The sequence below is a fragment of the Indicator indicator genome, chromosome Z, assembly GCF_027791375.1.
Source record: "Indicator indicator isolate 239-I01 chromosome Z, UM_Iind_1.1, whole genome shotgun sequence".
NCBI classification, from domain to species: domain Eukaryota; kingdom Metazoa; phylum Chordata; class Aves; order Piciformes; family Indicatoridae; genus Indicator; species Indicator indicator.
The window spans coordinates 77,242,033-77,314,121 of record NC_072053.1 but is presented as its reverse complement, the minus strand read 5'-3'; positions in this window follow the sequence as shown (position 1 = coordinate 77,314,121).

Below are 72,089 nucleotides of genomic sequence, written 5' to 3'. Positions count from 1 at the left end.
CACTTTGTACAACTGCAAGGCTGAATCACTTGATCTGTGATTATTAGAAGACTATATTCCCCATATAAAAATATTGCTAACAACTAAAGTGACAGTGCTAACTGCACACACAATTTATGGTTCAACAATCAGCTTAGCACATCTGACAGTGAACTGACAAGTGAAACAAATTTGGCCTTCAAAGCACACTTTTTTTTTTCTTTTTGTTTTTTTTGGGTTTTTTTTAGACATTTTCCAACCAGATAACCCTTAAAGACTGTTAAAATTCTAAGTGTGTAAGAAACTCTTATTAAGACTAATAAGAGTCCTAAAAGCCAGCAAATATACTTTCTAGCATTATTTTGCAGTTCCTTTTAAGCAAAGCTCTAGAAGAAATGTGAAAGTGCTTTACTGCTACCATGGGCAAAGCAAACATGATATCCAGGCATCTTCTTGCAATGAAATTTTCTTGCCATAACATTGGTGCATTTAGCTAAAAGAGACAGCAGGTATGTACTGGGAAATACGTGAGTTCACTTTGGATAACCAGCTATGTGGGCACACATTCGTGAAAAGAAATCACAAAATCACAGAACTACAGAATGTTAGGGGTTGAAAGGGACCTTGAAAGATCACAGATCATCTAGTCCAAACCCCTGCCAGAGCAGGAGCATCTATATCTGATCACACAGGAATGCATCCAGGCAGGTTTTGAATATCTCCAGAGAAAGAGAATATACAACCTCCCCTGGGCAGCCTGTGCCAGTGTTCTGTCACACTTACAGTAAAAGTACTTTTCCCTCATGTTTTCATGGAACTTCCTATGCTTCAACTTCCACCCATTGCCCCTTGTTGGGCATCACTGGGAAGAGCTTGATTCCATCCTCTCGGCACTCACCCTTTACATATTTATAAACATGAATGAGGTCACTACCAAGCCTCCTCTCCTCCAAGCTGAAGAGCCCCAGCTCCCTCAGTCTCTCCTCGTAAGGATGATGTTTCACTCCCTTAATCATTTTTGTGGCTCTGTGCAGGACTCTCTCTCAAGTAGTTCCCTGAGGTCCTTCTTGAACTGAGGGACCCAGCATTGGACACAGTATTCCAGGTGCAGCCTCATCAGGGCAGAGTAGAGGGGAAGGAGAACCTCTCTCGACCTACTAACCTCACCCCTTCTACCCCTTCTAATACATCCCAGAATGGCATTGGCCTTCTTGGCCATAAGAGCACATTGCTGGCTCATGGTCAACCTTCCATCCACTAGGATGCCCAGGTCTTTTTCCCTTTCACTGCTCCCTGAGAGGTCAGTCCCCAGCCTACACATCAGCTTGGATCATGAACTGGGTAAATCACAGTCATTTATTTGATTTCAAGTTACTCCTGGTTGTATTAGGCTTAAGATCAGAACAACATTTTTTTTTCCTGTGTTTTTCAATGCAATAACAGAGTCCTGCTGTAGTCTTTGTTGTCCCTCAGTGTTTAGGTTCACGGCCAGTGCACAGGAGCCAATGAGCACACAGAGCCAAGACATCATGAATAAATTTCTCCACAGAAAGAGGTACCAGGTCACAATTCGCAAAGATAACACAACTTCTCAGAGGAGGTGCAGGGTTTCATTCAGTTTGCAAAAAAAGACACAATACTTGTTCATGAGTCACCTTTTGGTTACCTAAATAACGTCCTTCAGCGCAGGCTCCAATTAGTGTCTAATTTAATTATACAGAGTGAGTCTGACATTGGCATATTAGGTCTCTTCCTAGGAGTGTGATTTTTACCATGCTAATTAGCCATAGGTTACCCCAGGTTAACTTCAGGAGATCTCACTTCCTCCACAGTTTCCCATCCCCCTGGTTATGAGGTAAATCATGTTTGCTGGAATTAGTCCCTCCCTGTGTTACCTTATTATGATGTTTTACTTTAAGGATCACAGTTTCCATCATGGAGCAAATCACCTTGCAAGATACATATAGGACAATCAGATTATTAGACTGAATCAGCATGGGTTTGTGAAAGGCAGGTCCTGCTTGACTACCCTATCTCATTCCATGCAAAATGACTCTCTTAGTGGATTAGGGAGAGATGTGGATGTTGTCTACCTGAAATTTAACAAAACTTTTGACACTGTTTTCCCATAGTACTCTTCTAGAGAAACAGGTGGGTCATGATGTGATCAAGTGGATTAAAAAATTGCCTGCATGATCTGGCTCAAAGAGTGGTGATGAATGCAGTTATTATATATATGATATATAAATCTTGTCCTGAAGGGACAAGCCCCAGAACATGCCCCAACCCAGATGATGGGCTAAGCACCTGTAAATGTGCAAACCTGGACAACTCCTGAGGTCCAGATAAACATGCAGAAAGTGTAATTAAACTTGTAACACACCTGTGAACTGTGTGTGCTCCTTGTCATATTTGGATCTGCCCCATTCTATAGGTTCAGCTATCAGGTTTCTGTGTTACCAAAGAGCATTCATTGTCTTGGGACAGTATTTAAGCCAGATAAGATGGGAGGGAATTTACCTTGTTCTCTCCCACAAAGCAGCATGAGCCAAATGCTGCTGGACTTGCAGCTGAAGAGCTTGCCCTATCAGGAAAACCACACCTGGGCCCTGCACCTGGACCAAAGCAACCAACACTCTGAGAGCCCTGCACTGGAGGCAGAAAGGAGAAAAGCCCCAAGAGAACTGCATCCCAGGAGAACCAAGGAAAGGCTACAGCCTGGTGACAGAGCACACAAGAGAGGCCCCTTAGCCCTCTCTGATCCAAGGGAAAAATATTATTACTGTAATTTGAAAAATGGTGATTTGAATACATTTAAGGCATTTTACTTACATAAAATGAAACTTTTTTCATTAATGCTGGAGGTCTTTCTTTTGCTTCCATAAATTTTCAGTGTTACCTCTAAATAGAGACCTAGCACATAAATTCTTGACTTGTAAGTCTCAGCTAGCAGAGGGACCACACTGGGACCACTCTGGGACCACACTGGGACCAAAGGAACCAGGGCTCTAAGAATGTCACTTGCACACAGAGAACAGCAGCAGTACAGGAATTTATTTTTCAGATGTTTTTCAGAGACTGAGTCACCTAAGATATTTGAAACAGGACAAATATCTTACTTAAATGTTGGGATTTAAGAACCTTGAATATGAGAAACAGTGTTTTTCACAGTTTTGTATTTAGGGGCTTGGCATCCACTGAAATCTCACTTTTGGGCTGCTTTGGTGTATGAGGAAACTAACACACAGTGGGTGTGTCCACTGGAAGTCTTGAAGAGCATCAGGGCTGAGGGGGTTAACATTTTAGCCTAAAGGAAGGGACTGAGCCACTTGTGTTCCCTACTGTGCCATAGAAATACTCATCCTGAAAATGAGTGACCTGCTGAAGTTAAGGACAGGAGATGGTACAAAGAACCCCAGGGGGTTGTTTAGGTGCTACTGCTCTGACCAGACTGCTGCTTTGTGAGGCAAGCACAAGACAGATTTTCAGGATGCACAAGGATCACTCAAGAAGCAAACCCAGGAGTGTCCTTGTATAAAGAATATTTGGGACACCAGCTATGAAAGCAAGCAGTGCAGCAGCTGGTAAGCCCATCAAACAACACAGGGAACCACAGAGATCCTGTAAGTCATCACAAAAATACACAGTGTGACATTTCAGAGCAAGAAAAAGGAGCAAACTTGGACTGCAAAATGTAGCTGCGTTCATCAGTTTTGGCAGCAAGCCAGAGCATAAAAATTGCTCTGTATGCAGAGAATGAAAATAAATTACTACACATCTTGAGTTTTGCTATGGGGCCAAAGGACTCCTGTTTTTTTAATGATCTCTGTAGTTGGTTAGTGAGAAACAATAGAAGAGATAGCGACTGGGTGGGTTGAAATTTCCCTCCCACATTAACCACACCAGACTAGCTCAGTTCAGAAGCCACAGCTGGGAAGTGTAACAACACCAAGAAATCCTTACCTTAAGTGACACACACGCAAGATACCTGAGTAATGTGACTCAGTGCAAACAATGGAAGAAAATTGCCCAAAATAATCACAGAATCATAAAATCATTCTGCTTGGAAAAGATCTTTAAGATCATCAGGTCCAAATATTATCTAACTCTACCAAGTCTGACGCTAAACCGTGTCCCTCGGCACCACAGGTCTTCATTTTTTCAACACCTCCAAGGGTGGTGATTCGAGCACCTTCCTGGGCAACCCAATCCAGTGTTCCATAACCCTTGCAGTGAAGACTTCTAGTATCCAATCCAAAACTCCCTTGGTGCAACTTGAGGCCATTTCTTTTCATCCTATCAGTTGTTACTAGGGAGGAGATAACAACACCCACCTCACTACAACCCCTTTTCAGGTAGTTGTAGAAAGTGACAAGGCCTCCTTTTCTTCAGATAAACAACCTCAGTTCCCTCAACTGTTTCTTATTAGACCTGTTCTCCAGGCCCTTCATCAGCTTTGTTGCCCTTCTCTGGACGTGCTTCAACACCTCAATGTCCCACCTGTAGTGAGAGGCCCCAAACTGAACAGAATATTCAAGGTACAGCCTCCTCAGTGTTGAGTACAGGGGCACAATCCCAGAATTATGCCCCCAGATACCAGCAAACTTGTCCCAACATGTTTTGGTAGTTCCCCCCTTTCCACCCTGCTTCCAGGAGAGGAGGACAAAGGCCCAGGTGCCGACCTGTCTCCTAAGGGGTAGACAACTGCATGCACCCATTGCATGGCATGCTCATGCTCTTTCCATCTAAGGGCATCATTCTAGCTTCACCCTTTCTATAGGTTGAAGCAGGTTGTTGACAAGTGTGCCCACTGGCCAGATCCAGCCTCGAGAAATCTATAAGCACTACTCTATTTGTTTACTACTTTGTTCTCTCCTTTTACCTTCACTCGTGTGATGGTTTGAAACTGTTTTTTTAATTTTTCCTTGCAAAGTTCAGAACAGAGAAAGTGAAAGAATGTAAATAAGTCACTATTGGGTGTAAGAAAGCAAAATAACGATTGTTCTAAACACTTCCATTGGATAGATAGAAATGTTTAAGAACTATTACCCAAAACAAAGTAGGCATTCGGCACATTCTGCGTTCGGCAGTGGGGGCAGTTGCTGGGCTGTCTGGCTGCTGTTTCTTCTTCTCTTCTGGCTGAAGATAACACACTGACCTTGGCAGCTAAGTTAACAACTTTCTGCTTAACTAACTCTGCTTCTCTGTCCAGGGGGGTCTGGGGGGGAAGCTCCTGGGAGAGAGAGGCCCCTTTGGGAGGGTCCCCTTGGGGGGAAGCAAAGGGAGATCGGTTGTGCTTTTCTGTTGATTGTATATATTTGTGAATGTTGTGAATTTTGTATATTTGTACATATTCATTGCATTTCATTGTAGATTTTAGACTCTGCTTGTAAATACAGCTTTTCATTTGCTTCCAGACTGAGCTAGCCTGGTTATTGTTGGTGGGGGGGGAATTTCAGCTCACAACGACACACTTTTTATTTTTGGCGCTCCAACTCGGGGCTCGATTGCTTGTGATTTATTTCTGCTCAGATTAGGAAGCAAAATGAAGCTGTCTTGGATTCTGAGTCATTCTATTTCATCTATTATCAGTGTGATTGTCTACAGATGGGCTGTTACCTGCATGATAGACAAGATTGTGAGATATGTGGCATATAAGTCATTTCTTTGGGTTAAGAACAAGTTACTGAATGTTGGTGAATTCTGTTGTGGTCTTATTGGGCTAAGAAGCTATGGTAACTCAACTATGGATCTGCTAGCAGACACATACGAGTTTGTTACTCCTCTTACAACTACAGAGGGTCTTTGGAACCAGTGGTACCCTAGATATCTCGTGCTTGCCTTAATTTTGTTGCTTCTTGGAATAATCATATGGCTACTGATAGCACTGTGTCAAGAAAGACATAAGGGTACTTGCTCTTCCAGCTCTGCTGTGAATGTGAAAACCAAGCCAGTAAATTTGGTGGCCACTGTAACCAGAAAGCGTAAAGGAGATACAGATGCTGCAGGAGATGGTGCAGATGGAGATGAAGGTCCTTCTACTCAGGGTCCCTCTGTTAAGAAAGATCCTTCTGATGAGGAAGAGAGGGTTAGCCTTAAAACTCTGGTAGACCTCTTGAGACCCCACATGGATGATGGAGATGTAGGTCAGGATGTAGACCCTAGTAGATTAGCAACTGCTGGTAGTGCCTCTGAACTCAAAGAAATTCAACGGAGGATTAAAATAGGATTATGGGGACAGCGACCTCAGGATGATGAGGAGGAGGAGGAGGAGGATGACATACAGTCAGCTAATGCACCCAGACAGGAAATTAGACATGTGAGAAAGGATTACATCAGAGGAGATAATGAGCCAGTCCTGTCTTGGCTAGCCAGGTGTTTTGATATGGGAGCCCCAGCATTGGTGGTAGGCGACAAGTCGGCCTCTCAGTTGGGGATGCTCTCAAAGGATACAGGCATAGACAGGCACCTAGGCAAGTGCATTGGTAAAGTTTCTCTGTGGGCATGCCTCCTACTGGCAGTCTCGCTGAGGTACCCCAGCAGAGATGATTTACCATGGAACCCTAAGCCTTGGACCACAATAGCTGAGGGAATCAAGCGTCTGAGAGAGTTTGCTGTGAGAGAAGTAATGTATGGAGATCATAAGACTCTGAATCCTGATGAAATTCCTGTTGGAACAGGCCTTGCCAAAAAGCTCATTAAGCTTGCTCCTCCTAATTATGCTACTATTCTGGCAAGCAGGATTGTGGCAAGAAATTATGGTGGAGTGCCTCCCACTGTTGGCCATTTCACTGACCAAATGAGGCAGTTGGAGGATAGTCTTGCACGTACTTCTTTGGTTTCAGCCATTGAAACTTTGTCTGGAGAAATGAAGAATTGCATGAAAGAGCTGAAGGAGGAACTTAAAACCTCCATATCCAACTTGATGAAGGGGGATGATTCTGATTCCTTTTCCTCCAGATGGATACAAGTTTCAGCTGTTAGGAGCAGACGTGCTCCAAGAAGGCCATTCCAGAATAGGTCAAACCAAAACAGACAGCAGAGGCAATCACGTGGCAGTATCTGGATAACTCTGCGTGATCAGTTTGGTGAGAACATGAACAGATGGGATGGTCAACCAACTTCTGATCTTTTCAAGAGGTTACGGGAGCTGCAGAGGGGCAGATCCCGAGGTAGCAATACCAGGAGGGTAGCTGTCGCTTCCTCAGTTTCCCAGAACAACTCTGATAGCTCCAATAGTGATCCTAATTCTGGTGCTGGACATTGTGCCAGCTGTACATGTGGAGGTAATCCCCACCATTAGGGGTGCCCTGCCTTCCGCCAGGGGGAGGTAAGGGATAATGGAGATAACAGAATCTATTGGGATGTGTACATCCAGTGGCCTGGCACTTCAAAATTTCAGAAGTACAGGGCCTTGGTTGACACAGGAGCTCAGTGCACCATAATACCATCAAATTATCAAGGGGGAGAATCTATAACTATTCAGGGAGTCACTGGTGGATCTCAAGAGTTGTTTAAGATAGAGGTTGACATAAGTTTAACTGGGAAGCAGTGGAAGAAACATACTATTGTAACAGGACCTAATGCACCTTGTATTTTGGGAATTGATTTTCTGAGAGAAGGGCGTTTTAAAGACCCTAAGGGTTACAAATGGGCTTTTGGAATAGCAACTGTAGAAATTGATCGAGGAAAATTGAAGTTGTCTATCAGACCTGAGCTTTCAGATGAATCTGCAGTTGTTGGACAACATGAGATAGAGGATGTAAAGCTGCCGGTTGCTTCTCAAACTGTGCATCACAGACAATACAGAACCAACCGTGACTCTTTGGTGCCCATTCAAAACTTGATTCGTCAGTTGGAGAGTCAGAAGGTCATCAGCAAAACTCATTCACCTTTCAACAGTCCAATCTGGCCTGTGAGAAAGCAGAATGGAGAGTGGCGTCTGACAGTTGATTTCCGTGCCTTGAATGAAGTAACTCCACCCATGAGTGCAGCTGTACCAGACATGATGGAACTCCAATATGAGCTGGAATCCAAGCAGGCCAAATGGTATGCTACCATAGACATTGCTAATGCTTTCTTCTCTATTCCCATAGCAGAGGAATGCAGGCCTCAGTTTGCTTTCACCTGGAGAGGCATTCAGTACACATTCAATCGTTTGCCCCAGGGGTGGATTCACAGTTCAACCATCTGCCATGCAGTGATCCATGATGCTTTGGAGAAAGGTGGAGCTGCAGAACACATTCAGTTCATCGATGACATCATCGTCTGGGGTGAGACTGCTGAAGAAGTCTTCGAGAAAGGTAATAAAATCCTTGACATTCTCTTGCAAGCTGGTTTCGCTATCAAGCGAGACAAGGTGAAAGGACCTGCCAGAGAAATCCAGTTTCTGGGAGTGCGGTGGCAAGATGGTCGCCGTCACATCCCAATGGACGTGATAAACAGAGTCTCCACCATGGCAAATCCCATCAACAAGAAAGAAACTCTGCGTTTCTTAGGCATAGTGGGATTTTGGAGACTGCACATTCCTGGATATAGTCAGATTGTGAAACCTCTATATGATGTGACTCGAAAGAGAAACAGTTTCCAATGGGGTCCTGAGCAACAAGCAGCCTTTGACCAGATCAAGCGAGAGGTAGTCCAAGCGATGGGTCTGGGACCTGTCCGAACTGGTCCAGACATTAAGAACATTCTGTACACGGCCGTGAGTGACAATGGCCCAACCTGGTGCTTATGGCAAAGAGCTCCAGGGGAGACACGAGGACATCCTCTTGGTTTCTGGGGTCGTGGCTACAGAGGCTCAGAGGCAAACTACACTCCAACAGAGAAAGAGATTTTAGCTGCTTATGAAGGAGTAAAAGCTGCTTCTGAAGTCATCGGAACTGAGTCACAACTTCTTCTAGCTCCTAGATTGCCAGTTCTGAATTGGATGTTCAAAGGCAAAGGTTCTTCACCACATCATGCAACAGATGCTACCTGGTCTAAGTGGATGGCTCTGATAACACAGAGAGCTCGAATGGGAAATCTCGAAAGGCCTGGTTTGGTGGAGGTGATCACAAACTGGCCAGAAGGCACAAGCTGTGCAAAACCTCCAGAGGAGAGAGTAACTCGTGCAGAGGAAGCTCCTCCTTACAGTGATCTGTCTGATGATGAAAAGAGATATGCTTTGTTCACAGACGGTTCCTGTCGTCTTGTTGGGAACAAGCGGAGATGGAAATCTGCAGTGTGGAGTCCAACGCGCAGAGTTGCAGAAGCGAGAGATGGAGAAGGAGAATCCAGTCAATTTGCAGAGGTAAAAGCTGTCCATCTAGCTCTTAACGTAGCTGAACATGAGAGATGGCCAAAGCTTTATCTCTACACTGACTCATGGATGGTAGCCAATGCCTTGTGGGGTTGGCTGAAAGACTGGAAGAAGAATGGCTGGCAGAGGAAAGGAAAGCCAATCTGGGCTGCAGATCTGTGACAAGACATTGCTGCTCGCATTGAGAGAATCCCAGTGAAAGTGAGACTCATCGATGCTCACATTCCTAAGAGCAAAGCTACTGAGGAACAACAACACAACCATCAGGCAGATCTAGCTGCAAGAGTTTCCCAGGTGGACACAAACTCTGATCCTGATCCTGATCTTGACTGGAAACACCGAGGTGAGCTGTTCTTAGCTCGGTGGGCCCATGACTCGTCAGGACATCAAGGCAGAGATGCAACCTACCGATGGGCTCGTGACAGATCCATTGACATTTCCATGGATGCTATCACACAAGTCATCCATGACTGTGACATTTGTGCTGCTATTAAGCAGGCAAAGCGGATCAAGCCCTTGTGGTACGGTGACCGATGGTCCAAGTACAAGTAAGGTGAAGCCTGGCAGATTGACTACATCACTCTACCTCGTTCTCGATCTGGTAAGCAATATGTGCTGACTATGGTAGAGGCAAGCACTGGATGGCTGGAAACTTATCCAGTTCCTCATGCAACTGCACGTAACACCATTCTTGGCCTGGAGAGACAAATCCTGTGGAGACACGGAACTCCAGAGAGGATTGAGTCAGACAACGGAACTCATTTCAAGAACAATCTTGTAAAAAACTGGGCCAAAGAGCACGGCATCGAGTGGATATTCCACATTCCCTAATATGCACCAGCTGCAGGGAAGATCGAACGCTATAACGGTTTGCTGAAAACCACTCTCAAAGCCATGGGGGGTGGATCTTTGAAAAACTGGGAGAAACATTTAGCACAAGCAACCTGGTTGGTGAATAGTAGAGGTTCAGTGAATCGAGCTGGACCTGCCCAATCAGATTTGTTGCGAAAGGAGGAAGGTGATAGAGTTCCTATTATCAGAGAAAAGAATCTGTTAGGCAAAACTGTTTGGGTATTTTCTCCTTCAGGAGAGGCCAAACCTGTCCGAGGGGTGGTTTCTGCTGAAGGTCCTGGTCACACCTATTGGGTGATGCAAGAAAATGGTGAAATTCAGTGCATTCCACAAAGAAATCTAACTTTGGCTGAGAAAGGTTAAATTCAGAGTGTTGCGCAGATACAGCATCGAGCCCAAGAGGAGAGTTCATGAGATCTACGGTGCACGAACCCTGAGAGCCCTGAGTCACCTGAGAGTCCCTGTTCCTTTCTTCACTCCATCTGCAAGGAAACAAGCTGTTTGCTGTTTTTCATGTGATTTGACTCTTTTGAATCATCCACATCTGAGATAGCCGGAATGGACTATGGTCTTTATTCACCTATTGTTGTAGATATTATTTTAGATTAGATAAATAATAGTAGCAGCCAATGGAATTGTTTAGAAGGGGTGGACTGTGATGGTTTGAAACTGTCTTTTTAATTTTTCCTTGCAAAGTTCAGAACAGAGAAAGTGAAAGAATGTAAATAAGTCACTATTGGGTGTAAGAAAGCAAAATAACGATTGTTCTAAACACTTCCATTGGATAGATAGAAATGTTTAAGAACTATTACCCAAAACAAAGTAGGCATTCGGCACATTCTGCATTCGGCAGTGGGGGCAGTTGCTGGGCTGTCTGGCTGCTGTTTCTTCTTCTCTTCTGGCTGAAGATAACACACTGACCTTGGCAGCTAAGTTAACAACTTTCTGCTTAACTAACTCTGCTTCTCTGTCCAGGGGGGTCTGGGGGGGAAGCTCCTGGGAGAGAGAGGCCCCTTTGGGAGGGTCCCCTTGGGGGGAAGCAAAGGGAGATCGGTTGTACTTTTTCTGTTGATTGTATATATTTGTGAATGTTGTGAATTTTGTATATTTGTACATATTCATTGCATTTCATTGTAGATTTTAGACTCTGCTTGTAAATACAGCCTTCATTTGCTTCCAGACTGGGCTAGCCTGGTTATTGTTGGTGGGGGGGGGAATTTCAGCTCACACCGACACAACTCGCTACATAAGCTCACTCTGCATAGACTGTAAACCTTCTCACTCCCACATGCAAGCATACTAGAAGCCTCTGCGATAGGGAAAGAAGCCAGCCCACTGAGCCACTCGAGGAACCAGCAAACAGGATGATCCCTTCGCTGAAGCAGTGTCGTAAGCCCAGTCGAGAGGACTAAGGAAAAGCCCCAAGAGGGTAAGCTTTAGCCCAGAAGGGGAGGGACTAGCCCGAGTGTGGGGGTCCAGAACTGCTGCAAGCCACAAGCAGCTAATTAAGCAGAAACACATATTGCGTGACCCCTGCCATTTGCAGGAGATAAGAGGAGCCGCCCACCCGTAGCTGCTCCACAGCCCTGTGTCGTCAGGGTAATGTAACCCAGGATTTCCTGAGAGAAAGAGAGAGAAAATATCCTCTCCATTGAGGTCACATCAAAGACTGTAGCATTGTCACCTTAAATGGGAGCAGTCACCGAGATTTGGCATAGTCAGCTCATTCCAAGCCCAGGGGGAAGCACCGCTTCACCACACCCCTCCCCCGAAACCCGTCTCCAGGATCAGAGGCGGCCACCCCTGGCCCCATTGCGTAGGACCACTCCTCCAGACCAACTCTGCCAGGCCGACCCTGCTAAGGTAAGCCACCAATCAGCCGAAAGTCACCTCCCCGTGACCATGGGAGGAGAAAGCAAGCTGCCCCTCCCCACAGTCGTGGGAGGAGAAAGAAAGCCTCACCCCGCCCACGGAGGTAGGAGGATAAAAAGAGTCACCGCCCGAATGGGACCAGCCCCGGGCAGATGGGCAGACCAGCAGCCAGCAACCAGCTGGCAGCATCGAGCATCCAGCGTAACCCAGCAGCTTGCCTCACTACAAAGACAGAATGTATCTTTCAATGTGTGCAACATTCAGTGACTTTCTATTCAAAGTGCTCGCGCATAGCTGCGTGATATTTGTCGCTTAACTTGCCTCATGATAACACTATAAATATCTCTGTACATAGTTGCAAGCTGCCAAGCTTCCTAACAAGTTTCCATCTAGTGGACAAGCAGCAGAACTTCACCTTTTGTTCCCTTAATTAGGAATAATCTGTAAATATTATAATTAGACCAAATTGTATATACTGAACCAGTTATGGACTATATATTTACAACCATGCATTCGAATCAATTTATATAAGGTGATTAACCAGTTATCAATAATTTTAATCATTAATAATAATTTCCATAATTCATATTCCATAACTCATAATTAATAACCATAATCTTCCATCCCTAATCCCCCACAACAGATCACTTCCCTACTCCCACTGGCCACACTATTCTTGATACAGGCAAGGATGCTGTTGGCCTTCTCAGCCACCTGAGTACACTGCTGCTTCATATTCGGACAGATGTCAGCTAGCATCCTCAGGTCCTGTTCTGCACAGAATTTTTCCTGTCCCTCTGCCCAAGCCTGTAGTTTTTGTGGCATGGCCACAAGCCATGGGGTTTTTGTGACCCACATATAGGACTCAGAACTTGGCCTTTTCAAACCTTATACGATGGCTGTGGTCTCATTTCAAAAGAGTTTCTGTAACAACAAATAAAATTATAAGGGCTTGATTATCGCTTCAGTTTACATGAGTAATACCATTCTGCTTTCTTTTTGGATGGTGCTCTATAGTAGCTGAAATTCCTGCTCATGACAGGAAGTCTGGAACTAGATGACCTTTAAGGTTCCTTCCAGCTTAACCATTTTATGAATCTAAATTCTGAATTAAGTCTTCATACTGAGGGTAATCCATTGGAACTGAGTAAAACCAGCCCTTTCCCTGCTCCTAAGATATAGTTATGTATAAGGGCCAGAATAAGACTTAAGAAGGAATTATTAGAGCAAGCAAGACTAAAATTTACTTAAGCCTCTCAAACTATCATAAATGTTCATGCATGTTTATTAGTATCAGAGATGTCTGTGGTTACAAGAGTACAGAAAAGTTCAACAAGAATTTTGAGAGCAAAGAAGACTGCAGTACCCAAGGGACAAATGATGTGGGGGCCAGGAGCACAAGTAGTACTTACTTCTGTTCCCCCCCCCCTTAGATATGCCTGATGAGGGCATAAACATGAAAATCCAGCAGATTAATGCCTGGCTATGGGACTGGTGCCAACAGCAGGATTTGGGGTTCTTTGATCATGGGCTACTGTACAAGACCGCAGGCCTGCTGACTAAAGATGGGAAATGCTTGTCTCAAAGAGCAAAAAGAATCCTGGGGCAAGAACTAGCAGGGCTGGTTGATAGGTATTTAAAATAATTTGGAAGGGGGAAGAGGGAAAAAACAGGTTCACTGAAGACCAACCTGTGAGGTTGGCTACCAGCTTCTTTGCTATCCCAGGGGCCACAGGGAATGGTGGACTATGTGTTACCCACAATGGTAACAGATCCTCTGATAAGTCTTTGAAGTGTCTGTATACCAACACAAGAAGCATGGGAAATAAGCAAGATAAACTAGAGATCTGGGTACAGTCACAGGGCTATGACCTCAGCACACCTATAGAGCCATGGTGGGACAGCTCCCATGACTGGAATACAGTAATGGAAGGAGGCAGTGGAGTGGCTATTTATGTGAGTAAGCAACTAGAATGCATTGGCTTAATCCAGGGGGAGATGACGAAAGCATTGAAAGCTTATGGGTAACAGTCAAGGGACATGCAAACATGGGTGACAGGTTTGTGGGTGTTTGCTATAGACCACCAAACCAGGAAGAAGCTGTCAATGAGGCCATCTACAGGCAGCTGGAAGTATGCCCTGGTGCTCGTGGGTGACTTCAACCACTCTGATAGTAGTTAGAAAGATCACACAGACAAGTAGAAGCAGTCCAAAAGGTTCCTGCAGTGCATGGATGACAACTTTCTCCTGAAAGTAGTTGTTATGAATTTATGAATTCTACAAAACTAATAATATGGTAAATATGAATATTAATAAAATATTAATAGCTCCCACTATTAATATATTTTTATTAATATGGAAAACTTGCAAAAACTTATTAAATAGTTTCGATGTATGGCTGGAATATATATTTACAGTGGGAATGTACAATACTTAGACAATATAACAATTTTAGCAACTTTAAGCAAACCAGGAGGAATAACAGAAAGAGAGAATCCCCTGGCACAGACTGGCACTCGACCAAGGAGGGGAGGCTTGACGAGAACCATTAAGCCAAGGAGGCAATGAATTAATTACTCACAAGAGGTTCTACCCAAAGAGGGGAGGGGGCCGCTGCTGTATTAGCCATTGAGGCTTTTTGGGGTGCTCTCATTTGCCAGGCTTGGCTGGTTGCTGGCAGAAATGCCAGGTGGTCTGGATGGGTGCTCTGCCTCCAGCAGGACGAAGGGCTGGTTATGACACTATTACTGAGATAGGCTCTTGCATCTTTCTGGGTAAACTGAGGCACAGCAAAAATTCTAGCTGCAAGGGGAAGTGAGGCTTGGGTCCTAAGGCTGGTGGCTTCTCTAGCTTGCAGTGAGTAGGGCTCATGACTTCCATGCCAGGTTTTGGACCACGCAGCTCAAGGCAAGGCAATCCACTCAAGGAAATTTAGGCAAGGCAGGTCCAAGAAGGCAAAGCAAGGTGACTACCAATCAACCTGTATTTATCACTTGCTCATGATTCAATTGGGCCAGTAGGGCACCTGAAGCCAGCACACAGTTACCCAATGAAATGGGACTCTGCCAGGCTGCAGCCATAAAAGGCAGAAGCACAGGCCTGGTCTGGGAGAAGCAGTGGCCAGTACACATGCTCTTACCCCAAAAGGAGTGTTGTTTATCCACACATGTTAGGTCCTGCCCTTTTGTTCCCTTTCCCACTTTACCCCAACTCCTGCAGGAGGGAGTGGGGAGAGTGAGACCATGTCTAGACATTCCAGGACCTGTCTGGGTTTGTGCTGGGCCAGTTTGACCCTACCACAAAACAGTTGAAGAATCAACAAGGAGAACTGTGGTGCTGGACCTTGTACTAGCAAAGAGTGACTGGTTGTAGATGTTAAGGTTGGGGGTAATCTTGGCCATGTGACCATGACATGTTAGAGTTTAATATCAACAAAGAAGCAGGGTAATAAGTAAAATTTCAACCCTGGACTTCAAGAAGGCTAATTTTGCCCACTTCAGCACTCTACTTAGAAATATCCAGTGGACTAGGGCTCTAGAAGAAAGGGGATCCCAAGAGAGCTGGTTAATATTCAAACATTACTTCCTCCAAGATCAAGAATAATGTATTCCCTTGGAAAAAAAAAAAAAAAAGAGTCAAGTAAGGGAGGCAGAACACCTGAAAGGATAAGCAGAAAACTCTTAGAGAAACTCAAAAAGAAAAAGGAGGTTTATAATATGTGGACCATTGGAAGGATTATAGAAATATAACCAGAGAATGTAGAGATGCAAGAAAGACCAAGGCCCTCTTGGAACTGAGTCTTGACAGGGAGGTGAAAGAAAACAAGAAGAGCTTTTCCAAATACATCAATGATAAAAGGAATAACAGGGAAGGTGGGTCCACTACTGAATGAGATGGGAGATGTGGTAACTGATGATGCAGAGATAGCAGAGTTGCTGAATGCCTTCTTTGCCTCAGTCTTTACTCCTAAGACCAGCCCTCCAGAAACTCAGGAAGAGGACACTCTAATGGTCAGTCAGGACTGGGTTAGAGATCTCTCATACCAACTGAAAATGCACAAATCCATGTACCCTGATGGGCTGCATCCATGAGTGCTGAGAGAGCCAGCTGATACTGTTGCTGGACCTCTCTCCTTCATTTTTGAAAAGTCCTGGGGATCAGGAGAGATGCCTGAGAACGGGAAGAAAGCAAATGTCACTTCAGTCTTCAAAAAAGGCAAGAAGGAAGACCCAGGAAACTACAGACCAGTCAGCCTCACCTCCATCCCTGGAAAGATGCTTGTCCTGGAGGTCATCTCTAACCACATGGAAGACAAGAAGGTTGTCAGGAGTAGCCAACATAGATTTACCAAGCTGAGATCCTGCATGATTAATCTGATAGCCTTCTATGAAACCATCACCCAGTAGGTAAACACGGGAAGAGCAGTGGATGTCATATACCTTGACTTCATTAAAGCTTTTGATAATGTCTGTCATAACATCCTCACACAAAAGCTGAAGAAATGCAGCACAGACAGCTGGTCAGTGAGGTGGATTGAAAACTGGCTTCACAACAGAGTTCAGAGGGTCATCATCAGTGGAACAGAGTCAGCTTGGAGGCCTGTGGCCAGTGGTGTTCCCCAGGGATTGGTACTGGGTCCAGTTTTGTTCAACGTCTTTATCAACAACCTGGATGAGGGCATTGAGAGTACCCTCAGCAAGTTCCTGATGATACAAAACTGGGGGGGTTGGCTGACACCTGTCAGGCTGTGCTGCCATCCAGTGTGACCTGGACAGGCTGGAGAGCTGGGTGCAGGCAAACCTCATGAAGTTCAATAAGGACAAGTGTAAAGTCCTGCATCTGGGGAGGACTAACAGCAGATACTAGTACAGGTTAGGAGCTGCCCTGTTGGAAAGCAGCTCCACAGAGAAAGACCTTTGACTGCTGGTGGACAGCAAGTTCTCAATGGGACAACAATGTGCTCTTGTGGCCAAGAGGGCCAATGGTATCCTGGGGTGCATCAGGAAAAGTGTGTCCAGCAGGTCTAGGGAGGTTCTTCTCCCCCTGTACTCTGCCCTGGTGAGACCACACCTGGAATACTGTGTCCAGTTTTGGGCTCCCCAGTTCAAGAGTCAGGGATCTGCTGGAGAGAGTCCAACAGAGGGCTTCAAGGACGATTAGGGCACTTGAACATCTCTCCTGTGAAGAAAGACCTGGGGCTGTTTGGCTTGAGAAGAGAAGACTGAGAGGGGATCTGATCAATGTCTATAAATATCTGAGGGGCAAGTGTCAAGTGGAGGGGGCCAGGGTCTTTTTGGTGGTGCACAGTAATAAGACAAGGAAAAATGGATGCAAACTTGAACATAGAAGGTTTCACCTCAACGTGAGGATAAACTTCTTTACAGTGAGGCTGACAGAACACTGGAACAGGCTGCCCAGAGAGGTTGTGGGCCTTCTTCTCTGGAGACGTTCAAAATCCTCCTGGATGCATTGCTGTGCAGACTGTTCTAGGTGATCCTGCTTTTGACAGGGTGGGTTTGACTCAATGATCTCTGGAGGTCCCTTCCGACCTCTAACATTCTGCGATTCTGTGAAAATAAGATATATTAAAAAGTGAATAATTGACACATCTTGGAATAGTAAGGGAAAATATTTCAGTACATTAGCTTGTATTGGAGAAAAAATAGTTGAGAGAAAGAGTTGCAAATACTTGCATATCAGGTGTTTAAATTTATGTAGAGTTTTTTTCCTTCCAGAAAAAGAGTAAGGTCTGGTCTATAAGAAATCCCACTTGCTACTCATCTGCATGAATCACAATCCTAGCATAGATTTATAAATTATAAGGAAAGTATCTCTCTGGAGGAGAAAAAGTCATTGAACAATTTAGAATAATGGGAACACTTGAGATGATCATGCTTTCTTTGCAGATTTAGGAAAGATGTAATTTTTCTCCTGAGTAAATTGACATGAATTATTCACCATCAGAGTGTTGCTGTTGGCACATCTGCATGGAGACTATTGGGGTGATACTCTACCCCAGTCAAGGCATCTATCAGAGGACATCCACATGGGTGCGAAGCACTGCTATGTGGGCCAAATCATCCTGCAACCACATTACAGCTGGTATGCTTGCAGTGAGAGTAGTCTTATCTTTACCAGTGTTCTGTACCCCGGCTCCATTATCTGAAGCACAGATCTGCTCAAAACCAGAAAGTGGCATTCTCCTTTGAAACAGCTTCTTATCAGAGCCCACAATGGTCTGCTGTATTCCTGCCTTCAGAACTGGTCAGGACTGGTGTTGTCTCACTCACTGGGCATCTGCAAGCCAGTCTGCTTCCTGACTGTGCCTTGGTTTCTGTACTTAAGAAATGCAGCAGCCATTCAGATTTCCTTGAGCTTTGAACACTCTCATGCAAATGGTCTTCTGTGAAAAATAAACCCATGAAGTGAGACTTGCTGATCTCGTTGTCACAGGTAAGGCAGAGTAACAATGCAGAACAGCATGCATAAACTACCACCCCTCCCACAACTTTGACTTCAATCCCTCAAATATTTAACTCTTCTGTTTCTATTCATCAGTCCATTATGCAACCCTTTGTAACTTCATTTTCATTCTTCATTCACCCTATGAGAGATGGATATTATTTTTCATAGAGTAATTAAGATTTGCACTCCTTTCCTCACAAAAATATGATTTTCAGCACAAATGGGAGTTTTGATGCCTTGTCTCACACAGATCTGATCTTCCTTTCAAGTGAAGAAATGTTTTTTCAGTTCTTTATTTATATATGACTGTTTTTCAGCTGCTAGTGTATAAAGGGTTTGACTTTATTTTCTTGGGCTTAGTCTACTCTATGGGCAACACAGTTTGCTAGTTTGCTATCTGGAATATTCCTCAACATACTCAACAAGTGAACATCATACAGTTTGCTCACCAGTTGTTAAGAATTTAGTTACATTTGAAAAAGGATTAATCCTCTTTCCCTCTCACACAATGTTGCAAAGCAGACAAAATGAAAGGATTACAAGGAGTGTCTGGCAATAACATTTTTTTCTCCTGGAAGCAAAATGCTTGCTTCCCAGAACCAGGGAGCAAGTCTTCAACCAAAGAGGAGTCCTGATGTGTGGTGAGTGATAGGACATAATTTGCACCATTATTCCAGGATGAAGATGACCTCTAGCTCTTATATGGGCTTCTGAAGGACTATTGTCATAAGAGCTTGATCATAAATGCCAGCTTGTCACCATCCTTGGTAGATTATTGAACTTTTTCCTGCTTCCAGTAGTGGAAATGTGTGATTCATAATGAGGGCTAGAACAGCAAAAAGTTTTGCCAGTAAGAACATGTTTTCCCACCTATGTTATCTGCCTCTGAAAATCAGCATCCCCTCCACCACGACTTATTTACACTCAGCGAAGCAGCTAAGAGAAAGCAAAGTGAACTACAGAAATTGTTGACTTCTGTGCCCTGTTCACTTATCAATCAAGCAACAAAACCTGATTAGGACTCTAAATTTAAACCAACTGGCCCATAAGGATCCTAAGAACATATCCTCAAGAATATTTCTCCTGAAGGGATAAGGAAATGTAATTGCATGTTGCCAGACTCCTCACTTGCAGTACTTCATTTTACCTCAATGGATTGTATGCACAGAGATGTTAAAAAATTCAACCAATTTACCAAAATAGATATACAATTTTATTAAGCAGGCAAAACAGCTACTGCCTCTACAGTGTCCAGCATTTGACTTAAAAATTAATAGCTGTGGATAAGATGAGAAGGGGAAAAACATAATAAAAAACTAATTTTAATTTTTTTAAAGGCAGCATTTTTTGGAAATTACTTATAGCCTACATTTTTTGTCAGAAAGTTTTAAATCTTTGAGCAAGTTGTATTGAAATGTAGAAGAAATATTAAAAGCACAAAACAAACAAATAAAACTGGTAACAACAAAAATGTTTAAATGTAATTGCTCACATTCCAATGTAAATGTTTTAATCTAAGATGACATTTAAACAGTCCTCTCCACCCACACTTTTGGAAACCAAATCCAAAGACAACAGCATTTTATTAATACTGCAAGTGAAATTTAACACTAATAAAGACAAGAAAATACAGTGTAATTTTAGTAAGAGAAGTGAAGTACAGAAATGGTCAACAGAACATAAAGTAGCTTAAATGTATAAAATACTTACCATGATAATACAAGAGCCATTAGGTAACTATGGAAGAGGTCGTGCAGAAATGTGTTACCAGTTAAAGGAATATTAAATACCATATGTTCCATCAACTGAAAAAGACCCTCATACTCTAGAAAGGCTTGTGAGATGCTTCTTCATTTAAATAGTGAGATAAATTTCCAATTAAAATCATAAAAAGCAGCAACATAAAATGCTTTCTTACTTTGCGTTATTTGTGCAACGTCCAGTTGTCAGCCACTATTGAGCTATTAGACTGTATTAAGGTAGAGACAGTAAATGACAGAAGATATCTGGGCTGTGCAGGTTGACTTCAGAAAGGTAAATAAATTAAAGTAACATGATTTATTTCCCTTAAGGTAGTGCTTCTAAAATTACATAGTTAAAAACAGCATGCAAGGAAATTAATTCTGGGAACCTCAGCTCAGTCCATATCAGTGATTTTTTCCAAGATGGTGTCTTAGCTTCCAGAATTGTTTTTAATCAAACCTTATTGCAGAGAAAAATCACTGCTGTTTTGTACAAATCTGTGGAAGCATAGGCATGCTGTATGCAAAATTTTAACATGGAATATTCTTTCCCACATTAAACTTTACTCACATCTTGACCTAATCTTTAGCAGACAGTTGTGTTTTGTTGACTGTAGAGAATAAAAAAAAAAGAACAGCAAAGGGGAAATGGAAGAGCAGTTCAAGATCCCCTTCCCCATTATGCTGCACAGATCACCAAAAGTGATGCTTCTTTCCTCCTCCAGTATTGCTGCTTTCCCAGATGCTGCAGACTCTGCCCTAAAATCACTTGAAACTGCAGCTCAGAAGTTACAGAATCACAGAAACTTTCAGGTTGGAAAAGACCCCTGGGATCACCAAGTCCAACCTTTAACCCTACTCTACAAGGTTCACCCCTAAACCATATCCCCAAGCACCACATCTAAACAACCTTTAAACACATCTGGGGCTGATGACTCAACCACCTCCCTGGGCAGCCCTTTCCAATGCCTGACCACTCTTTCCATGACAATTCTTTTCCTAATATCCAGTCTAAACCTGCATCCTGCATGACACTTGCTTTGACTTCAGTGGATCTACTCATATACTGACACAAAGCATTCTTATCCAAATTAAAACAAAACAAAACAAAACAAAACAAAAAAACCCTCACATATCTCCTTCACCAAAAAAAAAAGAAACAAACATGCACACACACACAAAAAAAACCAACAAAAAACCCCAAAGAAAATCAAACCAGAAAAACAAGAAAAAAAAAACCCATGTTTTAAAAATTTAAACCTTTTACTGTCCACCTAGATCTCTTTGATACCTGATCAGCCTCCAGAACTGTGGGTTCTGAAGGCTGACTATCCTGCCCTTCAATATTTTCATATTCTTGAGGTGAGCACATGCCATTATTTGCATTTCACAGGCAGAGACTCAGTGTCACACAGGACTTGGTCGAAGGGACTCCTTTCTGAGACTGGATTCTGTATTTATATTCTGTGTTCTCAATACTAGATAGAACTTTTATTGAAGCATATTTGTCTCTCTTCTAAAATATGCTGCAACTCTTGATTTATTTGTACCTTCTCATTCCTGTTAGTTATTCAAAAAGCTTAAGCTCATTCCTTGTGTAACTCATGGCCCATAACTCAATTTCAAACAGCTTCCCACTGGAATGGGACATATACTTACTGGATTTTCTGGGGTTCAGGAGTAACTTGCTACTGGTTTTGCTCTCTGTCTTAAAAGGCACAATCCTTAGAGTGAGTGTCACTCTACACATATGAATCAACATTTTTAATCTACAAATATTCTGTAATGTCAGCTATTTTAACAGGCCCACTTGGAAGACATTTCACAAACGAGGCATAGAAATGCCTGAATGGAAAAGAGGTAGAAATAGGAACAAGGTGAAATAAAGCAAACTATCCCACACATGTGGATCTTGACCTTTCTATAATTCCTGTACTTTCATATGCATGTGGGAGGGATTTACAAAACTGGGGCCTTAATGCTTTTTTATAAGCTAATATTTATAAACATGTCTAAGCAACTCTTAGCCCTTCTGGTTAATTAATAATATACAGATTTGGGATTTTTTTCATTAAAAAAAAAAAAAAGCTTGAGTATGTTTTCCATAGCAACCTATTGTAATACTAGGAAGCCTATGTGAAAAGGCACTCAGAAAACCTGCTCCAGAAAGTGTCCATCCAACAGTCTTCTCTATTCATTACCCTGGTAAGTATGAGGAAATCTCTCATTGTAGAACTGAGTATTTGCTGCATTTTTTACCCATGGAGACTCTGTGGAGAGCTACTAGACCTGTGTGCAAAACAATCCTTTCAGGCCAGAATTAGCCCTTGATATCTCTGTTATTTAAGGAAGGTTTTCAGACCATAAAAGATAGTGGTGATGTTGTACTATTTAATTCTCTTTGGACTTGTTGGGCATTTATTACTATCTCTCTTCAGAGGCATGGTAGACACTCTATTAACCAGTAAGTGAACTTCATCATATGAAGATCAACATCAACATAAAAATCTAGACATTCCTATAGTAAACATGCTCTGAAAGGTTTTGTCATAGCCAAGTGTAGTTATGAACTTACTTAGAGACTGAAGGCTTGTGAGAAAAGTCACACAAAACAATGTGAGGTTTAAGAGGGAGAAAAAAGAGTTTTTGCTGCCAATGATTGTAACTGCTATCAACTTTCTCCTCTCTTTTGTTTCTGCTGCTGTTTATTAAGAATCTTCCCCTGGGTGCTCAGATATAATCAACTGATCTCTTCTCAGACATTTAGTGAGACTGCTAGTGAATCAGCTGTGCTTTTTGAGGGAGAAAAAAAGGTTTGCCCTAGGCTTGCACTGCACAATGTACAGCATCTTGACTAGCACTCAGATTACTTTAGCTTTTGTGTTTAAAAGGTTCCTGTTGTTCTCTCATGCCTGTGCCATACATGCAGCATACTTGAGCATTTGTGTCAGTGCTCATCAGAAGCAATGGAGTTTGTAGGGGGAAAAAAAACTTACATATCTTCAGTGAAACCACTAACTAAACTGACTGAAACCAGCATCCAAAGTCTAAAACTTGTTTAATTCTATAATAGGGCTGCAAGTGAATTAATAGACTATTCTTTTTTGGTATGTCTGGAAACTGAGTGCTACTTGACGGTAAAGTCTCAGCATCAAGGAAGTAACTCCTTTCTTCTCAGACCAGAGTCAGTCTGTTAGCTGTTGAAAATAAGGAACTCAGCCCCAGCTGCAGCAAGAAACCAAAGAACTAGGTTTTAGTAAGATATAAATGTTTTTTTTTTCTTGATCTTGGACTTCTCATCCATGTCTGCTGTTATCTCAGTGTGTCCTTTACATCAGTATCCGATTTAACCTCCTTCAGCTGCTGTTGTGTTAATCAAACACTATACATCTAATAGCTTCAGATGTTGTAATACTCACAGCATTGACCACTGACAAAAAACAGAAGAAAACAGGAGCCCTGCATCCAAAAACGTAGAGAGAGCTGCATGTCTTCTTCCCCCTTCTGGTCAGACTTCAAAGGCAGATTTATTTACTCATTGAACAAATAATAACAATCCTGGTGTGAGGTGAATCTTATCTACCATCTAACAGCTCCATGGAACAAGCCATGTCTTATGAAGAGAGAAGGCTGCCCCACTTACAGCCAGATTAATAGATTCTCCACAGCAGTTGTGGCAATAAAATTTGTATACTCTTACATTCAGTGTGTACAAAAACATAAGGTCTACCTACAAAAATCTGTGGTGGCAAAGGAGGACTCCTCAAGACTTTCTTCGGCTGCCCATTAAGGCACCAGAAAAAAAATCTCATTGCTCTATCTCACAGATCCAAAGTACACCTCAGGGGGAAAATTTCTGAAAATTATCACTTAGTTCTTATCAAAAACTCAATTACATTTGCTTTCTCTGTTTCAGGTCTCAGCTAAGTAGTATCTGGAAACAAGGCATGAAATTATACAAAGAACCATCCAAGACAGAGGTAGCATATCACGTTGTACAGCCATAACTTCCCTCTAGATAGGAAATGAAGAGCATTTCCAGCTGCTGAAGCTGACCATTGTGCTGGCACTGCTCCCTTCAGTGACACACTGTGCCCATTAGGAGAACACCAGGTTCTTGGGTAATGTCATGAGCAGAGATGATACAGGTCTACACAAATGTTAATGCAAGGCTTTCTGGATGGAGATTGCATTTAGCTGTGAAAATGCCTTTGCCATCTTAGACCCTCTGTAACCTCCTCGTCATGATGGGCAGTGTCTTTTCTCCACTTTTGCATCTCTCCTGGATGAGGTGAGACCATACAGAGCTAAGGCTCACCATTTGTGTGTGGTCAAAAATACTGGATCAAACCCTTCATGCAGACACAATCCACACAAATTCAAAATTACTGAGACCAGTTCATGTAAATTTACCTACCAGTAAGAGGCTAAATACTTGCAATAAAATGTATAATTTTACATATTATACTACTTAATGTCTTGGACAGTGGTATCTTCAAACACTGCTGTAACTTATTTACAAAACATATTTACAGGTTCTATTATTCAGTTGTGGGTATTATATTCCACCTATAAAGAGAGTTAGGTGATCTAAGCACAAATCTTAAGAATTTCCAATACAGTGATTGAAATTGGAAATACAGGTGCTGTGATCTGTGACTTCCCAGCAGATTCTGGGAAGCAGATTAGCCAGGGACTCACAACTTGCTTTTCTGTCTTGTATCTTCCCAGATGCTGTGACTGTAATTCGAGTTGCCCTTGGCTTGGAGAGGACTAGGGGGCCTCTCCCTGGTGCTCAATTTACAGTCTGGAGCTTGCCCTTGGCTTAGAGAGGGCTAGGGTGCCTCTCTCTCCTGCATGCTCCATCACCAGGCTGTAGCCTTTCCATGGCTCTTCTGGGATTCATTTCTCTTGGAGTTTTCCCCGTTCTGCCTTGGTGCAGGTGCAAGGCCTGGGTGTAGTTGTTGCCTGTTAGGACGAGTTCTTCAGCTGCTATTTGGGCAGCATTTGGCTCTCGTCTATTTTGGGGTAAGAACAAGGCACAGGTGTAGTTGGTCTGCTAGAGCAGGCCCTTCAGCTGCTACTCAGGCAGCGTTTGGCTCTTGTTGCTGTCTGGGTGAGAACAAGGCAAGTTCCCTGAATTCTTGGCTGGTTTAAATACTGTCCCAAGACAATTAATGCCCTTTGGTAACACAGAACCCTGATAACTGGACCATCCAAACATGGCCAGGGGCACACACAGTTCACAGCTGTGTTACAAAGTTAATTACACATGGTACATGTTTATCTAGACCCCAGGAACTGACCAGGTTAGCACATTCACAGTTGCTTAGCCTATTGTCTGGATTAGGCCATGTTTGGGGGTTTGACCCTTCAGGACAATACTCCAGGTTTGCTGCTCAGTGTGTGTCATTCACTCAACTCCAGTTTGATCCTTTCAAGCAGGAAGGCTGCTGAGGCCAAGGTTTTTGAAGCTGCAGACAGATCAGTGGAGGAGGGGAGAGTATGACTTAACTCATTCCCAAAGCATGGTCTTGCTGTACAGACACAGACTTTAACATTCAAACCAGGAAAGCTTTTCTTCTTTATATCAGTGAAGCATTCCTGGAGCAGAAACAACCTTATTTAATGCTCCCTTTAGGCTCTTGAAGACTACAGTCATGTCAGTTTAGGGCAATGCAATTTTGAACAGTTTTCAGGAATCTGCTATCAGGTTATTTGGGTTGTTGTCTCCTGTCAGTGATATTACAGTTGGTGTTTAACACAGTGCTTCACCTCAACAGTACATTCTGTCTTCCCTCCACGTTCTCCAGTCGGATGTTTTTATGCATGTATGTATGCATGCATTTATTTAGATCTCTGTAAAAACAAAACTTGAAAAGTTCTGTACTTGGTGACACCCCGATACAATCACAAGCCTATTTGAAAACAAAACAAACAAGCAAACAAAAGCCTGTAAATGCAGTTTTCTCAGCACCTTGGCTAGGATATGTCTTGCCTTTCATGGCACCAGTTTTAAAACAAAACCAGAAAGATTTTTGTAAGGAAAGAAAAGTGGAAAGGCTTTTGTCTTGTAAAGCATGGAAGGAAAAAGATGTGCAGGTGAAGGGAAAGGAGTGACAAGTACATAACATCAGTGTGAACAGAGAGCTAATAATGGAGTTAGAGGATACAAGTTTTATTAGGCTCAGACTAGTAGAAGGAAATTCAGCACTGCTATTACACAGCAATACCAGAGCCAGTTTTAAATGAGCAAAAAGGGGAAAGAGCTAGTGAGAAGCCCTAAAAAGCCTTTCTGTGGTGACTGATTATCTGATAAATAAAAATATATACTGTGAAAAGATGTATCTTTATGTGGCTTCTCTGTCACTTTCTGAATATGTTTAGCTTCTTTTTTTTTTTAAGAGATAGTAATGAAGAATGCAATCTGTTTGCTGATGGATACCCATGCAAATGCACAAACCCACTGTTTTGAGAAATTCTTGTTCTCAGAACACATCAGAGAAGAACTCAGCATCTGTTTGTATACATACTGGGAATAAATGTATTTAAAAAAAAGGAAAAAAAAAAAAAGGAAAGAAATCTAAATGCAAATCTAACCAAATAACTATGGAGAATTTGAAGTAATGTGCTTCTTCATGCCTGAGCAGTACATGTTGGGGTTTAGTGTTTTGTATTTCTACATAATCAAGGCATCCTTGAGGATGAATATTCCTAGCCTGTCTCTGCATCAAGAAACATAAGATGCAGTGAGTTTTCATGCTTTGGTTTAGATTGTCTGAAATGGTTGTGCACTGAGATGATTTCTCTGAACAGTGTGCTATTGACTAATGCATCCAGAATGCTGTAGACCTACAGGAGCAATTGCATTACTCAAGTGAAGTTTGGATCTGAATAATCACATGAGAGCTGCTTGAGGGCTTCTGTCAAGGAGCTGATGAGCTCAGAAAATGTGGTGTTCCCTGCCTTGACAGCTGTCTTTTGCAGCTGGTGGTGCTCAGCCTCCCTTCCAGGAGTTCGTACTGGGGAGGTGAAACCAAGTGAGTTGCAACATCGAATTCCTACCTGCCAAAACAAGTGCCAGGAGGTATTGATAGCATGTGGGGCTTACTCTGACACCATCACTTCAGCCACGGCCATGTAACTGAGTTAGGAAAGGCTCATACACCACTCAGACTTCCTCTGAAGGCAGGAGTGTGGATATCTTCAGTGGTGCTGAGATCTTGCATTGCCTCACTGTGTTAAGGGTAAATTTCACACAGCCTTTGCCACCAAATGGATTTCATTTCCACAGTCATGAATACAGTGCCTCCTACAAGCTCTGCATTCACTTTCAACTTAAATAAATTGGAGCAGGCAGCAAGGCAGGGGAAATTAAACTAGAAAGGGGGTGGGAGGGAAGGGGGGAATTACTTAAACAGACTGGAGCCGTTATTGGTGCCTGCTATGAAATGTTTTTCTAGCCTTTTATTACCACATACAATCCCTAGTCTCATGTGATTAACAAATTCATCTTGAAACACTGGTGTTGCTTGACTGCAGTTGAAAAATTAAGTGGTATCTTTAAATTCTTGCTCCTCATCTCATTTAAAAGAGATATTATGCAGCACTTGGATTCTAGCATATATAATCAGGCTGCATATTTCCTATCACATCCAACACCTGGCAATTTCCTGTGTGCCAACGGTGTACAGTGCAACAATATGTCTAGAGGTAATTATTTCTATCACCCACATAAGGGCAAAAGATAGGAGAGTTGTCACATGCCTAATGGTTGTAGAGTTTTCATTTTAACTCCAAATGTTTGTCTGGGTTGGTCTATACAAGGGGATATATTTCATTCTAGAATTTTTTTCCTGAACATTAATTCTGAGGGAGACAAATAAAAAACAGAGGAACCAAATCACAGAATGACAGAGCATATTTGTTTGGAAGAGATCTTCAAGATCATCTAGTCCAATCTTCAGCCCAGCACTGCAAGGCCACCACTAAACCATGTTGCTAAGTACCAGGTCCCCACACAGTTTAAACACCTCCAGGGATGCTGACTCCAGCACTGCCCCGGGCAGACCATTCCAATGTCTGATAACCGTTTCAGTGAAGAAATATTTCCTAATATTGAGCCTAAACCTCTCATGGCCCAGCTTGTAACCATTTCTTCTACTTCTGACAGTTCTGCTCTGTTGTAGTCCTGAATCTTCTGTCCTTATTCATAAGTCTCTGAAACTTCAGTAATGAAGGTCATTTATTCTTTGCACTGAAGAAACTCATTGACATCACTGCAATGGACAGACAAAGAAAGGATGAAGCAAATATATTTTTTTTCCATAAAGTAAGAGAGAAGCCCAGAAGAAGGGTCATAGAAATATTAGTGAATGACAATTGAAAACCAAATCCTTGCCCCCTTCTGCAGCTTTATAAGAGGAAAAAGCCTCAGCTGTGAGGAGTCCCATACAACAGGTTCTGCAAAGGGATCCATCACAGAGCCTTCCAACAGCCCCTGCCATAAGCTAACCTGTCCATAGGAAGGGCTAGTCAGCACATGAATTCCTCTATCCCATTGAGGTGATGCAGGAAACCTGTAGGAAACAGAGTGTCCATAGAGAAGAGGATGCTGTGATGCATCCACAGCCACTGTGAGCAAGCAAGAAGCTGTGGCAAAGTGGAAGGAACCATTTCTGCTCAGTAATGAGTAAGACTTCAGCAAGCAGGGCAAAGGCTTCAGCTTATAAGAAGAAGCCTGTTAGTAGTTGAGTTGCAAATTACACTGATGGTTCTCATCACTGGAGGCTTAGTAGAAGAATTTAGTGAAAGCTGTGCCAAAATGACTGAAACCCAGTCATTCTCCCCCTAGCACATGGAGGAACCAGCACTAGTGGCAGTATATAATACTGTTTTTTCCTGCAGATTCTGCAATCTAGTTTCTTTGTTTTCTAATTCTTCACCTAGATTTATTTTTCTTTTTTCCTTAAAGATGTGGGAAAACCAGCACTACGTTTTTTTTCTACTTCATGCATGTAAAGTCTCTTAAAAATTGTTACTGCTATCATCTCATGCCACATGTACAGCCTCATAGAACTTGGGAATAATGGGCAGTCAAGGAGAACAGCAACAGGGAGAACTCCAATGGTGTTCATTCTACAGATTTAAAACTTCTTGGCTAGGACCCTGCTCTGTGCTTACTGGAAGCAGGTAGGCTGAGGGACATGAAATGTGGTAATGGTGGATGATGTTCTCAAACCTGAGGGCTTGCCTGCTCTGGGTGAATTCCACCCAGCCCTGAAAACATTGCTGTGATCAAAAGTCCTGCACAAACAGGAGAAGTAGCAAGACTAGTGAAACTGTACTTCTGCCAAGATGTTCTTGTAGGTTCTAGTAGCAGAGAATAATACCAAACATACAATTTATTGTGCTTTAATGTCACCTCTTGAGGTAAAATCATACTCTACCCCAGCAGAAATGGAGAATTTGGGACTATACAGCAAATGAGATTCTTTGTGGCAGGACCTGTGACCAGATGTTATTCACTAACTCTTTCTCAGCCCCTTTCAGCTCCCTATACTCTCTTCCAGCCAGTGTTACTTATGATTACTAGTAGTGCCACAGATAAAACAGAGCAAACAAATCATACATGAGAAACAAACATGTGTTTCAAACCCTATTTCAGATGTACCCTTGGCTGGTCCTGTATATTAACTGCAAAATTCTGCAATGTGAGTATTAGGTTTTGCATTAATATTTCAGCCATGAGCCTGCAAAAAATAACCTCTGAAAAAACTGATTTGCTTTCAGTATTCAATAATTTTCCACACCAAGGAATAAGCTGAGATCAGCAGTTTCACTTCACTAGCAATATCTCTCCAGCTGTTAATTAGCAATGATGGTTAGCCAACCTACAGTAAGACCACTTTTAGAGATATACAAAAGAGTACTGAAAGATCTACTTCAAATAATCCTCCATCAGCACAATAACTAAAAGTGTGCTCAAAATAAGGAAGTAAATAGCGTTTGGCTTCTACCTATGTGAAAGAATAAAACACTGTCTGCAGAGATGGTAGGATTGGATGCTTCATATAAAACTAAACTTAAACAGGTCATCTCTGGGCTTTCCACTGACTTAATAGTATAGGTTGTCTCCACTGTGTTCAGAGTAGATGGTTACTTACATTCAAAATAAAAATGCTACTTGTAATTAATGGCATTATCTGACAAGGAATATCCTGAGTTTAGCAGGGACTCCAAGGACTGGCTAAGAATGAAAACTAAACACAGTTTCCAATGATTTCTCATAACACATCTGAGCTGCAGCAAGCAGGCAAAGAAGATAGTTGGTGTGTTGTACTTGAAGTCTGTCCTGCAGATGGAGGATGCAGATGTTTGACTGACATCTTTCTCTGGTTGGCATAAAAGGCAGCAGGATCACCTGGCTGGGAAAGAAAGCAGGGAACGAAGCTGTAGCAGCTCATTCTCTCTGCTGGAATATGAAGGATTTGACTACGCAGAGGAAGACCAAGTCTTCACGCTCTACAAAATTTTATATCCATTGCAATATTATATTAAAATCCTGATTTTAATTGCTGCTATTCTACATAGCCATTTCACAGTGTGAACCTTGCTTCTTCTACTGTATTTCCTGTTTTAAAATTTTTATTACTGTTTAAGTCAACATTACAGCAATCCTTTATGTAGTCCTTTATGTCGTGTTACAAGTTAACTGTATCATCACCTTGAGTTAGTTCTGTTTCTGCAGAGAGGAACAGCAAGAGTGTGCTATTTGCAAATAGGGGACTGATTAGGCATCAGTTTTAACTAATACTGGTCAAAATATTACCTGGAGTGTCTCTGATATTGAGCCAAGAGAAAGAGGCAAGACAGCTAATCGTAACACAGCATTAATTCAAAGTGGAGTTGAATAAATGGGGAAATCTGTGCATCCTTAAAACCATACATTAAAATCTCAGATTCCTATTTAGTATTTTATTTGTCCACCAAAAAAACATCCTGTCAAACTTCTGAAACCTTACTCAATGTGCTTCTATTGGTGTGCAGCATCTGAAGTCGCACAAAAAATGCAGGCCTGCTTGCTGGTGGAAAGGTGTATTATCTGCAGAGACATTACAGAGAAGAACCAGTCCTTGACCACATTTAACACAATTCCAGGGTATTCTAGAGCTGATAGTACTGAAACCACAACAATAGTTATATTATGAAAGGAATTCAAAGCGGTGATAGAAATCTCCTTTTGCATTTCAGTAGTTGAATCAAATATGTAAATTTGACACAGTAATATTTGAACAGAACACTGAATTTTCTGTGTTTAATTAGGAAAATATTCTTCCTGTTTTGCAGATAAAATATTTTTTTCTGCTTAGTACTCTCCATCATCCATCTGTAGTTTTAAAATATTTTTAATCTGCTATTTTTGGGGAAACTCATCATCATTTAATAATAAATGTGGGATTTATTAAGCTAATTATTCCACTAACGATGCTGCAGTTTGAGGTATTATTTTCTAGGTGCTTGAATTTTGGGGTAATAATGTTCCAAAAAGCTGAAGAAAGTCCAGGCATGTCTTGGGCTATTTTAATGCACAGGGAGTGCTCTCTTCAAGGATCTGAGAGAACTTCAAGACCCTCTCTCTAAGAAAACTAATAGCCAATGCCCAAAACCTCTTGAAGACTGATTTCCACCCAGGAGACATTCAGTCCTGTAGGAAAGATTGTTTTCTATTAGACAGGATGTATCAAAAGGCAAGATCATCAAATGCCTTCTAGGCTTACCCTAAGGAGGAATCAGGGCTTTCAGTTTGGGAGAAGGTGCCTAGAGATCTTTTATTGCTACTACATTTGTCTTTTCCTGGTTGTTTTGTTTTGTTTTGTTTTGTTTTGTTTTGTTTTGTTTTGTTTTGTTTTGTTTCATTTTGGGTTTTTGGTGGGTTGGTTGGTTTGTTTCATTTTGTTTTGTTGGTTTGTTGCTTTGGGGTTTATTTTGGGGGGTGGGCAATAAGCTCAATTAAGAAATTTTGAAGCAAAGTGGTTGTGGCAGCTATTATCATAGCTTACACAAACTACAACCAGTCTTAAATCCCATACCTGTGCAGTTTTTGTGGAATGACTTTCAATAATCTTCACACCTATGGAAACAGTAATTTACTTGTCAAAGGGACATGGATGGCCTGTGTCTGAATGAGCTTTTATCTTCAGCCTGATCTACATTTTGTAAGGTGAAGCATCACTAGTTTTTTCTGCAAGCTTGGGTTGTGTTAAGGAATTATTCCTCAAGCTCAGGTACAGCTGGATATAAAATGAGTTATGTGTAAGTAGTGAGGACTGAAAAGGGACAAATAATTTTTATTTTTGTGGCTAGAAACCCTGATCTTCAAACAAAGGAGCTGTCTATATTCAGAGGGACCCAAAGCCAGAGGGAAGGCAGGATGGAGACCTTGAGATTGTTGCTGCACACACAGTCCCTCAGGTAATTTGGCAGGATGGATTTGTTAGAAACTTCAGGGAAATCTAATTCAGAAACACCCATTATGGTATCACCCTAGTTGTCTCCACTCCTGTACTTGTGACCAGTCACTAAGGTTTTTCACTGCTGTCCCATCAGAATGATTCCTTTGTAACAAAGTCATTCATCTCTGTTCTGTGACACTGTGATTTCTATCCTCCCAGAATAAGGGCTGGATTTGTTTCTGAAAGAGAAATTTATTATGGAAGCACGACAAAGCACAACATTCCTGTGTGGCAATTCTACCATCTGTGTATTGTTGCCTGCTATAGCCTCAGTTTTATTCTGTTGTGAGAGGAAATAGCCTTCTTAAAAAAAAAAAACAACAAAACAAAACAAAAACAAAAAACCAAAAAACATGGGATGCTAATTTTATCTATAATTTATACAAGGGTTCTAAGTTTTATACTAGAGCCACAGATTGCAAAATGAAATGCATGCAGACATGAGACCATTAGGTACTGCAAACTGTCATTTTTCATGTTAACACGTTATTTTGTCAGTGTTATGTTGAAAAAATGTGATATGGAAAGGAAAAAACCTAACAGATCTGTCCTTTTTGGATTTTGGTTTAGTTTTTTTTTTCATTTGCATTTATATCTAGCAATCCTCTGAAGAACCTGGCTTCACTTTTAGCCCTCCAAAACCCATTCCAACTTCTCTTTTCATCTGGAGTCTCCAAGCATACAACACATCTGTCGTCTTGCCTAACCTGTAAAAACTTACCCTCAGTGAACAAGTCAGGTGGGAGTGTCAGTGTGCTTGAGGGTAAGAAGACTTTACAGAGGAATCTGGACAGGTTGGATCAGTGGTCAAAGCCAATGGTATGAGGGTCAAAAAGGCCAAGTGCTGAGTCCTGCACTTGGTTCATAACAACTGCATGCAATGCTACAGGCTTGGGGCAGAGTGACAGGACAGACAGATGCCTGGCAGGAGAGGACCTGGGATGGTTGAAAAGCACCTGGCTGAATAGCAGTGAGCCCAGGTGGGAAGGCCAGCAGTGACCTGGTCTGTGTGACCATCAGGACCAGGGAAGTGATCATGCCCCTTACTCAGCACTGGTGAGGCTGCACCTGGAGTACCGTGCTCAGTTTTGGGCTCCTCACTACAAGAAGGACATTGAGGGCATGGAGTACATTCAAAGAACAGCATAGCCAGGGAAGGATCTGGACCACAAGTGTTATGAGGAGTGGCTGAGGAAATTGGGAATGCTTATCCTGGAGGAGTGATCTTACTGCTCTCTACAGCTACCCAAAAGGTGGTGTGGGTCTCTTCTCCCATGTAACAAATTATAAGACAAGAGGAAATAGCCTCAAGCTACACACTGAGAGGTTCAGATTGGATATTAGGAAAAATTTCTTCCCCAAAGGGATATCAAGAATTGGAATAAGCTGCCTAGGGAAGTGGTGAACTCATCTCTGAAAGCATTTAAATGACACATAGGAGTGGTGCTGAGGAACACAGCTTAATGTTAGGTTAGTGGTTGGACTTGATGACCTTAAAAGTCTCTTTCCACCAAAACAGTTCTATGATTCTGTGATTTCACAAATTCCAAGGAAGTGCTATAAGACTTGAGGAATGCTCTATGAATGAAAACTCATGAGAACAAGAGGATTACTTTGCTCTCAGGAGACACCACTGAACTAAGATCAATCATATGAATTAAAAGCTTTTGACAAATAAATAATTCATACACACTAAATTAATTTATGAATTTCCAGGACAGGCTCAGCACGTTTTCCTGGGTTAGCCATCAGCACATCAGGAGAGCTGTAACAGCTCTGCCATCTTTGCTCCCTATAGTCATGATTCAGATTTGGAAATAGGAATATGATTTGCATAGATCTTGAGCATCAGTGAAAGGATTTTTAATTTTTCCTTTTTTTTTTTTTTTTTCCAGTAGCCAAAATAAAGGCTGCAAACATTTTAATCTTCATTCTCCCCACACCCATTGCAAGACACTGGGAGCAAAGCAACTGTTTCTTCATAAACACTTGAAATACTGTGTTGAATAGAGTTGATATTTACATAAATGGATTGCAGAGCAGTTGCTGAACATATACAGGGATGAATCTCTAATCCCATTTTAATTAGATGGATGTTGCAAGCATACAAAAAAAATCACAAGCCTAGTTCCCTGTGGTGATGCCATACTGGCAAGGAATCAATCACCATGGCCCTGGTTGCCATGGAAACTGATAGCTCCTGCACCACCATCTAAGTGGTAAATGATTGGTGGTGTACTCCTAACGCAGGGAGAGCAATGAGTTTTTATATCCTGTCCAGCAGCTGTTGCCAGCGAGTTAATTAAAAGCAGAGAACATGAAATAAATCTAAATCTGTGAAGAAATGAAATGTACAGTACAAATTGAATTCCCATGTTGGACAGAAATTAATATGCAGCACAAACCACAAAGCTGCCTGAATGAGCAGCAGCCATGAGTCCTGGGAACTGGTACCTCTGTGGCAGCTAAAACTCAAAGTGGAGAAAGCACCTCCTTATCTTATTACCTAAACAAGCACTTCCTTCAGTGCTTATGTTGACTGTTGCATGCAAACTACATCCTCAAATGTTAAAGGTTGACACACAAGCAGGAAGGACAAAGCTTAACTAAGATCTAATTAACAAAGTTAGCAACTGCAGTTTATCAGCTGTGAACATGATGTAAGTAAATGTTTGTACTGCTGTTCTTGAATTTGCCAGACAACCTCCATGAAAGTCAATGTGTTTTTATTGATAAGCTGTGAATTTCAAATTCATATTTCAAATATCACAGGTATGGTAACAGTCCCTGAAATGCTGTTCTCACGATAAAATTAGTTCTGCATATTTTTTTTCCCTTGGTTGAACGAGATGCAGCTGGCCAGGCATGAAATACTGAGCATGAAGGCATGAGCCTCCTGCAGCACAGCCTTCCCATCACTCCAGAACTGTCATTTAGGAGGCAGATTTCAGTGAGCAGAAATGAGATGGAAGGAAATCCTAAAAGTGAGGAAGTTTTATTCCAGCACCAGGTGCAAGTGTGTCTTGGCCAGCCATCTTTGAAGCAGTGCAACAAAAATTACTTTAGAGCTGTCTACATTTGAGGTTTTATAAGTGCCTTGCCCCTTTTATCAAACCTTTTATCTTCAGTGATTTCCCATGACAGCCTGTTGGGTCAGCCTGACTTGGATGAGCCCCAGTCATTTTTCTACTCTTTTCCAATCCCTCACTCTCCTACTTGTCAGTGAAGATTCTTCCAGATGTTGTCAGTTGGACCAAAGCCTGAGGATTTTTCTCAGACCTCTAAAACTTCATAGGCTAAGGGGACACCTCATTGGTCTCTACAACAACCTGAAAGGATGTATGTAGAGAGGCTGGTGCTGGTCTCTTCTCACAGGTAATTAGTGATAGAACAAGAGGGAATGGCCTCAAGCTATGACTGGGTAGGTTTAGACTGGACATTAGGAAAAATGTTTTCACAGAATGATCAGGCATTGGAATAGTTGAGTCACCAACCCTGGATATGTTTAAAGGTCGTTTGGATGTGGTGCTTGGGGATATGGTTTAGGGGTGAACCTTGTAGAGTAGGGTTATCAGTTGGACTTGGTGATCCTGAGGGTCTTTTCCAACCTGAATGTTTCTGTGATTCATGAGAAAAGACAAAGCTGTTGGAACCATTTCTCAAGATGAAGCTTTATATAGTATCCTACCACCATACTTTTCATAATCCTGGTAATCTTTCTGAAAGAAGTAGTTTCTAGAATCCCCAGGGTTTTTGACTCTAAGTTTTGAAGATGAAAATATTGGTCCGTTATAATTTTAGTAGATCACAGAATCATCGAATCATAGAAGGGTATGCTTTGGAAGGGACTTCAAGGATCCTTTAGTTCCACTTTCCCTTCCATAGGCAGGGATGCCTCCTACTAGACCAGATTACTCCAGGTCCCATCTAATATGGCTTTGAACACTTCCAGGTTCACAGGCTCAACAACTTATCCAGGCTTGTTTAATAGCTGCCTATGGAGGGGAGACATGAGTAATAAACCTGTCTCAGGCCACAGTTATGACACTGTGAAGATAGAAGTCAAAGAAATTCTTGTTTTCATTTTCCCAGCAGTGTACTTCCTACTACCTGTAATATCTTCTCCAGAAAAATAATCATAGAATTGCTTAGGTTGGAAGTGACCTTAAAGATCATCTACTCCAACCACCTTGACAAGGCAGGGACACCTCATAGATAGGCTTGGCTGCTCAAGGCCTCATCTAATCTGGCTTTGAGCACCCCCTGGGGGGAAGCATCCACAGCCTCCCTGGGCAACCCATTCCCGAGTCCCACCACCCTTGCTTGTACTGAAGTGGATCTTCTGGAACATTGTGAAGTATTTCAGTTTATTGATGTAAATAGTGTGTTGGACAATTTATGTCATAAAAAGATGTCAAGAAAGATTACTTGTGGTTTCTCCTAAACCTTCGTGCCACTGGGCATTCATGAACCATAGACACAAATGGAAGTAAAAGCCTTAACAATATCACCTTAATAAGAAATTAGTGAAACCTCTCAAACACATATTCAGTGATTTTTTCCTCTCACTTCATATAAATAGTAAAAGAAAAAAATGCTTTGGAAAAAAGAAAAAAATGCTTTGGAAAAAAAAAAAGACAACACTCTTCACTAAAGCTGAATTTTTCCAGATGAAAAAAAAATACATAAGAAAACAAGCTGAAAATTAAGAGGGAATTTGTAGGCTTCTTGGACATCACAGACTGTGAAAGGGTATTTTATACCAAGTTGTGGTGGAATGTGGAAAGTTAATTTAACTATGATTGTAGTAGAAGATCCATGTAATGGTCCTCTAGGGTTTAATCTTATGGTCTTTATGCATGACTGGTTGATAGAGAAGTCAATGATTTGGGGCAGGAATTGCCAGATGTCGTAGTGGGCACAGTGAATGAAAGCTGTGGTCTCTGGTGTTACACACTTCAGATCTGATAGAACAAAGGATGCTACTACGTACTTTAAAAATGAATTTATGCCATGGAAAATCACATTGACTTTTAGCCTGGGAAGAATCCCTGTGGTATGTACAAATAGCGTGTAAAGAAAGACTTAATTAGAATTAATTAGGTATCCACTCTCATACAATAAAGAGGAAAAACAGGACACTCATTAAGCCACTCTAAGTTCCAGCTAAATTAACTTCAAATATCCTGGGAAGAGTATAAAGACACTGCTCTGCTGTGTAGGCTTGTGTAGGGTCAGAACGACCAAGGGACAGCTGGAGCTGAACTTGGCAAGTGATACAAAGAATAGCAAGGGCTTCTATAGGTGTGTCAGACAGAAAAGGAAGGTCAAAGAAAGCATATCCTCCATGATGACTAAGACTGAAAAACTGGTAGCAGTGAATGAAGAGAAAGCTGAGGTACTTTGCCTCAGTCTCCGCTGCCAATCTCTTTTCTCAGTCATTTCTAAAGGACAGACCAAATGACAGGGACTGGGGAAGCAAAGTCCCCACCACTGTAAGAGAAGGTCAGGTTTATGATCACCTGAAGAACCCAAATATACATAAGTCTATTGGACCTGGCAAGGTGAACCAAAGTCCTGAGGGAATTGGCTAATATAGTTGCCTCCTTGATATCTGAAACAGCCTTGCCAATCAGGTGAAGTCTCTGGCGTGGACAAAGTGAAGTAGTTCACCCATATCTTAAAAAAGCAGAAAGGAGGACCCTGGGAACTACTGACCTGTCAGCCTCAACTCAGTCCCTGGTAAGGTCATTGAAAAGATCCTCCTACAAGCTATGCTAAGGCACATGGAGAAGAGGGAGGTCATTTGAGACAGCCAACATGGCTTCACAAAAGGCAGGTTCTGCCTGATCAACTTCATGGCCTTCTATGATGGAGTGACTACATCACTGGATAAGGGAAGAGCTGTGGATGTTGTCTCTCAGGACTTATGTAAGTCCTTTGATACAGTTCCTCCAATTCCTTCTCTCTGAGCTAGGGAGATATGGGTTTTATGGGTTGGCTGTTCAGTAGGTGAGGATGTTTTTGGATGGTTGCATCCAGAAGGTAGTGGTCAATAGCTCAATGTCTGCATGGAGACTGGTGATGAGTGCTGTCCCGCAGGGGTTCATACTGGGAAGCCACTTCATACCTTCATCATAGCAGGATCAAGTGCAACCTCAGCAAGTCTGCAGCTGACACCAAGCTGAGTGGTATTGTTCACACAACACTGATGAGATGCCATCCAGAGGGACCTGGACAAGCTCTAGAACTGGACCTATGTGAACATCACTAATTCAGCAAGGTCAGGTGTAAGGTCCTGCTGGTGAGTTGGGGCAACCTCTGATATGAATACAGACTGGGGTAGGAGGGACTGAGAGCAGGCCTGTGATCTAGTGTGAGGTGTCCCTGCCCATGGCAGGGGGGTTGGAACTAGATGATCCTTGTGGTCCCTTCCAGCCCTGACTGATTCTATGATTCTATGATTCTAATGTTTGCTTTGTTTATATCTTTTCAGTGTTGAACCACTGGTGAGGGTGAAATTTTCAAAAGACTTTGAAATCATGTATTCTCCAAACTCTCTGTCAGTGGGAAATTGGCAACTAATTCACTTAAATGCCCTTAAAATACCACTTTACTTTGAAAAGCATAATCAGTGGTGGACAGAAGGAAAAACTGTATTTTTCCAGCATTAATGGTGAAATTACCTTTGCTGCTTCTTTTAGGCAGGATCAGTATTTTGCCCTCTGTGAAGGAAAAAACACAGAGCCACGCAGGAGTATGTTTCTGATTTACATCCTCTCCTCCCTCAGCACCGACAAAATATTAAGTTACTTTCCAGAATCATTGCAATGGAAATTAGATAGTAGGGATTAAGTTAAGTTCATCTGCCTTAATATTTTGCCAGCCTATTTTGAATCTTCTGGGTTAGGGCTTCTAGTTTAGAGCTCCTGATCTACATCAACGTAGCTGTACCTGAGTACTTCAAACATGCTTCATTAGTCTTTGACTAGTTAATGATGTGGATTGTTTCCTCATATGAGTAAAGGAGAAAAGCTCTCACTACTTACTCTCTTGTGTGCTAAGATATTATGGACAGAGAGCTCTACAAAAGGAAAAGGAAAGGGAAAAGGGAAAAGGGAAACAAACAAAACCAACTTTTTTATTTGGCAGTGACATGCCAATACACTGGGAAATAAATAAAAGTTTACAGAATCAGATTACAGCTAACACAGTACAGAATTCTGTATTTTAAATGTAAAATGTTAGTAGTCTAAATAAAATAGCACAACTGTTCCCTCTGTGAAATGTTGGTATGTGACAGCTATGACAAGTTCACCACCCAAGGTGCACATGGTTGATAACGCTTGAATATAATGAAATAGACAGTGGGTTCAAAATCAGAATAATAGAGTCATACAAAGGCCATTTAGTCCAACCCACCTGAAGTGAGAAGGGACATCTGTAACTAGATGAGGTTGCTTAGTCCACCATCCTACCTGGACTTGAGTATTTCCAGAGATGGGGCATCCACAGCCTCTCTGAGCAACCAGTGACAGTGTTTCAGCACCCTCATTATGAAACATTTCTTCCTTAGATCTAGTCTAAATATACTCTCCTTAAGTTTAGAACTATTATCCCATGCCCTATAACAACAGGCCCTGCTGCTAAGTTTGTTTCCATCTTTTGTGAAGGCCCCTTTAAGTACTGAAGGACTGCAGTAAGGTCCCTCTGGAGCCTCCTCTCATCCAGGCTTAACAACCTCAACTCTGTCAGCCTTTCCTCATAGGAGAGGTTTTCTACCCCTCTGACAATTTCTGTGGTCCTCCTCTGGGCCTGTTCCAACAGGTCTGTGTCTTTCCTGTGCAAGGCAAGGAAATGCTTTCTTGAAGCATATGCAGCAAAGCTGTGTAACTCTTCGTCCCAGTATGCCACGGATGTTAACAGCTTATTTGTACTGAAAAAAAGCCTGTGCAGGTTCACTGGGAAAAAGTCATCTTAGTTAAAAGTCATCTCAGCACCAAGAATTCAGTAATATTCATCTCAGTGAAGGCAGAGACCAGGCACTAGGAGCCCATTCTGCTTGTTTTCTTCTTATTTCCTAGATATGCACTGCTGGCTCCTTTAAGAGGTGAGATTCAGGCCCTGACAGTATCAGGACAGTTTATCTCATATTCTAGCTTAAGCATAAGAAAGTTGCCTAGGGATATTTTTTTCCTCTTCATATGGCCTTGAGACTATAAAGGAAACATAATTTTTTAAAAGGTTTGGGAGACTTTCTAACAAGAAAATACATTAAATATTGCAGATTTTCTGTAGCACAAAATTATTCCTTCTGTAACCTCCAGTTCCTCTTTCCTCCCTTCCTCCCAGCTCCAAGGCACAGCTGCCATACTTGCAGCATTTCAAACATACAAAGCAACAACAACAAAACCTAAATCAGAAGCATTTTGACACCCCCACTAGGAACTAAAACCTGAAAAAAGCCTCAGCCACCTGCAAAATGCCTCTGAATGCTGCAGCTGTGTGCTCAGAGAATGACAGAGCATTCACATTGCACTCCTTGTGTTGTGAGTATACAATGCACCGTATGGGTGTGTAGATCACTTTCATATTTTCTCTCTATCTGAACAGTTGAGTCAGGTACAAGAAAACCTTTCCATTTTGCTTTCCTGAAATGGTAATCACTGAAATGGCTTTCACTGAACTCAATGAACTAGCAGTTGAAAAAGCAAGGTCAGATACTTCACCAGTAAAAGCGTGAGGCTCTGCTGTAACCAGCTGCTAAAGAAGTTAGCATGCCTGTGGATACAACCATATACTTGAGTGATAGGCAGTTTTCAGAAAAGGGATGAAGTAACAATGAAGGGAATGAGATCAACAGCAGCAGAGCTGTGCAATGGAATCCTTTCTTACCCCATTTTTACTGCTATGTCAGTAAGACTACTGGTCAGGGTACAATTACCTTCTTTGTATGAGAGAAACCTTCAGCTTAGAATTATTCACAGCAACATTCACAGCAAAATTCACAAGGATGCCACATGGCACTGATCAGGGTGAGGATATCACAGGTGGGCCTGCCAGGCAGGATGTACATACATGGTTCAGCACAGATACTGATCAATCTGAGCTATGTATGACTTTTATAATTCAGTAGTCAGGCTGGAAGTTTCCTGTGCCCCCATTATATTGATATGGTATTCTCTCTAACTCATCATAGAATCATAGAGTCTTTTAGGTAGGAAAAGACCTTCAAGATCATTGAGTCCAACAATTAGACCTACTCTACCAAGTCCATCACTAAGCCAGATCCCCCAGCACCACATCTACACAGCTTTTAAACACATCCAGGGATGGTGACTCAGCCACCTTCCTGGGCAGCCTGTTCCAATGCCTAACAACCTTTTCAGTGAAGATTTTTTTCCTAATGTCCAACCTAAACCTCCCCTGATGCAGCTTGAGTCCATTGCCTTTTGTTCTATCACAAGCTGATTGAGAGAAGAGACCAACACCCACCTCACAATAGCCTCCCTTCAGGTGGTTGTAGAGAGCAATAATGTCTCCCCTCAACCTCCTTATCTTTGTTCAAAACAATCGAAGTTGCTTCAGCTGCTCCTCATAAGACTTGTTCTTTAGACCCTTCACCAGTTTCATTGCTTTTCTCAGGACCTGCTGCAGCATCAAATACACTCATCCTATTGAAAGCACAGTATAGCACCAGCACAGCTATCCATGTGGACATTAGCCCTTACAAGTGCTTTTCTCCAGAGTCCTTTCACTAGTCTGTCAAAAGAAGAGTTTAGAACTACTCCCAAAGAGAGTAAATCAGATGGGTAAATAGTGAGAAAAACTAACAGAAATTAACTTCCAGGCTTTTAGAGGAGCATATTCCCTGTGCTTTCTAAGTATGAATCCTAGAAATGTTAACAGAAAGGCAATGTAAAAGATCTTTTATTTTTTAAGCTAGCCAACATACCCGAAAAGGATAAAAATATGCTGTGCTAACAACAGCATGTGTTAAATTCAGGTATAAGAGATTATGCAGGCTACTTAGCCTTACAAGTTCAAACAGCAGTATCTGCATAACCATTCTATTGGTATCCCTACTAAATTATGTAGAGCTTTCCGTAAGTGCCTCTAAAAGTCTTGTAAGAGCACACCTTTCAAGCTAGCCATTTTTCTTAATCAGTTTCCAGACAGCTGTAAGTCACTTTGACCTAGGTAAAAAAGCATTCTAGGAAGAATGGAATTTTCTCTCCTCTCCTGTACAAACTAAGTTTAATTCCACTGAGCTCAGAAGATTCACTCAGTTTAAAAGTAGTGGTAATGAGATCATAAACAGAGTCACTGGGGTTTTGTGTTATTTGACTATTTGAAATGAAGACTCACATCAATGTAGAAGAGAAATTTTTAGCAAAGAAGAAAGGGGAGGGAAAGAGAATTTATTTTCTTTTCTGTTTTAAAATTATTAGTATGTGTTCACATGCCCCCTTCCATAATAAACAGTGAAAAAATTTAACAGCAAGCATCAAAGAATAATTAGCAGGACAATCTCATGGGATGTGTATATTAAAAACAAACAAAAAAAAAAAAACTGAGCAGGCTTTGCATCTGAAGGACAGAGATCTGAAGTGAAATGACAGTTCTCAAGGGAGAGAGACCATCAATTTCAATCATTTTTCAATCCAGCTAATCAAAGTCCAGAGCCCTTAGCCCAACAGGATAAACTGCAAGGTAGCAGTGACTAAATTAATGAATTTGTTTCAACAGCCCAAAATGATGATATGGTGCCACAGCCTGCTTCCACTTGGACTTGTAGAGCCACAAGAGCATTACAGAAAAAGCATAACTCCTACGAACAATTGTCAATGTTAGTTCACTATTGATAGCTAATATTTCATAGTTAATAAAGGTCAAACAGGAACAGTGTTTGATCTTTGGAAATTAGGCAGCCTTCTTTCATAGACTTTCTGATGCATGGTATGAACTTTGCTCTTATTCATGACTGTTTATCTGATTAAATATGAACTTTACAGTTCTGTTACTTGCAGTAGTGAGGGGGTAGATAAATAAAGATTCCCACCACTTTGATTCTGGCAGGAAGAAATAAACGGTATGGTAGTGGTTTTCCTGAAGGTGCCAAGTACAATCCAATTCTTCTACCATGTTACATTTACATGATATCTATCTTTTTATGTACCATCTTTGCTACATATAGCTTGGAATTTTTTTTCCCTTCAAAGTCATCAAAAAGATTTAGGAACAAATGGCTCATCTGTCTTGAGGACAAAATTATGGCATCTTACTTGTATTTATAAAACATCATAAAACATAGAATGAAAAGAAATGTCATGATTACAATTGTTTGGACAAATTCCACAAGAATTCTGAACAGTAATTCCACCCCACCCCATAACCAAATTTATCCTTTGATACTAAAAGTGCACTTAATGTTTTTCTCTTTTATATAATCAGTGACAAACTGTGGGACAGACAGCATGCATGAGCAACAAGCTTTGTGATGCCACATTTGTATTCTTTTAACTATTTAATAATTATTTCCATTACATTCTACTAATATTTATAATGGGAACAACATTAGGCAGATGTGAAAATTACTTCATACCCATTACCTGGTAAAGATCAAGCATAGCTGCATTGAATGAAGGTGAAGCATTGCTGCCTGGTGTGAGGTACAGATCTCTTGTGTGTCATCCATGTGCCTGCCAAAGATGTACCCAACACACTTTGTTGTTGTACTTTAGAACTTAACTGGCAATGCAGTCAGCAATGAGGTGCTCTGCTGTTACTTTTTGAGAAGTGCCCACCAGCCTCCAATAGCTACAGACAAACACAATTACAGCATTTGAGACACAGTCCCAAGGTATCCTATTAAAAAAAAAATCCATGGACCAGCCAGCATGCAGAAACCGACTGCATATGTTCCCAGAGCTGGTGGCAAATGACATGTAAGGCACTTTAGCTTTTATTTCTTTTGCTGAGGTTTTGCCTAATTCTTTCCCATCTGCTTAAGAGTATATCTGTAGTCTTAAATTTCCAGTTTCAAGCACACATTAGTTCCATTTGGTCAAACTTTGTGGCAGCAGCTTGGCAGCATTTTGGAACCCTTAGCTTGATCTAAGAAATGAGTTCAGAAAAAATCTATTTCATGTTTTAGTTGCTTTGCTGGGAATTGCAAACTGCTAAGCTCTTCCAGAAGTAGAGTCCTTCAATTTATTTCTTAAAGAAGATACAAATAGATGGTGGACTTGGTTAAATGGTGTTATTAGCCTGAAGCTGTAATAGTCTAAAACAACTCCATTAATGCCTACAATATCGTCAAAAACAGTCTCCAGCTTCTTCAGATGAATCAGAGACAGTTGCTTCTTTTCACAGGTGTTTCTCAGAACATACATACAATAAAAAATTCAGAATATTGTACCTGCATAGTTGATTCGAGGTGACCATTGACTGCAGTTTAAGTTTTTCAAGGTCAAATAAAAGTTTAGTTAGAAATTTGCATCAGATAGAAAACTCCATTCTTAGTAGCAAGGTCTTTTAAAGCCTTTTCTAGGCTTTGGCAATGATATACTATATACTGCAGGCACACTATGTCTCCTCAGCAGGTCATATATTTTCCTTTATGCTTAGCTGAGTGGAGCTAAGATCAATTTTTAAATCACTTTGCTCTATTATCCATCGTTACTGCTGCAGACAAGGTGGATAATTGTTTACTAAATTAGAGGTCCTTGAGGTACAAAACTAATTTTTTCCAAAAAAAAAAATGCTATTGTACAATGACCATTGTTTGCTACTTATAGGATATTTGTTTATATTATTTGCACAGAAAGAGTCATCTGTACAACCACCATCTTGGGGGCATACTCAAACTCAAATAATAAATTATTTCTTTTGTGCAGCTGATTTCCTTCAAAAGCAAAGGAGAATTTGGTCAATCTTACAAACAACTGTGTAAAGAAAATAACTGTGAAAGCAAGATTGCTCTTTCTGTTAACTAAACAAATCATATTAAAGTACAATGAACCTCCCTTACACAAATACAAGGTACATTAATAATTCAGCTAAAATAATGAATTTTCTGTGCTCCTCTACATAAACGCTGTAAACTACAGAGCTGACCTAATTCTTCTGCAGTAGGCTTTGTGTATACCAAAACAGATTTGTTTTGTGTTTTCTTTTCTATGAAATGACTGATTTTTTTGCCAAGACATTGTTTGTGCAGCAAGGTCACTGCTCTTTGTATGTGTGGATATAGGACAGAATGCGTACTCATAGACATTGACCTTTTTACAGTGTTTTTTTTGCCACTTCTCCACAGAATTGTGTTGTCAGATTCTGGAGAGCTTTCCATCTTGGAAAGAACTGTTTGGTACTGTACTCCTCAGGTGGAAATCTGGTCATTTACTACTATCCAACAGCATGAAACAGAGGCATTAGACACTCTGGACACGGAATGCAACATAAAAAGTAAAAGCAAATTAAAAGTACTGATGGACTTAAAATAAAACTGCTCAAATACATAATGGCTTAGCAGGGATCTTTTCCATGGAGCCTACCACAATGGATCTAAACACTGAAGCAATATCACTGATATTCTGTAATAAATTTGCTTAGTTGGAGAAAAAAAAAACTAAAACAAGAAAGAGCTGGAGTTACAATACACTTCTCAAATAAGAAAAAGATACACAGATATTAGAATCACTACTGAAATCTGACTTTCCTGTAACAGGAGGGACATGTTAAGTGAAATTCATAAATTGTGCAGAGAAGATGGGTGCTCTAAACTGGAGAATGATTCCTTCCTAACCTAAAAATCTGTTTCATTTTGGTTTTTTGTTTGTTTGTTTTCCAATGAGCTCATGAACAGGCCAGATAGGTTTGACCTTTTTTTGTCACTTAAATTTGTCACCTGATACAACCTATTCCCAACTCCAGACTTTAGAGCATATAATAGGAAAAGGAAACAAAATGTGCCCATATTTTTCTCCTATCAAGCAATAAATACCTTCTGATATTGCAACAGAAAAATATCCTGCAAAAGTCTTAAAGGTGACTAAGGAACGCACTAAATCAATACCCCTATGTGAAGTAAATATAGCACATAGACTTTTCATTGTCCTTTCTAGATCTTCTACAGATACTGCCACACTGCAAAGTTAAAGACAAGCATCACTGACATAATTGTCCACTGTGGGAAGTTCCTTGTCAATGTGAAAACATAGCAATGGTGTCTTCTCCATAGGGCATAGAACAGTAATGTAACACTATTATATCTGTTGGAATTTCCAATGATGTCAGCAGAAGAACAGAGAGTACAAAATCACTACCATGTTGCTTTAAGGAATAGTGAAGTCTGTAGTGAAGTGGAACTTCATCAAGCCAGGATCTCAATTGCAACCTTTTTTGATATTCTTTAACAGAACCTGCTGCAGTTGAATGAGGGGAGGCTTATTTATTAATTACCCTCACAACAATAATTAATAAATGATATGGCAAATGGGTATTAATAAAAATAGTAACCCTTTATTAATAAAATATGCCAAAACTCATTGAAAGGATCGTTGTATGGTTAGAAGGTATATTTACAGAGGATTATGCAGTCTCAGGGCAAATACAAACTATTCTATGCAAACTAGGAGGCAACAACTTGGAAAGAGAAGGTCGCGAGAGCAGATAGCGCTCGATTACAGTGGGGAGGAGGCTCGATGAGAACCATTAAACCCAAAGGGCAGTGAATGAGTTACTCACAGCTAGTTTCACCCATACAGGGATAATGCTGCTGCTGCTGCTGCATTGGCTTTGGGGCGCTTTCATAGGGCAGAGCACGGCAGGTTGCCAGCAGGAAAGGTCCCAGGCTGGTCTGGCTTCAGCGGACGGTGGGCAGTTAATGACATTCTTGGTGACGGGTGCTTGCTTGGTTCCTGGGTAAACTGAGGCACAACATGATTCTGGTGGCAAGGGGAAGCAGGCTCAGCGACTCTGGCTTTCTAGGCTCGTGGCTTCTCCGACTTACAGGTGTATGGCTCGTGGCTTTATCCCAGGCTCTGGACCAGGCACTCGAGGCAGGGCAGGGCAACTCGAGGTGGCGAGGCTTGAAGCAAGGCTTCAGCAGATTTGAGCAAGGCTTCAGCAAGGCTGAGCAAGGCAAGGCTAGCCTACCTAGCCACTTGTATAAATACAAAATGCCAGAGGTCAATTGGTCCAATGGGGCATTGAAGCTAACGTGTAGCTGCCCAATAGAAAGCGTTCTGCCAGGCTATGACCACAAAAGGCAGAAGCAAGGACCTTGTATCTGAGGGAGCAGTGGTCGGCTACTTGCTCTGACCCCAGATAAGTATCTTGTTTACCAGAGAGGCAGGAGTCCTCTCCCCTTTGTTCCTTTCCCCGTGCTGCCCTGTTTTCCTGCAGGAAGGAGGGAAGAGAAAGGGTCCTGTCTAGACGTCTTTAAGGCCTGCCTGGATTTGTACTGGGCCACGTGTCATGGCCCTACCGTCACAGAACCTAACATTGTGCAGTTCATAATGTGTTGCAAAGAGCCCTTCACATTATGCCTTTCATTTTGATCTCAGGGTTTTAAACAGGCAAATATCCTTCAAGTCCAACCATCTATCCTACATTGCAAAGTTCACACCTAAACAATATCCCCAAGCACCACATCTAAAAAACCTTTAAACACATCCTGGGATGGTGACTTAACCACCTCTGTGGGCAGATTGTTTCAATACCTGATCACTCTTTCTGTCAAAAAACATCTTCCTAAAGTCCAGTCTAAACCTACCTTGTTTCTGTTTGAGGCCATTCCCTCTTATTCTATCACTAATTACGTGTGAGAGGAGACCAGCACCAGCCTCTCCACAACGTCCTTTCAGGCAGTTGTAGAAAGTGATGAGCTCTCCCCTTAGCTTCTTCTTCTTCAAACTAAACAGCCCCAGCTCCTTCAGTTGCTCTTCATAAGATTTATTCTCCAGGCCCTTCACCAGCTTCACTGTCCTCCTCTGCTCTCACTGGAGCACTTCCACATCTCTCTTGTACTGAGATGCCCAAAACTGGACACAATACTCGAGGTATGGCCTCACCAGTGCCCAGTACAGGGGGTCAATCACCTCCCTACTCCTGCTGGACACAACATTTCTGATACAAGTTAGGATGCCATTGTCTCTCTTGGCCACCTGAGCACACTACTGGCTCATATTCAGCAGTTTATCAATTAGAATCCACAGATCCTTTTCTGCCAGAGAGATAAGAAGGATCTAAGCAAGGACCGCCATGTATTAGGACATAATTCAGCCTGTGTCAAATTTATTTGAATCCCTCTCTAAAGAACCCCAATAAATCTGACCACTACTCAAGTTTAAGTACCAAGTAGAGCAGCCAAGGATGATGAAAAAAGAGAGACCAAGAAGAGCAATAGTAGCTCACTGACATTATGCCAGATATTCTGAGCCAAATTCATCCCTCGTGTACTTTGACTACAGTGCAGTTACAGTAGAGAAGAATTTGTTCAGCATCCTCTGATTACAGGGAATTTCAGTTCTAAAACGGGATAAAATCACTGACCCAAGTATAATGAAGAGACACGAAATGGCAAGGATCGAATAAATGAAGATGGAAACTCATTGACTTGTACTATCCTGAAAGTCAATCTGCCCTTGTAAAACTTTATTCAAACATTGCAGCAGATGAAAATACATATTTGGAGCTTGGAAAATCATTTGTACAAGAACAAGATAAAGTGTACATTCACTGAGGCTGCAAAGAGTGGTACTGAGATTAAATTGCAAGAGTGGAAGAAAATGTGTTTGCAGGCACAGCACTGCATGATGTACCAAACAGCTACTACAGACTTCAGAGGAAGAAAACGATGCAATAGCACAAAGGAAAACCACCAGACCAGCTTTCTCCATGGGGCTATATGCTGACTTGTGAGGACATAGGTGTCATTAATAGGGTTGAACCTGCTCCTGATCAGAATGTCTCACAAGCAACTGTTCTATTTATGAATGGGTTAATACAGAAAAATCTTGCTAGTTCCCTGTTAGCTATCTTCCTTCCTGACTGACTGACGTTGGACCATGGCAAGAGCACAAAACACTGTCCAGCCACAGAAAAATCAATAAATCTTCCTAGCCAAAAATATCTGAGAAGCAGAACCAGGAAATTTATCATATTGGCCAGGAAAATCTGCAGTAATTTTGTTTTCTAGTACAGGAATATATATTTGGAGACTGGCATTTAAGAGGAAAATATTGATTAAAAATTGCATGCCTTTTCTTGCCTATCTTTAACTCGTTTATTTTTCCATTTAAAGTTTCTGTGGTAAGTGAAAGGCTCACAATGTAATGCCCTTTGTACTACTATTTACTTTATGCATTTTATACAGTTTGGTAGAACTGCTCTCGATGACTCTTCCAGTCTAGTGAACTCTCAGCTTTTATTTTCTTCCTTATCTCAAATGTCTTTAGCAGATTCACAGGGTTATAGAAAAGGATTATGTTGTTTTTAAATAATAAAACTCACAAGGAGATTGGAAATTCAAAATTATTCTAGAAGGACAATATGAAAAGAGTAGTTTTCAATATTTTTCATTCTTCAAAGTGTGTACATAAGCTGAATATACAAAGAGTCTCAGTTCCTACCTCAAAGATACAGAAAGAGGTTAAACAGTGCTCAGTCTAAATGTAAAACATTAATTTCTTTCCTTATTTCAGTGTTACTCATGTATATTAAAGTTTTTGAATCAGTGGCTTCAGTATTTGTCAAACACTTCATGGTTCCTGTCCCACAGGGAACACTTTTCTTCCATATCCATGCAGGGAGTAAAGCATTCTCAGAGGTGACTTGTTGCATAGCAAGGATTATTACAGTAAATGTAACTGAGTCACATTTCAACTGATAATAAAAAAATGGTGTTGAAACTGGATTAAATGTTCTGTTATGCTGCTTCTGCCAGGACTTCCCCTTTAAAGTTAAGTAGAATAAAAGATAGGGCTATCCAAACAAATCTTGCCAGTAATATTAGGGAACATTACCCAGAGGCAGGCACAAAGAGAATTAACTAGAAAATTGTGCTGCATAAGGTGATAGAGGGTTGGCTACATCTTGTCTTGATAGAGGTTTTTATCAAATGAAGAGCACACTGATATTTCAGAGAAGACTCCATGAGAGTCTTCCTCCTACGAAAACTGCTGAGAAGTGGTGAATAATCACCTCCCTCAGCTCCCCTTGATTGGGAGAAATGGCCTGTGGTGATTTCCAGAAAGACAAAAGGTTGAGACCACAGTTTGCTACTCAGATGTCTGACTGGCAAGTTTCAAGGTGTTTTGAGCCAGCAATGTGCCCTGTGGCCAAGAAGGCCAATGGCATCCTGGGGTGCATTAGATGGGTTATGGCTAGCAGGTCAAAAGAGGTTCTGTTCCTCATCTACTCTACCCCAGTGAGACCACATCTGGAGTATTGTGTTCAGTTCTGGGCCTCTCAGTTCAAGGACAGGGAAGTGCTTGAAAAAGTCCAGTGCAGAGCCACAAAGATGATTAAGGGTGTGGAAAGGCTGAGGGAACTGTGTCTCTTTAGCTTGGAGAAGAGGAGACCGAGGGGTGACCTCATTAATGTTTATAAGTACGTGAAAGGCAAGTGTCAGCAGGATGGACCCTTCTCAGCGATGTCCAATGGTAAGACAAGGGTCAAGAGGTGCAAGCTGGAGTGTAGGAGGTTCCACATGAAAATGAGGAAAAACTTTTTCACTGTAAGGGTGGCAGAGCACAGACATAGGCTGCCCAGAGACATTTTGGGGTCTCCTCTGGAGACATTCAAAACCTGCCTGGATGTGTTCCTGTGTGACCTACTCTGCATGATCCTACTCCAACAGCAGGCTTGGAATAGATGATTTTTCAAGGTTACTTCCAGCCCCTAACATTCCGTGATTCTGTGTGACTATAGCACAGATTTCACTCTCAATACAGTTCATTTACACTTCTAAAATTAACTGGCTGTCAGAAAGTCACAGAAACAAAACAAAAAAAATTGTGAGAACTAGTATGATATCTTCAAATTTTGCTATTATTAAAGAGTAATAAAGAAGTTCACAAAGAGCTTCACTGTTTCCAGTGAAACACTGAAGCAATAAATTATTTCCTGGCAGGCATTTTTTGTCTGGCTGGGGAAGATGCTATACTGCATGAAACAAGCTCCCACATCAACTCTTTCTTGACTAGCTATTCTAATTAAAGTCTGTCAATGTTTAACTCTTAGAGGAGCAAGACCACCCTGGCACCAAACTTTAACAGAGACATTTTAGAGATCTCAGAAACCCCTCACTCAGAAGAGAGGCAATTTAATTAATAATTTAAAGGATGCTTGAGAAAGACTCATGAACCAAATTCTGCATGCTGGACTTCCAAACAAAAAGTGAAATTTAATTTCCACCTCCATCAATGAAAAGCATCTGGCATTCAAACATGATCTAGCTGTAGCAAACTAGAGCAGTATTAATGAGGTTACCCAGGTACAGAGGTGACTTTTCACCATTCTGAAGCTGTGTAATGAAGTTGACCCAAGTTTAAAGCATGTGTTTCATGCAGCATAAATTGTTCCATGTTAATTAAAGTTTACTAGTAGGCAAGAACTGGTTGATTCAGTACTGGGACCAGTACTATTCAATATAGCAATGACCTGGATGCGGGCATGAGCACACTGTCAGCAGATTTGCTGACAATACAAAACTGGGTGGAGTGGTTGAGGCACCAGAGGGCTGTCCTGACATTCAGCAGCACTTAGACAGGCTAGAGTGTTGGCCAGGGAGAAATTTAATGAAATTCAATGAAGTTAAATTTGCTTCTCCAACACATGCATGTCACATCCTTCAGTCTTTTCTAATGCACTATTCACTGTAATTACAAGACTATAATAATATAAATATTGGGCAGGGAGAAATTTGAAGAAATTCAAAAAGGGCAAGGGTAGAGCCTTGCACCCTGGAAAGAATAACCCCATGGATCAGTGTGGGCTGGGGACTGACCTCTCAGGGAGCAGTGAAAGGGAAAAAGACCTGGGTATCCTAGTGGATGGAAGGATGACCATGAGCAAGCATCGCGCTCTTGTGGCCAAGAAGGTCAGTGTCATTCTGGGGTGTATTAGAAGGGCTGTGGTTAGTAGGTCAATAGAGGTTCTCCTCCCCCACTACTCTGCCCTGGTCAGACAGCATCTGGAATATTGTGTCCAGTTCTGGGCCCCTCCGTTCAAGAAGGACAGGGAACTGCTTGAGAGAGTCCAACACAGAGCCACAAAAACAATGAAGGGAGTGGAACATCTTCCTTACGAGGAGAAACTGAGGGAGCTGGGCCTCTTTAGCTTGGAGAAGAGGAGACCAAGGAGTGAACTCATTCATCTTTATAAATATGTAAAGATGAGTGCCCAGAGGATGGAGCCAGGCTCTTCTCAGTGATGCCCAATGACAGGACAAGAGGCAATGGGTAGAAGTTGAAGCATAGGAAGTTCCACGGAAACAGAAGGACAAATATTTTTACTGTGAGGGTGACAGAACACTGGCACAGACTGCCCAGAGGGGCTGTGGAATCTCCCTCTCTAGAGATATTCAAACCTGTCAGGATGTATTCCTGTGTGCAGGTGACCCTGCTGTGGCAGTGGGGTTGGACGATGATGGACAGAGGTTAGATGATCTTTTGAAATCCCTTCCAACCCCTAACATTCTGTGATTCTGTGATATTTCATAGATTCACAGATTGCATTGGATTGGAAGGGACTTTCAAAGGTCATCTTGTCCAAATGCCCTGAAGTCAACAGGGACATCTCCAACTAGAGCAGGCTGCCAAGCATCACATTGAGTCTGATCTTGAATGTGTCCAGGGCTAAGGCTTCTACCTGCTCTAGGGCCCAGTTAAACCTTTAGGAAAAAAAAAAAAAGGGTACATTTTTTAAACATTTGGGAACATCCTTTAAACTCTATCCTTACTAAAAGTCATAGGTCTACACAAATCTGGGGGATAGAAGGGGAATGGATCCTCTAATTTAAGGGGGGCAGTGTAATTAATTCCTGAGCACTTAAGGCATCTTTTTTATTGATCTTCTATTGGTACCAGCTGAACTGGTTCTTTGGGGATAAATCCTGGATTCCTAAATGGAATCATCAGTGAAATGTATGAACATGAGAAACTACTTAAAGCTGCCTTGGTACTATAGGACTGGGAGGTATCTAGTGCTGTGACATAGAGGGTTGTTTATTTTTGCTGGTTGGTTGGTTTGGACTTTTGTTGTTGTTGTGTTTGTTTGTTTTGTTTGTCTTGTTTGTTTTTTAATAAACTTATTTGATGAGGAAATGGGAACTGAACTGCAGGTCAGGATATCATTCTCCTTTGGAGAGAAGTGGTAAAATCAATTTTAGAGATTAATTGGTAGACATATTGGTAGGACTGTTTTGATGACACTAATGATATGTAAGTGTGTGTGTATATATATATATATGTATGTGTGTGTGTGTGTGTGTGTGCATATATATGATGCAGTGATTTAAAAATATGGAGTTTGATGAAGAAGTTACCTATGATGTGGACAAGGAAACCTGGTTCATAAATTATGCCTAGGTTGAGGTCAAAAAAAGTCAATCAGTACTTCCATTAAAAGCTTTTTCAGGGTCCCAGAAGGGATAGAAATGAAGAGGAAACTGGAAATGGGTATGGAAATGGAAACGGAAAGTGGGGAATGAAACAAATCCTCTTCATACTACTGTACACGTCCGTGATGTTTCTGAATTTTAAATAGTGGATAAGAAAGGCAGAAAGGTTACAGCAGGAAAATCACAAATAAAGGTGATAAAGATGATTGACAATTCTTACAGGGACTAGACAAATGGCAAAATATGATGAGGAAGATAATTATCAACTGGAAGATGTAGTAAAGCATAGAAGATCTCCTGAGAACTTTGGCAAGTTTTGGATCTCTTACTTAATTTTCCAGTCAGAGGAGGGCATTTCTAGTAGATTATTTTAGAAAGGCAACAGAATTCCAGACAAATGTTTTGATTCCCCACAATGAGGCCTCAATCAACCAGCAAAAACATTTTCCTGTCTCTACTACTGATTTGGGAACTTTGTCAAGGCATTAGGATTGGCATGCACCATCTCATTGTCTGAATCCTTGTAACCTAATAACAGTAGCTGAAAACACTTTAAAATTATTATTTTAGGCTTTGTTTTTAGTCAACTCAAAGAAGGCTCTCAGGCTATGGTCTTTTTGTAGATTTATTTCTTATCCAAAATCTCTTTATTATCTTTCTGTAATTGCTTGAAAAGAGGAAGAAAAATGCATTCAAAATCTCTGCTGCATTCGACAATGAGCTCAAGCTACATCTTTCTCTGGAGAAGAGCTGACTCATGTAATGACATTGCTAAAGATAATTTCCACAGATAATCCCACAGATAATTTCCAAAACATTGTACACATGAATGGATTCACATGAGCTCAGACAAGTACTTACATGAAAGCCTGTAGAGGGTAAAACCCAACTAAAAGTGCAGATAAGGTGAAAGTCATAATGTACGGCATGGAAAGATAGGAGCACCAGCTCCAGAAAATTCTGAGTGGTATCAAAATCTTTAGGTTTGAGATATTGAACAAATTGTGTCAGCTCTGTTCTGACACATGCTTGTCTCTAAGAGGAAAAAATCCTGGGGCAAGAACTGACAGGGCTGGTTGATAGGTCTTTAAACTAATTTTGAAGGGGGAAGAGGGAAAAAAAAGTCTCACTGAAGACAATCCTGTGAGGTGGGGTACCAGCTCCACTGCTATTCCAGGTGCTGTAGGAGATGGTGGATTATGTGCTACCCACGATGGTAACAAATGCTCCTCTGATAAGTCTTTGAAGTGTCTGCATACCAATGCAAGATGAGCTAGAGGCACAGGGCTATGACCTCAGCACAATTACAGAGCCAAGGTGGGACAGCTCCCACGACTGGAATGTGCTTACATACGACTATGTACTTTTCAGGAAGGACAGACTGACAAGGCAAAGTGGGGGAGCTGCTCTCTATGTGAGCAAGCAATTAGAATGCATTGAGCTTAATCCAGGGGGAGATGATGAAAGCATTGAAAGTTTATGGGTAACAGTCAAGGGACATGCAAACATGGGTGACAGGGTTATGGGTATTTACTACAGACCACCAAACCAGGAAGAAGTTGTCAATGAGGCCTTCTACAGGCAGCTGGAAGTAGCTTCAAGATCAAATGCCCTGGTGCTCATGGGTGACTTCAGCCACTCTGACGTAGTGTAGTTAGAAAGATCACACAGCCAAGCATAAGCAGTCCAAAAGGCTCCTGCAGTACATTGGTGACAACTTTCTCCTGCACGCAGCTGAAGAACCAACAAGGAGAAGTGTGATGTTGGACCCGGTATTAACAAACAAAGAAGGCCTGGTTGTAGATGTTAAGGTTGGGGATAATCTTGGCTGTGGGGTGATAAGTAAAATATCAACCCTAGTTTTTAAGAGGGCTAACTTTGCCCTCTTCAAGACTCTACTTAGAAATATCCAATGGACTAGGGCTCTAGAAGAAAGGGGACCCCAAGAGAGCTGGTTAGTATTCAAACATTACCTCCTCCAAGATCTAGAAAAATGTATTCCCTTGGAAAAAAAAATCAAGTAAGGGAGGCAGAAGACCGGCATGGATAACCAGAGAACTCTTGGAAAAACTCAAAAAGAAAAAGGGGGTTTACAATATGTGGAAAAAAAATTTGGTCCATTGGGAGGATTATAGAAATACAGCCAGAGAATGTAGAGATGCAACAAGAAAGACCAAGGCCCTCTAGGAACTCAGTCTTGACAGGGAGGCAAAAGAAAACAAGAGCTTTTTCAAATCCATCAATGATAAAAGGAAGAACAGGGCAGGTGGGCCTAGTACTGAATGATGTGGGAGATATGGTATCTCTGCAGAGATGGCAGAGTTGCTGAATGCCTTCTTTGCCTGAGGCTTTACTCCTAAGACCAGTCCTTGAGAACCTCATCCTCTAAAAGTAAGGAAGCAGAACTGGAGTCAGAACCAGATTAGAGATCTCTTATACTAACTGAAAATACACAAATCCATGTGCCTTGATGGGCTGCATCCACGAGTGCTGAGAGAGCTGGCTGACACTGTTGCTGAACATCTCTCCATCATCTTTGAAAAGTCCTGGAGAACAGGAGAGGTGCCTGAAGACTGGAAGAAAGCAAATGTCACTCCAGTCTTCAAAAAAGGCAAGAAGGAAGACCCAGGCAACTACAGGTCGGTCAGCCTCACCTCCATCCCTGGAAAGAGGATGGAGCAGCTCACTCTGGAGGTCATCTCTAACCACTTGGAAGACAAGAAGGTTATCAGGAGTAGCCAAGATGGATTTACCAAGGGGAGATCCTGTCTGACTAATCTCATAGCCTTCTATGAAGTTATGACCAAGTGGGTAGATGAGGGAAGAGCAGTGCATGTCATATATCTTGACTTCAGTAAAGCTTTTGATACTGTCTGCCATAACATCCTCATAGAGAAGCTCAGGAGATGTGGCACAGATGGCTGGTCAGTGAGGTGGATTGCAAACTGGCTCCACAACAGAGTTCAGAGGGTTGTCATCAGTGGCACAGAGTCAACTTGGAGGCCTGTGGCCAGTGGTGTCCCCCAGGGATTGGTACTGGGTCCAGTTTTATTCAATATCTTAATCAACGACCTGGATGAGGGCATTGAGAGTACCCTCAGCAAGTTCCTGATGATACAAAATTGGGGGGGGTTGGCTGACCCCTGTCAGGCTGTGCTGCCATCCAGTGAGATCTGGACAGGCTGAGAGCTGGGTGCAGGCAAACCTCATGAAGTTTAATAAGGACAAGTGCAGGGTCCTGCATCTGGGGAGGACTAATAGAAGACAGTACAGGTTAGGGGCTGCCTTGCTGGAAAGCAGCTTCATGGAGAAAGAACTTGGAGAGCTGGTAGACAGCAAGTTCTCCATGGAACTACAATGTGCTCTTGAGGGCCAAGAGGGCCAATGGTATCCTGGGGTGCATCAGGAAAAGTGTCTCCAGCAGGTCTAAGGAGGTTCTTCTCCCCCTCTACTTTGTCCTGCTGAGACCATACCTGGAATACTGTGTCCAGTTTTGGTCTCCCCAGTTCAAGAGAGACAGAGACCTGCTGGAGAGAGTCCAAGAGAGAGCCACAAGGATGATTAGGGGACTTGAGCATCTCCCCTGTGAAGAGAGACTGAGAGCCATGGGGTTGTTTAGTCTTGAGAAGTCTGAGAGGGGATCTGAACAACATCTATAAATATCTGAGGGGTGAGTGTCAAGTGGAGGGGGCCAATCTCTTTTTGGTGGTGCACAGTAATAAGACAAGGAACAATGGATACAAACTTGAGCACAGAAAGTTTCACCTCAGCGTGAGGAGAAACCTCTTTATAGTGTGGGTGATGGAGCACTGGAACAGGCTGCCCAGAGAGGTTGTGGGCCTCCTTCTCCGGAGACATTCAAAATCCTCCTGGATGCATTCCTGCGCAGACTACCCTAAGTGATCCTGCTTTGGCAGGTGGGTTGGACCGAATGATCTTTGGAGATCCCTTCCAACCTCTAATGTACTGTGACACTTGATAAAGACTATAGACTTGGACTTTCTTTTAAGCACTCTACCTCTTTCCCTGTGCCCCACTTTTAGCATTTCATGTCCCGAAGTACATATTCTGTCATTTGCTTCCTTAAAGATCTGCAGTGGGAAAAATTCTTCTACTAAATTGTGGAGCTAAGAGAGGTTTAATTCTACCCAAGATCTCTCTCCAAAACTTAGCCTCATCAAATGATTTTGCACCTCAGCAATGGAAAGTCCCTGGGGCTGGACATAAAGGAAATTGCTCTTCTGGAAGCTGCAGGTGACAAACAGCAGGCAACCTTCATAAATGAATTCAACCTTTCTTCACCAGCTCCTTTCCTGAGTTGGGTGATGATGAGGATTTTTAACACAGTGAAAAAAAATCCGAGGTTTGAAAAAATGACATACTTGAAGTTAAAACTTTTTAATGCAGTCAAAAACTGCATGATGATGAAAGAGAGAGAAGTAGAGTGGGAGAAACAGTTAAATAGAGGATACACAAAAGAAGAATTATTTCATAAGACTTAGGATAAGATATGCATCACACCCTTCTGATATTGGTCATTGTGGAGGAAAAGAATGTCAGGAGTGATCACAATAGATTCACTAAGGAGAAATCATGCTTGACCAATCTGATAGCCTTCTGTGATGGCATTACTGGCTGGGCAGATGAGGAGAGAGGAGTGGATGCTCTTGACTTCAGCAAGGCTTTTGACACTAGGTGCTGATGGACATGAGCAGACAGTGCATGCTTGCAGCCCAGAAGGACATTACATCCTGGAATGCATCAAAAGAAGCATGACCAGCAGATGGAGAGAGGCAATTCTGCCGTTTTATTCTGCTTGTCTTAGCAGTTTGCTGATGGTACATAAATGTAAGGAGTGGCTGACACACCACAAGACTGTGCTGCCATCCAGCTAGATGTGGACAGGCTGGGAAATTTGACAGAGGAGAACCTCGTGAAGTTCAACAAGGGCAAATGTAGAGTCCTGCAACTGGGGAGAAATAATCCTCTGCACCACTGCAGGTTAGGGATTGAAATGCTGGAAAGCAGCTTTGTGGAGGAGGATGTGGGAGTGCTGGTGGAAAACAAGTTCACCATGAGCCAACAATGTGCCTTATGGCTAAGAGAGCCAATGGTATCTTGGAGTACATCAAGAAGAGTGTGTCCAGCAGGTTGAGTAAGATTCTCTTACTCCTCTGTTCTGTCCTATGGAACCTTCATACAGAGTAATGTGTCCAGTTCTGGGCTTCCCAGTTCAAGAGAGACAAGGAACTACTGGGGAGAGTCCAATGGACAGCTATGAAGATGACAAGGGGATTGGAGCATGTCTTTTAAAAGGAAAGTCTGAGAAACATGAGTCTGTTTAGCCTGGAGAAGACTGACAGGAAAATCTTCTCAATGCTTATCAATATCTAAAAAGCAGAGGTCAAGGGGATGGGACCAGACTATTTTCAGTGTGACCTACTGACAGGACAAGGGACAACAGGCACAAACTGGAGCCCAGGAAGTTTCATCTGAACATGAGGAAAACTTTGAGGGTGACAGAGCTCTAGTATAGGCTGCTCAGAGAAGCTGTGAAGTCTGCTTCTCTGGGGAGATTCTAAACCCACCTGGGTGGTGCAGTTCTGTGTAACATACTTTAGACAAACCTGCTTTAGCAGGGGTTGGGCTAGATGATCTCCAGAGGTCCCTTCCAACACCTGCTGTTCTGCAATTCCAAGATTTTGCAATCACTTAAGAAAACAGAAATAAAACACTTTAACAGCCACAGACTTACCAGTTGGTAACAGCCATCACTGACTCCTGACATTTGTCTGACTGTTGAGAGACACACCTTTTTCCAGGACATTTCTTTGCTGTCAGTTTGATCTTGTGGCAGAGGGAGCTGCCTGCAGTCTGCATTTTCTAGTGCATTTCAGCAATGGGGACTGGATGGGCATGAGTAATAATTGTCAACAAAAGCTCAAGAAGCTGAAGAAGCCCATGCTTTGCTCTCTAAGGCTTAAATGGTTTTTTTTTGCAGCTGACCCCCCAGTGAAGCTCTGTCATGCAGCTGTAGGATGGATGACATAGGTGTAATCAGAAGCATGGAATCACAGAATGTGATGACCTCCAGAGGTCATCAGGTCTAACCTGCCTGCCAAAACAGGATCACATAGGGCAGGCCACACAGGAACACATCCAGGTTGGTTTTGAAAGTCTCTACAGAGGAGACTCCACAACCTCTCTGGGTAGCCAGTTCTAGTGCTTTGTCACTCTCACAGTGAAGAAGTTTCTCCTCATGTTGAGGTGGAACTTCTAGAAGCATGAGGTTATCTGATCTGGAGCAGTCAGAAATTATTAATTTAATATTTGCACTTGGACAATACGGTAACTGTTGACACTACTGACTGAACTAAATTTTTCCTCTCCAAATTCCACTGCTTTTGACTCCATTGCCAATACATAAGACTCCAATTCTGAACAGCTGAAGCTTTTTTCTGGTTTGCATAGGATCTGTTTGCCATGCAGCAGACTTTCACAGATTCACAGATTGCATCAGGTTGGAAGGGACCTTCAAAGGTCATCTTGCCCAACACCCCTGCAGTCATCAAGGACACCTCCAAATAGATCATGCTGCCCAGGGCCATATCAAGTCTGATCATGAAAGTCTCCAGGGATGGGGCCTCAACCACATCTCTGGGCAACCTGTTCCAGTATTTCACCACTCTCATTGTAAAGAACTTCCTCCTTACAACCAACTAGATCTACCCTGCCCCAGTTTAAAGCCATTGCCCTTCATCCTATTGCTACAAACCCTTCTACACAGTCCTTCTCCAGATTTCCTGTAGGTCCCTTCAGGTATTGAAATGTAGCTACAAGGTCTACCTGGAGCCTTCTTTTGTCCAGGCTGAACAGCCCAAATTCTTTCAGCCTGTTTTCATAGGATAGGTGCTCCAGCCCTCTCAGCATCTTCATGGCCCTCCTCTGGACCTGCTCCAGCAGATCCATGTCTCTCTTGTGTTGGGGGCCCCAGAGCTGGACACAGTACTCCAGGTGAGGTCTCATCAGAGCAGAGTGAAGTGGAAGAGTCAGCTCTCTTGATCTGCTGGACATGCTTCTTTTGATACACCCCAAGATGTGATTTGCCTTCTGGGCTGCAAGTGCACATTGTTGGCTCCTTGGCAGCTTCTCATCCACCAGCATCCCCAAGTCCTTTTCTGCAGAGTTGCTCTCAATGTCATAATGCCCTGTCCTGTATTGATATCAAGGATTGCCCTGACCTAGGAGCAGGACCTTGCACTTTGTGTTACTGAACCTCATGAGGTTCTCCTCAGCCCACCTCTACAGCCTGTCCACGTGCCCCTGGATGGCATCCTGTCCTTCAGGCTTATCAACTGCACCTCTCAGCTTGGTATCATCTGCAAACTTGCTGAGGGTGCACTCAATCTTTCTGTCTGTATAATTGATGAAGCTACTAAACAGCACTGGTCCCCATACAGGTCCTTGAGGGACACCATTTGTCACCCAGCTCCATCTGGGCATGAAGCTGTTGACCACTACCCTTTGTATACAATCATCCAATTCCTTAACCACTGGACAGTCCATCCATCAAATCCATATCTCTCCAGCTTAGAGAGAAGGGTGTTGTGGGGGATTGTGTCAGAGGCTTTACAAAAGTCCAGAGAGATGACATACATTGCCCTTCCCCTGCCCCCTGATGGAGTTACACTGTTGTAAAAGGTTGCTAGGTTGATCAGGCAGGACCTGACCTTAGTGAAGCCATGATGGCTGTCTCAAATCACCTTCCTGTCCTCTGTGTGTTCCAGTATAGCTTCCAGAACGATCTGTTTCATGATATTCCCAGGCACAGAAGTGAGGCTGACAGGTTAGTAGTTCCCAGGGTCATCTTTTCAAACTTTTTTTTTTTTTAATGGGGGACGTCACCCAGTTATCAGGACTTTTCAAATATTATGGAGAGTGGCTTTGTAACTACATCAGCCATAAAACTATCCTTCAGAACTCTGGGATGTATCTCATCAGGTCCCACAGATTTATGTATGCTGAGGTTCCCCAGCTAGTCCTGAACTTGATCTTCCCTTATGGTAGGAGGGACTTTTCCCTGCTCTTCTGTACATAGTGGTCAATTAACTCAGGAGTGGGACACAGCACGTTTTCCCATACCATGGGAATAAAGTAATTATTTATAGTCCAAGGTTTGAATGTTATACACACAGGTTTATTCTTCTCTACGGATTTTCCAGGTCATCTAACACAATTTCCCCCCCTGCTTTTAACCTGAATCCATTCCTTTGTAAGAGTTCTTGGAGGGTACAAAGTATGTTCTTTGAACTTCCAACCTGAAATGTCTTCAAGTGCATTGATAGTTTCTCAAGTAAATGCTGCAGTTACAGCAAAGTGTATTTTCTGGCATATCATATATACTTCAAAGAAATGCACTTTGTGGTTAACAGCAAACTCTTGAAAATACAGTAAATAGCTGTAAGAAAGAGAGAAAATGAGAGGGAAAGGGAAGATAGACAAAGAATTATAAGAATGAAAGAAGGAAGAATAAAACAAAACAATTTTTAAAGGGAGGGAGGGAGGAGGGAGGGAGGGAGGAAACAAAGGGAGGAAGAAGAGTGAAGTGTTCTAAATTTTCATTTAAAAAAATAAATTGGTTTTGCTATGGAATGTTCTAAAGTACACTTTCTAGGTTTTAGAAAGTAAAGAATCTCCCAGCTAAATATATTTGACTTAAAGTCAAATCAATTTCGTGGTGTATCAGAATAAAAGGTCTTTTATTTCATTTAGCTAAGGAAAATATAACTTGAGGAGTAATAAAAAGCAATTCTGCAGGCAGGGCAGAGAAGAGAAAACTCAGTTATTTTCACTCATTTGCCTGCTAGCCTTAGAGGAAAACTCTTTTTCTGTGTTCATTCTTATATATCTGTAGCAGCATGTTTACAAAACAGTCTGAATTTTTTTATTCCTTCCAATTAACCCCTGTGCCACAGAAGCTTCTAGTAATCTTTTTTCACATTCTCATTTAATCTCCAGCTCACTCCCCACTGATCTGCTCTTTTGCCTTTGTCATTACAGTGCTTTCTGCAGCACACATCCCTTTGGTGAGCATGAATCTAGGAAAAAAACCTATTTCCCTCACTTTTCTGGGCAGCTTTTTGCAATAGCCTTTCCATCTTCTCTTCTACCTTCTGGGATGAGGGGTCTCTCCCTTTCAAAGTCCGTGGCGTGGAGATGGCTAGACAGCTTTTCCTCTCCATCAGCATGGATCCTTTCTGTAGCCCTCATACTTTCTTCCAGGGCAGCTCTCTGGAGATATCTGCTAGCTTGTGTCAGCCAGTGGCTGGCTGTCTTCCTTCTGCCTTTGAACAGTGGGCATGGAGGTTCTGCTCTTGTCACGGGGATTTCCTTTAAGATGTGGGGCAGCAATGTGATGAAGAGCTTCACAAGAGGCTTATAGATGCATAAAGTGGTGGCAGGTATTTCCTAAAGGTAACAAAGAAATGTGGGCAGTGAGAGGATGGGATAAGCAAAGGACAAGTGTCAGCCTGTCAGTGCAAGAGCATCGGGGGTTTATTCACAAAGTTTTACAGCAGTACAGAGCTGTGAATTCCAACAGCTTATCTGAATATACACAATATTGTGTGAAATAAATCCTACTGAGATCTCCACAGTCATCTGCTGCTTTTACTGTTTGCAAGTGCACCAGCATCAAGAGCTCAAGTCTCAAATTCTCCAGAGGATATCATACGCTAAATTTTGGACAAAATCGAGTAAATATAACTAATGTAACAATTGTTTGGTTATTAATAGTGTATGAGGAAAACCACACTAAGAAGAAATTGTGCAAGGGTGTGGCAGTCAAGGGAAGGTTTATTTATTAATTACCCTCACAACAATAATTAATAAACAATATGGCAAATGGGTATTAATAAAAATAGTAACCCTTCATTAATGAAATATGCCAAAACTCGTTAAAAGGATCGTTGTGCTGTTGGAAGATATATTTACAATGCAATTATGCAGTCTCAGGGCAAACACAAACTATTCTATGCAAATTGGGAGGCAACAACTTGGAAAGAGAAGGTCCCCAAGAGCAGATTGCGCTCGATTACAGCAGGGGGGAGGAGGCTCGATAAGAAGCATTAAACCCAAAGGGCAGTGAATGAGTTACTCACAGCTAGTTTCACCCATATAGTGATGCTGCTGCTGCTGCATTGGCTTTGGGGCACTCTCGTAGGGCACAGCACGGCAGATTGCCGGCAGGAAAGGTTTCCCGCGTGGTCCCAGGCTGGTCTGGCTTCAGTGGACGGTGGGCAGTTAATGACGTTCTTGGCGACAGGCGCTTGCTTGGTTCCTGGGTAAACTGAGGCATGGCACGAGTCTGGTGGCAAGGGGAAGCAGGCTAAGGCAACTCTGGTTTTCTAGGCTTGTGGCTTTTCTGGCTTGCACATGTATGGCTCGTCGCTTTACCCCAGGCTCTGGACCAGGCTCTTGAGGCAGGGCAGGGCAACTCGAGGCAGCAAGGCTTGAAGCAAGGCTTGGAGCAAGGCGAGGCTTCAGCAAGCTTGAGCAAGGCTTCAGCAGATTTGAGCAAGGCAAGACTAGGCTACCTAGCCACTTGTACACATACAAAATGCCAGAGGTCAATTGGTCCAATGGGGCACTGAAGCTAACGTGTAGTTGCCCAATAGAAAGCGTTCTGCCAGGCTATGACCACAAAAGGCAGAAGCAAGGACCTTGTATCTGAGGGAGCAGTGGTCAGCTACTTGCTCTGACCCCAGATAAGTATCTTGTTTACCAGAGAGGTAGGAGTCCTGTCCCCTTTGTTCCTTTCCCCATATTGCCCTGTTTTCCTGCAGGAAGGAGGGAAGAGAAAGGGACCTGTCTAGACATCTTAAGGCCTGTCTGGATTTGTACTGGGCCATGCAATGGCCCCACCATCACAAAGGGTAGTCTGGGCATTGCAGTGGTAGCAATGTTTGACTTGTGCAGAAGTCCCACGTGTGTGTCACAGATGTCAAGATGAAGCTATGTGGTGGCAGCCCCTATAAAACATGAAGCAACACAGCATGGGAAAACATACTCTGTGTACAAGAGCAAAGCAAAAAGTCACCTCAGGGAAACAAAAAAAATGGTGTAATTTTAAAAATTAAATCAATAACCTAGGAAAAATGATGAGGTAAAGGATTGATAGGGTTAATAATTCCTACAGTTCTTACAATGAATAGTAGCGCTGCCGATCTTAGTTACTGATTAAAAATGTGTCATAGGAAGTATTTTTCTGATCAAAAGTCTGGCAAATTGTATCTGACAACATTGGCTATTTCACTTCTATTTTTATTCTTAATCTCTTCCTGTTCTTTCGGTTATGCAAGGAGCAATGTTGGTATTCTCTGCTACACAGAACACTGGGATTTTAAAAGTGGACTCCGTGCACCATCTTGGTTTCTAATACTGGATTTAAGACTGGATTTAACTGTGTTTTACAGAAGCTGAATAAAAAATTAAAAAAAAAAATCAGTGGTGATGAAAAAACCCAAACACATTATATAGTGAAAGCTGACAAAACTTTTACGTTAACAAACCCTAACAGAATAATTTCCTTCCTATTTATTTTTCTTTGAGAATGTGCAATGTAAGGAGAAGCATTTCTATCTTACCAATTCCAGTATCTCCTTTCACTGTGTACGTTTAGATCACCAGTAAGTTGAAAGCAAGATGGATGGGAAAAGAAATAACTAATAAGGGAATGGAAAAGCTGGGAGTAGGAAAATCAAGGTTTAAGTCCAGTCTGAGCTGTTTGTGAATTAATTTCACAGTCATTTCAACATAAAACTCTTACTGACTTAAGGACAAGTATCAGCATTTCCTTAGCTGGTGCAGTACTTTAATTTCATATCTCTCCAACTACCTCACAGAGCTATGATACGTCTGTAATAAAAGTAAATTCTTTAATATCCTTATCCGCCTGCAAGAGCAGTATCATTTCCTAGTGCCTTCATAGTGCTCAGAAATAAAACAGTATCTTTTTTCCTGCTCATTAAAGCAGCACTAATAAAGAATGGTTGCTGTTTAGCAATGTCTCCTGCTGGTTACCACGCACAAATGATATTATTTCTCTGCAAGATGTCTGCCATGCTCACAGGAACGTTACTTATGTGTAAAATGGCTGACAAAGGCTGTAGGCTCAGAAGTGGCATTTGCTGCCTTAGAGCATGCTTCACAGAATATGCATGCTGAGAAATGCTCCCTACATTTCCAACTTCCATAATCCTGGGCTGAGCAGGAGGTTTATCTCTCCTTAAAATGAGAAATGTGTCACCGGCTGAGACATTTGCCTTTGTTCCTTTAAACATTGAATTAAGGTCATGATCTTAAAAAAGGTATTAATAAAGTAACTACATAATAGAGATGAGAGCTTAAATAATGCAGTGACTTTATAGCTGGAAATCAGTTTTGCACACAGCACTAGCAGCCACAGACTCAATGGGGGGGAAGAAAAGGTATGAAAGTTAAAGGAAATCTTCAGAGCCTGTATCTTCAATTGTAATATTAAAGGGAGACAGAGGAGGCAACACTACAGAGAGTGAGAGCTTAGCTCTTCCTCTCCTTTGTCTCTATCCTCTGTTTGCTTCTGGTGTCAAATAATCCTCAGTCTGCTGGATGTAATATATTGGAGTAAAAAAAGGTCAGTTTAGCTTTAAACCCTACAGCAGATATCATATGAAATGATCTGGTGGGAGTGTGCCACTGTGCACACAGATGTGAAAAGGAATCCAGACTGTTATTTAGCTCGTGGTAAAAAGTATAGCTACTTACCTAAGAAGCACTCCCTTAGAACCACAGAAAAATTGCTGAAATAAGTGCACTGCAGTTCAGACATCTGAGGGAATGGCATATAAAATGAAAGATGAACAGGAATTTTAAAAGAACAGCATTAATTAATTGGGTAAGAGACATTTTCTAGTCTCAGACCATCAAACGGACTTCATTTTGTGCTTGTGCTTCAAATTACCTGAGAGACTTATCTGCTGAAGACAGACCTAATCGTAACAAATGGCAAAAGCTCTTGGGGTTGCAAAAGCTGATATGCAAAGATGGCTGGCATTCAAACGTTAGCCACTGCTGAGTGTACTGCACAAGGCTTTCAAAATACAAATTAACCCATTTACTACATTTTAGGTAATCAAAGTAGCATGTTTGGCCTCTTATAAATTTTCCCATACTTACTGAAGCCCTGTCTTAAAATCTACCAAAGGATTAAAAATTAGTGCCTCTGGGTGCCAATGATATTTCTGAGAACTACACTTTCTGCTTGCCTTTTCTGCCTATCACCATATGGAACTTAGTTAATTCCTTTTAAATATTTTCCAAGTTGGATGAAACTCTGAAATAATACATGACTCCCACAAATAGGATTAGATATGCAGCAGTACCTGCTTGGCAGAGATTTCTTAAGACATGTCCAGCCTGTGCATTTCCACCACACTCTGAAGTTTACTCTACTACTTTTTGAGGACAAGGCTTGAGAGGAGTGGCTCAAGAGCAGTCTGGAGGAGAAGGACTTGGGGTGGGGGTGAGCTAAAAACTCACCATGTGCAAGCAATGTACATTTGCAGACCAGAAGGCCAACTATGCTGGGCTGCATCAAAAGAAATGTGAGCAGCAGGACAAGGGAAGTGATTTTCCCTGCATACTCTGCTCTCATGAGACCCTCACCTGGATTACTATGTCCAGTTCTGGTGCCCACAGCATAAAAAGGACTTGGTAGTGCTAGAGTGGGTCCAGAGGAGGGCTACAAAGATGGTCAGGGGCTGGAGCACCTCCCCGAAAAAGATAGGTAGCAAGAGTTGAGGCCGACTAACCTGGAGAAAAGGAGGCTCTGGGGAGACCTTCCAGTACCTCAAGGGGACCTACAAGAAAGCTGGGAAGGGGCTTCTCCCAAGGGCTTGTTGTGATAGGACAAGAGGGAAAGGATTGAAACTTGAGAAGGGCAGATTTAGACTGGATATTAGAAAGAAATTCTTTACAGTGAAGGTGCTGAGGCACTGGAACAAGTTGCCTAGGGAAGGTGTTGATGACCCCTTCCTGGAGGTGTTCAAGACCAGGTTAGAGCAACCTGGTCTAGCAGAAAGTATCCCTGCATAATGTAGGGTTGTCTTTAAGGTCCCTTCCAACCTAAACCATTCCATGAATCAGTGAATCTATGACAAGGAAACTTGATCTAAGCTAAAATGTAAGCATGCAAGCTTTTAAAAAGGATGCTTTTAAAAAGGGTGTAATTCATTACCTAACCCTGAAAACTTGTTTTCAGATCAATGCTGTTTTCCAAGCTTGGGCCATAGAACTGAGGACATGCACTTATTAAATGTACTAACAACATTTGAAAAGCCATTTTCAAATGAAAAATATTTGGAAGCAAGGGAAAATAAGACAGTGCTCAGCAGAAAAAAAATGTATTTTGGCCACTGGTTGGGACTGCTGAGAGTCATTCTTCTAGAGGAGCTAGAAGTTGTAGATTCAAGTTTTGAATTCTGAACAATGGCTTCTTCCCAACTTAGTGAGGAAACAGCAAGGAGGCTTGAAGGTCCACCTACGGATGCCACTGAGATGTGATGAGTTTGGGTTAGAGAGATGACCAGCATGGGTAACTTCATGCTGTGACTGCACAACTACTACTACAGATAATTTAATCAGGAAGAAATGGAGGATGCCTTCTTCAGACAACTGGAAGAAAGCCCATTTTATCAGACCTTATCTTCATGGGTGACTTGGACCACCCCAGTATCTGTGGGATGGGACACAGAACATGAAACTAGTAATGCAGGAGGGGAAAAGTTAGGACTTACCCTCACTAGAGGAGGGTCAGATTAGGGAATACTTAAACAAACTGGACAAACACATATTCATGGAATGTGATGGAATGCATCCATAAGTGCATTTCAAGGCAGCTCTTGACTGTCTTTGAAAGCTCATGGTGATCAGAGGACTGGGAGAAAGCAAAAATCTCTTCTGTAGCCAGGAAGGAAAAGCCGGAAGAGAAGAAGGGAATTGAACAGGTGGATTCAGAGGGCTGTGACCAATGACACAAAATGTCCAGCTGCAGGACCATTACCACTGGCATATCCCAGGATCAATAACATAACTTCTTTCTCAGTGACCAGGATGTACCCTCAACAAGTCTTCAGATGACACAAAACTGGGAGGAGTGGCTGGTTGGATGAATCTGCTGCCTTCCACAGAGACTTTAGCAGACTGGAGAAATGGACCAACAGCTACCTCTTAAAGTAATGGGAAAAGCCAAATCATGCACCTGGGAAGGAATGACCCTGAGTATCAATATCCACTGAGGGCCAGTTGACTGAAGGACGCCCTGACAGAAGAAGACTTTGGTGTCCATTTTTGCATGAGCCAGCAATGTGCCCTTGCCTCAAAGGTGATCAATGTTATTCTGGGCTTTGTTAGGAGTATAGTTGCCAGAAGGTTGAGAGAGGTGATGCTTTCTCCCTGCTCAGCCTTGCTGAGGAACATCTAGAGTGATGAGTCCAGTTCTGGGCTTGCCAGCAGAACTGAGACATGTACATACTGGTCTGAATCTAGCAAAGGGCCACAAAGACAACAGGGGACTGGAGCATGTCTTAGACAAGAACAGGGAAGAGACCTGAGACTGTTCAGGCTAGAGAAAAGGGTATTTTATCCATGTTTACAAATGCCTGACAGCAGGTAATGGCCCTGAGTAGACCAGTCTGAGTGATCCTTCTTTGAGCTGAAAGTTGGACTGGATAATCTCCAGAGGTGCCTTCCAGTCATCGATCTGGTGACTATGTGACTCTGTGAATATGGACTGCCAGTTATCATATTTACGTAAGATTTTAAAACAAAAATGCTCAGAACTTAAATAAATGTTTAAAAATCCCTTTTTTCTTGTAGATACAATCTTTTTCTTAGTTGGAAAGTGAATCAGCAATTATTTACACCAAAGGGAGAATTTCTATTTATTTAAAAGGTGCTGAAACTAAGTCCTTCAAAGATATATAATAAAAACTTCTAAAATTTAAAACATTGTTTTATTTGGTTTAAAATTATTCAAATTATCAGTTGCTTATTATCTGCAATAACTTCAAGCATTTGAAGTGGCTTGAACACTTAGTGTTTGCACACATTTTTATGCTGATTTTAAAAGGCACCTGATACCAGTGGTCAGAGGTAATCAGTGCAAAAAATACCTATGCAAAAGAAGCTTGATATTTATAAAACACAAAACCATGCAGAATGCGACTGACCAAGTTTTGTTTTGCACAGCTGAAGACAAGGCTTGGTCAGTTGTTTTTCTCAGCAATGTGAATATATTCGACCTCATTTTTTGATATCAGGCTTTCCAGGCACAGACTTACTTTACTCCAGAATCTTGCATCATCTTTTCCACTCAGGAAGCAAAGTGTTTGATCCTGTCCCTGTGCTCTGAAGAGGAAAGAGAGGTCTACTCTTCCCTGAAAATCACTGCTCTCCAAAAGAAGAGCTCACTCAGACTGTTTCCACCAAATCTGTTTACTGTAAAAATAAGAACCAGGTATCTTTCTGGTATCTTTCTGAAACATTGCTGAGAAAGGGGAGGAATACCTCCCCTACTGTGATAGGGCCAGGTCCTGAGGGAGCACTGCTGTAAAAATGTGAGGTCTAAACATGGGTTGAAACTGAGGAAATTTAAGGATGAAAGTGTAATGCACTGCCTGTGCTAATGTCCTTATAACTCTTGTTTATGGCTCCATTTTCTCTACCAAGTGACACAGAAAAACCTAATTAGCTGCAGAAAGGAGTGCTTTTACAGTGCTACCATTGGAATTGCTACCTCAGTCCCACAACTGCAAAGAAAATAGCACACCATTTTAGCACCTTGGTGTGTGCTACTTCTTGGCCAAGATCAAGCACACTATTCTGGTACCCACTAACTGCTTCATGATCAGAAGATCAACTTCAGAGCACGTAAGAAGTTCTGCCTTCCCCTGACAAGCCCTGTGTACATTATGAAGCTGTTGGAGTATAACTAAATCATGTATTGAGTGCTCACATATATTGCATGTATTGTTTATAGATCATGTCTATTGTATTCATATGCTAGGATAAACAGATACATTGCTCAGTGCCTTTCACCTATGCATGGATAGATACTCCTAGATATCTATATATAGTTAAAATAGCTTATTTTCCTTCAGACTCATTTTTACCTAGCTGTTTACAGGAAACTATCATCTCCTAACACCTGTGCAGGAACAAAGTGCCTTATATGCAATCAGTTCATGCCAACGAACCAGAATTATAATTTTATCTTCTTTTTTTTTAATCTCCTCTAATCCTCACTGATTTCTGCAACTTCCTCTTATTCTGTTTAGTAGTGCCTTTTTAATACAGATCACACAGTCTCCTACCAGGGTATCCTACCCTATCTTAGCTTTTTGTAAAACAGGTAATGAAGCAGTTTATTTCAGGATTCTTCTCAAGAAAAAAGGAGGGAACAGTAGATTCACAAAACAAAACAAACAAGCAAAACCCCCCACCTTTATTTCACTGAATTTATAAAAGGAAAATCAACACTGAGACATTTTAATGCATAATTCACATGATACAATCAATTACTGTGCAACTGCAAGACTGACCTCTCATTTCCTCTCAGCTACTAACTTTGCGTGCTGCAGGCTGTGATGGTATGATATGCAAACCAGACAGCTGGATGGTTAGTTACACTGCAACAC